Source organism: Peromyscus californicus, unplaced genomic scaffold (assembly GCF_007827085.1).
Source record: "Peromyscus californicus insignis strain IS unplaced genomic scaffold, ASM782708v3 Scaffold_15__1_contigs__length_86483966, whole genome shotgun sequence".
In the NCBI taxonomy this organism is placed as follows: Eukaryota; Metazoa; Chordata; class Mammalia; order Rodentia; family Cricetidae; genus Peromyscus; species Peromyscus californicus.
In genome coordinates, this window is record NW_026294447.1 from 69,692,511 (window position 1) to 69,764,097 (window position 71,587).

General features: G+C 51.1%; 1 protein-coding gene across 1 annotated transcript; it reads right to left on the minus strand.

The window, feature by feature from the left end:
- Positions 1-5,517: 5,517 nt before the first annotated feature.
- Positions 5,518-47,856, minus strand: Jdp2 (Jun dimerization protein 2). Its single transcript, XM_052739267.1, is given in 5 exon segments — positions 5,518-5,718; positions 5,720-5,818; positions 12,635-12,739; positions 35,491-35,714; positions 45,312-47,856. Coding segments are annotated over 5 exon segments (945 nt in total). The 5' UTR covers positions 45,742-47,856; the 3' UTR covers positions 5,518-5,631.
- Positions 47,857-71,587: the final 23,731 nt, after the last annotated feature.

The following is a 71,587-nucleotide window of genomic DNA, read 5'->3' on the forward strand; positions in this document are numbered from 1 at the left end:
GACAGAACACTGTATACATAATAAATAAACAAATCTTTAAAAAAAAAAAAAAAAAAGCCAGTCACAGACTCTCCTCTCTCCTCCCCTGACTCTCTCCCTCCTGCACGTGTGTCCCACCCAGACCTGGCCACGCTTTCTTCTGACCCCCCGCCCCAATAAAGCTCTGATACTGGGTTTTGTCGTGTCTCATGACCTTTTCGCCCGATAAGAGCGCCGCTTATATTTTTAAAACAGCAAGCACCACCTCCCTGCTGAAGGTAAGGTTGTTAATCAGCCTTAAAATTGAAGAGATTGTCCTAGATTATGTGGGTGGGAACAGTGTTATCACAAGGGCCCTTAAAAGACAGTAGAAGGGGCCCGGGGAGATGGCTCAGTCTGAACCGATGGCTGTGCACGCCTGAGGACCTGAGTTCAATCCTTAGCACCCCCACAAAAAAGACAGGCGCATCCACACATGCCTGTAATACCAGCACTGGGAGGCGGAGACAGGAGGCTCCTTGGGGTTTGCAGGCCAGCCGCTCTAGCGGAATTGGTGAGATTCAGGGTCCATGAGAGAGATCCAGTCTCAGAGAGTAAGATGGAGAGTGGGTGAGGAAGACATCCCATGTAGACCTCTGGCCTCCATATGTACACACACATGAACATGTACATACACATGAACGTGTACACACAAGAGTCAATGTTAGGGGAACGGGGCATGAAAGGGCTTGGGTAGCTACTATTGCTGGCTTTGGAGATGGAAGAGGGTGGGAATTGAGGACTGTGATTCTGGAAAAACCAAGAACACAGAGTCTCCCTTAGTCTTCAGAAGGGCCGGTCCTGTCAACGCCTTGGCATCAGCCCAGCAAGAAGCGTTTTACACTTTTTGAAACCCAGAGCTGAGCGATAATAAAATACGTGTTGCCTGAGGCCATTTGACCCGCTGTAACGTCACAGCAGCCACGGGAAGCTGTGCACCAGGGCCCACCGGGTCCTTGTCTTTCAAAGGCTGCCCCCACCCTCCGCTTTCTCCACTGAAGGGGTCCGGTGGAGTCTTTGCACAGGGGGCGTGGGGGAGGGGCGGGGCTGCAAAGTCGGCAGGGAAGGAGGAGTCTAGGGAGCAGGAATTAACTTTGAATGCACCATAGCTGCCTGCCCCAGTGCTCAGGCACCAGGAGCTGCTGAGCCGGGGCAGAGTGGCAGCGCTCTCCAGGGTAACACCCGCAGAGCGTCCTTCCCAGGGCAAGGCCAACTGGATTCACACTCTGAAGTGCTTCTCTTTTCCTCTAGGCCTGCAACTGAACTTGCACAAAGTCAGAGCCAAGTGTTGCAATCCGTTGTAATTTCAGGGTGGCTTTTATTTCCTGAGTTTGCTACGGATATAATAGGGGGAGGAAAAAAATAAAAAACCTGAAAAACCCAAGCCTTCTATTTGAATTGGGATTTGCTCTTTTTTTATCAGGAAACTTGAACCAGACAAAGGAGGAAAGGAATATAAACTGTGCCTTTGAGCTCACACGCCACCTCCGACCAGTCTGGAGTTACTCTACATTTGATGACCAGGCTTAAAAGTAACGAAACAGTCACACGTACAGTTGAAACCCAGTGTCCTACTTACCCTTATGGAAGCCACTGCTGGTCCCTGCCCACCCCCAGTGTCAATCCCAGCCACTGGTTTTGCTATTTGTATGATGCTTGCACTCGCTGTTCTGTCTCTTCCCCGGATCTCTGTGGGTCCTTAGTAAACGCATCGATTTACGTGTTGAGAAACATTCCATACGTAGCATCCTCCTGTACCCTGCTCTCCTGTCCTCCAGCTCCCCACTGTTTCCGAGATTCATCCTAACGAAGAGATGGCTAATGACAGACATAGCCGAGGCTCATTTCTAAGGGCGAAAACTCGATTTTGTGAAACACCATCATTTGTTTGTCCAGCCTTACATCCACGGGCGGTCAGGTTACCTCCAGTTTTTCTTTAGCGCGAACGGCGGCGTCAGCGGTGATCCTTGGGCATCTGGGGAGCCCGCGACAGAGCTCCTCCTCCTCCTCTCACGGGCGGCCCCAGGTAGGAAGCTGCTGTCAGAGGGTGGCCTGGCCACCGCCGGTCACTACACCACTATAGACACTACTCTTCCCAGAGTCCCACTAGTGGGGGATGGAAGCGTCCCTTAGCCACCCTGACCATCCCGTTCTGGCTCCTGCCTATCTGGTGATGGCGAATGTGTCTCGCCTGTCTCTCTCAGGCTGTGACTGCACACAACTCAAGTGCTGCATCCTGGACATCCAGGGAGGGAAATGATGGACCCTACACAGCTGTGGGAGCCCAGGAGTCTTGGGTCCTAGGCATCTGTCACGTCACATGTCAAGACATGGTCAGACGCAAACTCTGCAGCCTGCCTTTAGAGACTAAAAGATAACTCAAATCACGCTGTGTTTTGATAAATACCAGCTAGCCTAACAGAGGGCAGGATAATGCTCGTTTGCCTGTATTCCTTCTTTGAGCCTGATAACATCCCCTAAGAAAGACTAGGATCCTACTGTCCCACTTTACAGATTAAAAAAAAAGAATACAAAGCTCTGGTTTGTGGGTGAGCATTAGAGCTGGGGACTCCATGTGTGCTGTGAACACATGAGGTTCTGTGCCATCGCTTCCGTCCCCTGTCGTGATCCTCTGGCAGCTGAGGTCTCATCAGATCGTTTTCTTTCCCAGAGAGGCACAGAGCCAGCTGTTAGCCACCAGAGTTGCCTAGAATAGCATCTCAGCACTGCTACCTAACAGGTCTGTAACCTTGGGCAAGGTCCCTCCTCTCTCGGCCTTGTCCTTCTAGCTGAGACTGTAGCACGGACCTCTCAGACAGGCTATGTGAACCAGCTGTATCACAACGCAGTGTGTGTGTGTGTGTGACACACAGGAAACCCCTGAGAGCTGGTTCTGGTGGTGAAGCCAGTGCCTCTAACCACGGAGGAGAAAGCTACCATGGCAGGAACAGCAGTTTAGGCGACTGGTCTGGGGAGGCAGCCATCCGCATAGCCTAAAAAGGGCTGCATCTATGCAAGCCCAGGTCTTGGTATCCCAGCAGGAAATGAAAGAAGCCACAGCCTGGGGTGGACAGAGGACCTGCAGAGGCATCTACAGGCCTCTTGAAGGCTCTTACAAATTCTCACTCTCCTCTTTCTCCTGGTTGGAAAGTTGTAAAGGAACACAGGGGGCAGGTTACCACTGCGCGCTGCCATGGCAGACAGTGAGCTGGCCAGGCTCTGTCTCCAGGCTGGGGCTCTGGGTAGACAGACCACACCAGGCAAGTCGGATAGAGGGAACACAGGGGAAGGAGAGAGGGACCAGCTGTTTATTAGTGACCTATTTGCCATTTCCGTCCGTCCCAGTGGCCTTATCTATGATTGAGAGATCACTCAAGGCCACTGGCACAAAGATTTAACGTCAAGAAGTCACCTGGCCCCAGAAGAAACCCGTTCCCAGGAAGAAGCATTATGGAGTCTACTCCCATCCCACTTCTCTGTAGCCAGGTGAACTCAAAGCTTGGTAAGCCTCCAGGTAGAAGGGAGCTAATGACAACCACCTTGCCTGCCTCACAGAACCCTAACAGAAACAGATAACACATCTAACTGTGCTTTGCAAACTACTAAGTAAATGGTCGTTGCTGTATGAACAGCACTGAGCTGCTCCAGCTTTTCAGGACAGGAAATTTGACTGTGGAGATGAGAGAGATATGTGTCCCTTAGGTCAGGTACACCTTTGCTGGGAGAGCTTGTTCACTACACCATCGTGGGCCAACCTAGAACTCTCTGGAGTCCACAGCTTTCTCCCAAATTATGTCTGTAATGGTGGCCTCTAAACTTCCTGTTCCCTGGGGTGCAGCATTCATCCATAAGGACAGTCAGAGGCAGCTGGTGATGGGAAAAGCCAGGTGTCTCTGTTTCTCACTAGCTGAGTGACCTTGGGGTAAGTCACGTGTTCTCTCCGAACCTTAGTTAAGCTATCTGTAGAAGAGGCTCTGCTCTGCGCTGTTGTAGGAAGTACATGGGACTTCACATTAATCAGGCCGTTATGACTTCAACAAATGGTGGCTTCATTTCTGTCACCCTGGGTCCCCCAAATCCCCATCCATGAACGGGGCCAATGACTGTCCCTTGACAAGAGCTGCCAGACAGATGAAGGGAAGATGGGTCTGAAGCAAGCAAACAAGTACAAGATGAACCCATTGTGGTCTCCACAGGGTAAGACCAAGGTTTGTTTACTCCCCAGCAAAGGTCCAGTTCGTTGCAGTGTCTGGCACACTCAAGGGTGCACTCAAAAAACATCTGTGGAAGCCGGAAAGAGATGGTTCGGCAGTGAAGAGCACATACTGCTCTTTCAGAGGACCCAAGTTTGATCCCCAGCAACCACATCAGGAGACTCACAAGAGCCTGTAACTCCACTCTGCACATATCTACACAAAGACACACACACACACACACACACACACACACACACACACACACACACACACACTTAAAAATAATAAAAATAAATATTAAAAAAACTTTGGCCTAAATAAATGAAGCAAGCACTCTCAAAATGGTATGTACAGAGTTCTTTAACATCTCTAGACCTTGGCCTCCTCATCCGTGAAATGGGCATATTCAGGCTTACCTGGGAGGGCAGCTATGGAAACTACTCCAAACACTTCCTGCCCTGGGCATGCCCTCTCCCTGGGCAGACACCACTTGAGGCAGCTGGGTAATTAAGAGCAATGTTTACTGAGCGATACAGGACTGAGTACTAGGAAGGGTTTACAAGGATGGAAATGCACCCCACCCGCCAGGCCACCACCCCCCAACACCCAGAGCCTACAGTACTTAGGAATTAGAATGGCTGTAACTGGTGGGTGGATGTCCGTAACAACAGACCATAGCATATATGTACTGTGTCACATTGAGTGATTATAGAAATCCATATATATATTGCTCGTATAAAATCTTCTTTTTCGTAAAAAATATTAAAAAAAAAAAAAGAAAGTATAAAAAAACATGTGCAGTTGGAAGCCCCGCCAGGACAGCCAGTCTGTAAACATTCAACGATTGAGTGTGTGCTTTGGAAGGGCGCCCGCGCCTCAATGCCACAGCAAACTCCAGCAGGGCCACCAGGCTGCGCCACCTGGGCAGGGCCATCACAGCCCACACAGTGCACCCCTTTCCATCGGTCTTGGGCGGGACTGGGGAAGATGGATTGGAGTCCACGCTGAGTTCCCTCCTCGGCCACGCCGTGTTTGTGGTGCATGGCTTTTCTTGGCTGCTCGGGAGTCCCTTGGGTGGGAGTCTTGGCAGAGAGGCCAGAGGAGTGCCTGAGGAGGCTACCCGGTGGGGCATCTCTCTGGCTGAGGTGGCCATCAAGCTGAGCCTTGGAGTGGGACAGCCCTTACCTGCGGGTCAACTTTGGTCTCATCGCTTGGTCCCTCTGGTTTCTTCAGTCCACTCTTGCTCTTGCGTGTCTGGGCTGAGTTTCAGAAAAGGGCCAGCTGGAGGCCAGCTATACTAAGCCTCATCGTAAGAGTTTGTCATGCGCCCGGGAGGGGGCCTCCATCACCACGCTCCTCTTCTCCTTTTGCTCTGCCCCCCTCCCCTCTTCCTCTGACGCCTCCTCCAGGCCTTCAGTCACTTCTTGTCCAGCTGCTCCAGCAGCGGGTTGCCTTCGGACTCGGGCGTCCTGACACTGTCTGTGCGCACGATGCAGGTGGGGCGGGTGGCGGTTGAGCATCAGGATAAGCTGCTGCCGCTCCAGCTTCAGCTCCTCTATCTGGGTCTTCAGCTCTGCGTTCATGAGCTCCAGCCGCTCTGACTCCTGTGCAGACAAGAGACACACTGTCAGCTGTCACTGCCAGCCTGCTCCTTAGAAGTAGCCAGGCATCCAAAAAAAAAAGGAAGGAAGGAAGGAAGGGAGAGAGGGAGGGGGGAGGGAGGGAGGGAGGGGGGAGGGAGGGAGGGAGGGGGGGAGGGAGGGAGGGAGGGGGGAGGGAGGGAGGGAGGGAAGGAAGAAAGAGAAAGAGAAAGAAAGAGAGAGAGAGAGAGAGAAAGAAAGAGAGAGAAAGAAAGAAAGAAAGAAAGAAAGAAAGAAAGAAAGAAAGAAAGAAAGAAAGAAAGAAAGAAAGAAAGAAAGAAAGGCAGGCACTCTGGCCAGCACCTGTACTGCTGGCATGGTTTTTCTGCCTTCCAGGTCCCACTGAAGGCTGAGCATCTGGGGTGACTTTCTGCAGGCAGTGCCCTGCCTGTCACACAGTAATGACCTCTGCCACAGTGGGATGGGTCCAAATGATACACGGGGAATAGCCCGATTCATATCCCTCCTCTCTCCCTTTCTTCTACCGACTCCAGCCTCATGGCTTCCTTGCTGTTCACTAAACACCACACCCAAAGGCTCCCCTGCAACAAGATTTTGGGGCCAAAAAAAGGCGGGGAGGCAGGCCAAGAATGGAGGCCAGGTGAATCTGGAGCAGGCCCATGAAGCGTAGTCCGTGGTGGCCCACAGGACCAAGTGCTTTGTTACGAGTCAAATGTTTGATAGAATAGTCTTGATGCTGGGATTGATAAACCCAGCGAGGCCGTTCCTCCTAAAACGCGTGCCTCCGGGCCATTAGCTTGTAATTACTTAGACCTTTCCTCACTTCTTCCCTCGGTATCCCCCATAATCTAGGAGTTTCGTACACAATCAACCAGCAATCTGCTGGATCCAAACTGATCTCAGATGAGACTTCCTACACACTCCCAGCCCTGAGGAGAGGAAGGGATGCTGAGGGTGTGATGGGGTGTGGGGCTGTGTGTTCACAGTGGGGACAGGTGACAAGCATGCCTGGTCAAGGCCTGGGGCTCACACAACAGGACCAAGGGACCCAGCAATGGGTCTTCCTGCTTTTCAGTTAGAGCCGGTACCTGAAAGCTCTCCTCACGTGTGAACTGAGGCACCTCGGGCCGGCGAGTTCTTCACTGGGCATGCATGACCTTGTCCCCGGGTGTGGAGAAGTGTTTGGCTCTCACAGCTAAGTCAGCGTGACTGGCAGATGGAGTGTGAAGAATAAAGATGCTGTGACCATGCCACACAAGGCAACCCTCGCAAGGACCCTCCGGTCCAAAACGCCAATGGTGCAGATGCTGAGTGACCTGTGTTAGTCACAGAGGCTGTGTGACAGGTCCTTCTGCCCAGGGCGGGTGCAGTTGGGGCAGCCTCTCTCTGAGACTCTGGGGCCTTCCGTGGAGTCCCCACACCTCCCGTGAGGGGCCATCTTCCTCACACTGCCGGATTGTGCCTTGTGCATATCTCTGAGGTGGCCACATGGGCTCCCGAAATGCTCAGAATGGCCAGGGAAGGCAGGCTTTGGAACCAGACCCCCAAAGCAACAGCTTCAAAAAGTAGAAAAGAAATGCTAAGGGGAAGCTACAGGAAAAAAAAAAAAAAAAATTCTATGGTGGCTTTTAATGGGACAGGCTGAGACAAGACCGGAATGCTGGCCTGGTCCACACTTCTCAGAAATCGGGGAGATGGCTAGTGTTTCCTCCATCCTCCCCACCTCCCCCAGCCCAAGCTGCTAACACAATCTTCAGATTGTCCTCAGCCTTTGTATTGAGAAGCCTCGGGGCCATCTACCCACCTCTGAGGATGTGCCTCAGCCTGCCGTGAATACTTTGGGGAATCCCAAGCCCTGTGAACTGCTTGTCCCTCCCATGCTCCTGAGGAGGGTCCACTCAGCACACAGCAAGCCATTCTGTGTGCAGCAGACCAGCAAGCCAGCAAGGAGCGCTAACAGCTCAGTGAGGAGCTGACCTCTGAGGGAAGGATGCTGTGGGATGTTCTGTACGGCAAATGTGTTGCTAATTAGTCAATAAATAAATCACTGATTGGCCAGTGGCCAGGCAGGAAGTGTAGGCAGGACAAGGAGGAGAATAGAGCTGGGAAGTGGAAGGCTGAGTCAGAGAGACACTGCCAGCCGCCATGATGAGAAACAGCATGTGAAGATGCCGGTAAGCCACGAGCCATGTGGCAAGGTATAGATTAATGGAAATGGATTAATTTAAGCTGTAAGAACGGTTAGCAAGAAGCCTGCCATGGCCATACAGTTTGTAACCAATATAAGTCTCTGTGTTTACTTGGTCGGGTCTGAGCGGCTGTGGGACTGGCGGGTGAGAGAGATTTGTCCTGACTGTGGGCCAGGCAGGAGAACTCTAGCTACAGAAGGAAGTCTGGGTAAGAGCCCTCAGTGAAGAGGAGAGGCAGGGGCAAGGTGCCATTCGTGAAGAGATAAGCCGGGACCACTGTGCTCTGCTCTCTTGGACCAGTAGGATACAGAGTGGAGAGAGCTATACAAATACTGTAGGTTTAGAATCGGAGTCTAGGGCAAGTTATCTTATCTCTCTAGAGGTGATGATCCCTGGGATTAGAAGAGTTCCCACGGGGAAAGCATTGTGCACACTGAAGGGCTAGAGGGGCTTAAGGGAGCCTTCCTTTACCCTCTGAGCAGGAAGCGAGTAGGAGAAAGAAAGATGCTTCATGGACAACTCAGCAAGTCTTGAGGACCGCCTGAGTTTGAAAATGGAGGCGGCAGGGCAGAGGGCGACAGCGGCATGGGCACCAGAATGGAACCTGAGAGGGGAGCTGGGCTGGCTGGGGAGTGCTGCCTGGGGTCTGGAAGGAGTTTGGCCTCGGTTCCAGTGTGCTGCGCCTGAAGTTCAAGCTGGGCATGGCTAGCTGATCGTAGTGGTGTTAGCTTGCAACTCAAGCACTCAGAAGTTGGAGGCAGGAAGTTAGGGGTTTCAAGGCCAGCCTTGGCTGCACAGCAAGCTTGAAGCCAGCTTGGTGTGTATGAGGCTGTCTCCCACACCCAAAACAGGAATAAAAAAAAAATGAAATAAAATAAAGCCTAAGGGAAGAATAAAACACAGCATTCAGCACCACACAGACCTTCCTCCTCCAAACCAGCGGTGGAGCGTCAACCCCTTCTGTAGACATCTGTGTCACAGCCAGAGAGGGTTTGGGCAACTTGGCCTCACTGTCACAGCGTCACTAAACCCTCCTTTTTCGATTTTGTTTTTGGAGACAGGGTTTCTCGGTGTAGTCCTGGCGGTCCCGGAACTCACTCTGTAGACCAGGCTGGCCTTGAACTCACAGAGATCCACCTGCCTCGGCCTCCCGAGTGCTGGAACTAAAGGCGTGCGCCACCATGTCCAGCCCTGACTTTATATTTTAAAACGCCCTAGGGGACATAAAACTGAGTTCCATCAACTTTTCCTAAGGGCTGGGAAGCAGCTTGTGTCTGGGCCAAGTGCTGGCTGTCTCCTAACTACACTACTGTGAACAGCTTTCCCCATTTCTTGGAGTGTGGGCAATCTGAGTAGAGAGAGCTGGGCAGTGGAGGAGGCCTACCCACTCACCCCTCGGAAACCTGCCAACAGAGGGGACCCTTCTCACCCTTCCAGGGCCAATGCGACCACCAGGAGGAGAGCGCCTGGAGAGAGCACAGAGTATCTTGGGAATGTAATATGGTCTCATTGCCTCCAGGGCCCAGAGACTCTTGCGTTGGGTGCAATGGCCCAGCAGAAACCAGTGTTATAGCAGAGAGATACCTCGGGCTGCAGACAGAGGCTTTGGGGTAGGCCCAAGATCTGTGGGGTGTGAACTGACCCTTCCAAAGGTGTGTGACCACCCAAATTCAGGCCTTGGCTGATCTAGAGAGGCGAACTCTCTGAGGGGTTGTCTCTCTTTGGGTTGCATGTGAGTGTCCTGAGATCAGGGTGGGGGTGAGGCTTACAGTCCATAGGCACTACCCACACAGTGGCCTGCCTTCACATCCAGTCTGCTGCTTCCAAGGCCACAGATGGTGGGGGGGTATCTAGGGAAGAGGGGACTGGGCTGGAGCCCACATGGTATTGCTTCCTAGACCCAAGGTCGCATAGTGTTCTCCATCTAGGCTGCCACGTCTCTTACTGGGACAACATAGTACTACTTCAGCTGCCCCAACCCAGTGGACAGCCCCGCAGCCAGTGGACTTCTCCGACTAGCTGGCGCCTTTCTCCTCCTGAATCCTGTCATGGCTCCCCACGACCACAGACATTATCGTGTAATGGGGACACTCCATGAGTGGAAGAAGGTATCTTAATAACTGGGCCAGGACAAGAGGGATACACCGGTCTATTTCAGACAAGCCAGCATGTAGGATCCCTTTCCAAACGAGGCTCTGGGCCTGCGTGCCCCTCTGTTCTTCCATGTGGGCATCTAACCCCCAGCAACACTAATAATGTTCTTTTGCATGCCCTGGACACATCCTTAAACAGCATCATCTGCTTTCATATGTGCTGCTGCTGACGGCCCCCTCAGCCCCACATTTTTCTTCTTCATGCCGCGCCTTCCCATTTTATCTCACAACTGAAATAGTTTCCTCCGTTCATCCTCAGGAGGGGCCCCCTGCAGCAGCGCAGTATGTCCCCACAGCACTCCGGGCTCCTGAACCAACATTCCTCACCAGCTACTGTCCCCCATTTGCCCCCTGCTGTCCACGGAGAACGGGGTCCACTGACCCACAGTGCAGCAGGCCCCTGGTTATCACCTGCTAGACAGAAAGATGGATGAGTCCCCGCCCTCCATCTGCTAGCAGTGTGGCCTTGGGCAAGCAACTTGATCTCTCCGAACTACAGACCAGTTTCTAAAATGGGAATAAACTGATGTTACCTTATTGAAACACTGTCACCATGTGAAATGCCCGGCACACGGTAAGGGTTTGACAAGTTCACCTGGCACCAACTATCGAGGCACACAGCAGGTGCTTAGCAAGTATTAGTAGAATGAAGAGCCTTTCATCTGGTACTGGCTCTCTAGTGTACTGGTGTGTCATCGAGAGCCTCTGGGGTGGGCCCATCTTGCCTGCTAACTGCTGACAAGCTCCAGGAAGCTGGAGTTGCATGGGCAGCTTCTCCTAAGAAGCCTGCCTGCACCTCCCGGCTCTGTCCATCAGGCACTCAGCGATGGACAGAAAACATGGAACACGCCCCTCGGCTTTAAGGCCTGTGTCTTAGAACCTGCTGAACAATCTCAAGCCTTGCGTTGCACACCCTCGCTTCAAGACCGCCCAGCAGTAGGAGACTGAGTCCTGTTGATAAGCACTGGCCTGCCCAGGGTGCCCACAGCTAGAGAGGTCTACACACGGCTCACACGGCTCACACCTGTGACCCCAGTACAGCTCTCCACTTCTGGCAGGAGCGAGAAGGAAACCCAAGAAGGACAATGTCTACTCTTGCTCTGTCCCCTAACTGTGTGCCTAGTGCACCACTGGACACTTTCTGCACTGGCTGAATTAATCAGTGAGTTAATGAATGAACCAGCCAAGGAACTGAGAATCATGACGGCAATGGGGACATGAAGACCAGAGGCTTTGACCTGAGGCCTGGACCTCAGTCCCACCCTTTGGTGGCCGAGAGACCTGGGCGGGTCGCCATCTGCACCATGTCTACCCCACCTGCAGAAAGCGAACCACGCAGCTCCCTATCTTCGTGGCTGCTCTGCCAGCACAGTGAAATCACACAGGCAGCCCTTAGCACCGTGCCTGGCTCTACAGAGGTTCATGGCTGCTCATCACTGTGGTGTCCCATAGAGCAACAATGCCTGCCGGTTAGGTTAGTGTATGGCATTGCTGCTACTGTTCAGGAAAACCAGTGCTGGGGTGGGACGCGGCTGACTAGGGGACGGACTATTCGGCTTTCCGCTCACTTCCCTTCTGTGCCACCATTTTTTGAGACAAAGGCAGGGACTGAGAGGCAGGACCCAGGGGAAGAAAAAGCACGCACCCTGCTAGGCATATCACAAGTAAAAAGGCAGATGGTAGCAGGAGGCAAAGGGGAGCACACGGAGGCGGACCTCCACATACAGACCAGTCCTCTGGTCCCTGGAGGAAGCAGCAAAGAGTTCAGAGGTCATCTTCAGTGGGGCTAAGCCTGTGGGAGCCCATTCTCGGGTTCCTCGTGGCTTTACCCAGCAGGTCCGCATAGAGGATGATTAGGACCACGGGCCTGAGTGCAGGTGTCTGAGATGGTCTGCACTTGGCTGTGCTGGGGGAGGAGGTCTTTTGCTCCACCCCTTGGCGTCTCTATAAATACCCTGGGGCAGAGACAGTCGGGGCCCGTTGGAAAAGGTTCCAGGCCCTCTCGAGGCTCTCCTTTATTTTCTATCTGTTTATCTCCGCAATATTCTCCGCTATAAATCCTTCTATCTAATATTTCCTGCTGCTCGCACTCAAGAAAACTCTGGGGAGCTGTGGGGGTGGTGGGTAAACGCCCCACATAAGCCCTAGCCAGTGGGGATGCAGGGTGGATGCAATTGCAATAAATGGAGGTTTTCCTGGTAGCCAGCCCAGGAGCTACATGCACTGCCCACAGACACGACATTGCCACTCAACATCCTACTTTGTTAACATGAACCCTAGAATACTGTGGTAGCCACAAGGGGCCAAAATGGATAGTGCCAGGTCAATCGTACCCAGGATCTAAGCTCAGCGGAGAAAACCATGGATCCTTCTACCTTCTCTGGGTTGGCATGCCCCGGTGACGTCCCCCCCAGCTGCGGAGCACAGCAGCCCCTGCAAAGGACAAGGTGCCTCCCCACCACAGCTGCCCGGCTCACCCTCTGCAGAAACTCCGTCCGTTCCTTCTTCTTGTTCCGGCATCTGGCGGCGGCGACCTTGTTCTTCTCTCTACGCCTTTTCCTCCTCTCCTCGTCCTCGTCTAGCTGTGAGGGCACAGAGCCACGGATGAGACACCACGGGCGGCCCTGGGCACAGCTCCCCACCTGACGCGCGGCCAGACAGGGGGACAGATCCCCCTTAGGCACCCACATCTCAGCCAACACCTCCGGCTGCTGGGATGGATCGGTCTCCTGGTCATAGGAGGCTCCTCCTCGGAGCAGGTGGGTATCCTGGGGAGGAGCCGGTGTCCTCTAAGGGCAGGGCTACCTGGCTCCGCCAGAGTTTCTGGGGCTGGGAGCCTGGCCAGTCCACTCATCGGAGGCAGGCAGCTCCCCACAAGGGAGCGGGGCAACCTGTTCTGCCTAGCTCAAGCCCTCTGGGTGTGATTTTTTTTTTCCAGGCCAGCAGCTCCCAGGCACTTCCTTTAAAAACACCTTGGGCAGAGACCAGGTTCCCATTCTGCACCCACACCCCTCCCAGACTATCTTCACCCCACCTCTTCTGTCGGGATTTCAAACCCTCCCCGACCCATGCCCACCTAGGTGGCTCCTTTCCTTAGTCCCCCAAACTTCTGGTCTGTTTCCCCAGGCTGTCGCAATGACTCTGTCCCCTCACCTGGCTTCTCTTCCCCTTCCAGTACTCCCCCAAGACTCCAGCTGTGAGACAGCTAGGAGGTGCCAGGACACATCCCAGAGTCCCCTGAGATCACAAGCTAGCCTGTCTCTCCTAAGGAATCCAGGCTGCATGAAGTAAGGCCCATAACCCAGGAGGGGCAAAAACTCGCCACCTACTCACCCACCCTGCCTGGCAGGTGCTAGAGTTTCACTATCAATAATAACAGGAGTTGCCTCTTGCCTCCTTTGGCAAACGCTTTCAACACAGACCCCTCTATCCTCAAGAACAAGTAACAGCACTGGGAAGGTGTTGTTACTGTCCCATTTTTGCAGACCGTGAGTCTGAGGCTTAAAAGGTCACTTTATGCAAGGCCATTCAACAAAGACATGGCAGAGCCAGATCTTGAACTCGGGTTTCATCAGTTTCAACCTTTCTGCTCTAAAAAAAAAAAAAAAAAAAAGCCGGGCGGTGGTGGCGCACGCCTTTAATCCCAGCACTCGGGAGGCAGAGCCAGGTGGATCTCTGTGAGTTCGAGGCCAGCCTGGGCTACCAAGTGAGTTCCAGGAAAGGCGCAAAGCTACACAGAGAAACCCTGTCTCGAAAAAACCAAAAACAAAAAAACAAAAAACAAAAACCTGAGGCAGAGTCTCATGTAGCCAAGGCTGTTCCCCAGCTCACTATGTAGTCAAAGATGACCTTGAATTTATCATTGTCCTGTCTCCACTTCCTGGGTGCTAAGGTTGTAGCTGGAGGCTGTCACAAATTTATTAGCTACCACCATTTACTGGATACCGGGGACTGAACCTAGGGCCTGTGCATGCTAGGCAAACACTCTTGACACATGAGCCGCATTCCTCCCGGGGTATTCTGTTGGGGTGGCTTGTGCTGTCCTCGTCAACCAGGGAAATCTGGAGGCCTCAGAGGGCCAGCTGGACTGGGGACAGCTCCAAGTCAGAGGCCACAAGCTGCGGTGTTGCTCTGGGCTTGCCAACTCTGTCACAGCTTAAGACTCCTCTTTAAGCCACACTGCACCCCCCTCCGCCCCCCAGGAGGCTGCTGGAGGGGTGCCTCATCAGTGCCACCACACCCGACACCTCCCAGGCCCCTGGCCTCCTTTGAAACGGAACCAGAAGTGACAGCTCCTCTGGCTGACCTGCATCTAGGATCCAGAAACCTGGCTGAAAGTGGTTCCGCCCAACCTCAGCCTCACCCCAGAGCAGGCCGAGGTAACTGTGACATCAGGCAAAGGGAAGGAACTGGAGGAAGTGGCTGGCGGCGCAATCTCCCCTCTGCCAAGAGGCTTTGCCCACAAACTGCCATGGTGACGGGTGCAGCCTGCCCCTGCCGGGCTCCAGGACCTCAAGCCTTTCCCTAAGCAGCCTGAGGAGACACAGTCCCTGTCCCCAGAACCTGGATCCCAACCCCTACCCCTGCACAAGGCCTAGGTCCAGAGCTGGGAGCAATATATTCAGGGCCTGTGGCTGCAGGTTAAACAGGTCGCCTGGGTCAGCTTGACACCAGAGCAGTGGACCGTGCTGTCCACCCTCTGAGCCCATCAAATCCTTCTGTCAATACTCTTTACTCTGGACACCATGCCCTCCTCCGTGCCAGTCAGGCTACCCATCCCAGCTAAGGGGGCTTCCCTTTCCTACTTGGCAAACTCCTTCAAGAGTAAATGTCACCTTCTCTAGGAAGGCCCCTTGGACGTCCCTGATAGGACTCCTGTGCTACTACAGAATTCCACCCCAACCCCGGTTAAAGTGGCCACCTGCTTTCCCTGCTATTCTGGAGGATGGGTACCTAAGCATGGCACTCAGTCAATGATAATGGGCTCAGCTGAATGAGCGGAATACTCGACTGTAAAGAACAGTGCAGCTGGATGTATTCTAACTGTACAGACTTGGGTGGCTGAGTCAATGTCCATGTGACCTTCACTCAGCACTCAGGAGAAAACCTGTTCTGCTGGGGTGTCTCTTGCCTGTCTGGAGGTGCTGGAAGTGTGGTACCTGTCTCCCCCAGAAGCCCAGTGACTGAAAGTAGAATCTAGATTCGGGGTACAGGGACAAATCTGCGCAAGTCCTACACAGTCCTGGCAGGAATTGGGGTGTGAATTCAAAGCTAGAGTCCCCCCATTCTGCAGCCCCCACTGCATACACCCACCCCAGGCCATTCCTCCACCTATGCCCACCCTGAGCAACCTTTCCCACTAAATGACATCTCATGAAATCGAGATGTAGCCCAGGATGCCGCTTGTCCTGTTTTCCCCATTAGAATGGGAATGCATTCCTCCGCCCCGCCCCCCACTGCTGCTTTGGAGATGCCTAGGGGAGATATGAATGACAAGGCCCTTCCAGAAACTGGCCAGGGGCTCATGGGGGCCTCTGCCTTCTCCACCTTCACAGCCACTGGGCTCCTCACACTAAATCAGTGTCTCAACTGTCTGTCTGTGGCCTTCACTAGATAGAGACTACTCTCCCTGCCCTCCCCCAGCCTCCTCTGGCATCCCCAGGAGGGAAGCTGGACCTCCCTCTCCCTGATATCTCCTGAGGAGTTCTCCAAGGCTTCTGACAGAATGTTCTCACCACACACAGCGCAGCACCAGAACTCCCAATGGGGGGATGGCAGAACTCTTTACAGCACAGCTGGAAGAACTGAGGTGTCTGAGGAGGAGGTAGCTTATGGCAGAAGGCATTTCGAGAATGGTGTGATGGAGCTGGGGGCTGCGGAGCCCATCCTTCCCAGCCATCACCTTTTTCTCTGTCTGTGTTCTCCCTAATTCCCAGAAGCCCCCAGAGCAAAGAAGTCTACAACGTCAGTGAGAAGTATTTCTGCACTGTACTGTGCATTGAAGGAAAAGACTCTTCAGGGACCCGTGACCTAAAAGGTCCCTCCTCACCTCATCCCATCTCTGCTCTCAGGTCCCTGCTGAGGGACAGGCAGGACCCTGAGGGACAAGGTGAGGATGGCTGATATGAGCCGAGCTGTATTTCGACGTGAAGATTCCGAACGCTAGACACAAGAGATGTGCAGCGTCACCAACGTCCACCATTGCCGGAGGCGGAAAGGCCAGCCAACTGAAGTGTACAGGAATAAAAGGAGATCTGAGGGAACCACTCAGCTGCGGGTGGGAGTCACAGGGACAGAGAGGAAGGTGTCGGCCGAGGTGGGTGAGCAAGATACCCAAGGCACACTGGAGGAGGCCCTCACCCCGGGGTCCCTGTAAGGACACGGTGGGCCCCAGGGAGGCAGTATATATACCCTCAGTGTCACATCTAGGCCCTTCGTCTGCTCTCCCTGGTGATGGCCCTGAGAGATCTCCCAGGCAGACACAGATGCACACAGAATGAAGAGGCAAAGATGGATGAAGAGAGGTGGGGCTTGTGGAAATAAATGGGAGACACAGACAGACAGACAGACAATGGCAAGCAGAGGCACACAGACAGAAAAAAAAAAACACCTTGGTCCTCTTGGTTCCATCTAGTAGGGCCTGACTATGCAGCTTGTCTTTGGGGTTCACGATGGACCCACGAATCCTGAGACGATATTTCCTTTGGCATGGAGTCAGTCTGAGGTTTCTACCACTTGCTACTGAAAGACACCTGGGACATCAGGTTCCCCCCTCACGTAGTCAGGGGTGCCAGGTGATACGGAAGGAGCAGAAGGTGGTCCCCAGTGATCTTAGGAAGAACTACCCAGCAATCATGTCTCTAGACTCAGCCACAGGAGAGTGGCAGAGCGTGGGTACAGAGGGCCCTCAGACGAGCAGCTACAGAAAGCAAGCCAACGGGGCCAGCCTTGGGAAGATTAACTTCTAAAACTCTCCCTCCCTCCCTACTACTGCTATTCTGCTAAATGGACATGGTATTAAGCTGACTCCAAACACCTTACGGTTTTACGCACGGATTAATGCCTCTCTCAACCCTCATCGGAGAGGCTTCGGTGTGTAGTGGTCAATGGTTGACAGAGAGAATGAGAGCGTGTGGAGCTCTCGGTCCTAAATGGGCGTCTACCTCACCCCTTCCCTCCCGACGCTCAGGGATCATTGTAGAAGAGAGAATGGAACGTGTCAGTGCCGGAGGTGGTGGATGACTACAGCGAAGCCGTTTGCAGGATACATCTGGGCAGCTGTGCACATGAACCCTGAACAGTCGTGACAGCACTCGAAAAACCTCGGCAAGCTCAAGACAGACAGGACCCCAGCACGGAGACGGGAGGCGGACGTGAAGTTCCATCCCAGCCGAGGAGCCATGAGCATCATGGCTGCTCAGAAAAGAGTCAGTGTTCTTCAAGGGTGCAGCCCTTGAGGGGCCACCCTTACTTCAGGAGATAGCCCTATGCCCATACACACTCCGGCGGCCCTCAGTTCAGTAAACAATAAACACACAGAGCTGGGAGGAAATCGATGTGGGGAGATGGGAGAGGAATTGAGTGGAGGGAATGAGGGTTAGCTTGATCAAAACACACCGGATGCATGTATGAAATACTACTCCCCTCCCGCCAAAAAAACATATTTAAAAATACACTAAAAATTAGGTTAAAAATTTTTTTCCCCTTCTCCCTGCTGGTGCCTCCCATTGGCCAAGCTCAAACCAAGAGATGCTGGGTAATGGTACTTGCGAGGATAGGCCACAAGAGGCACACAGCAGGTAAGACCTACATGGATCTGCTGGATGAGTGAAAATATCCCGTAAAGCCCACTTGAGTAGCAGCCCCAGCCAGAGCTATCAAGCAGGACACAATGACAGGGATTGGAGTCACAGTTAGCTCTTTCTGGGCAATTTGCCATCAGGCATTTTGGGGCTGGGGTAAGGGTGGGGGCTCCAGTACCCCGAGACTCCGAGTGAAGGTCTATGGACAGTTGTCTGCCTGTCAGCTTCCTTCCTGAACCTCACCCCAGACCTTCAGGACTAGAACTTGTCTATAATCTGATTCCCAAGGGACTCGTGTGCACAGGAGTTTGCTCAGGGGGGCAGGAAGTGCTCTTTTTGTAAATACCACCGTCTACCTGACAGTCCAGCCAGAAAGAAGCCGGAAATCACCTTAGTGCTCCCCCCCCCCCCCCCCCCCCCCCCCCCCCGCCACCCGCCCTTGACAACAGTCCATTTAACAGCCTGGGAGGATCCCGCTTGCAAGCGCCATCAGATTGTATGACCAGCATCCCTCCAGCCTCCCCTGATCAAACTCTCACTGCTGAGCCCCACACTGCAATGGCTCCCCGGGGGCTCTCCTGGCTAAAATTGTCAGTCATCTTCTCTGCTTTCAACCCTCCACAGCCTCCATCACTCAGGGCACAAACCCTTGTCTGTCGGGCAGGGCCCAGAGGGAGAAGACCTGGCCCTGACTGCTTCTTCTATCGCCTGGCTTTTGTCTACCCTCAACTCCAGCAACAGGGCCTCCCCTGTCATCCTTGGAACGCCACGTTCTTCCCCATCCCTGGGCTCTCCCCATGCTGTCCCCTCTGCTGGGACTTCTTGTTCTAAATTTTACCGCCACCTCAATGGAAGGTGCCTTGCTTTTTATCCACCCCACCCCACCCCTGCCCCTGTCTATTTCTTTCCAGGGGCTTTTCAGGAATTGCCTTTACCTTTTCCGTGTAGACATGTGCCTGCTGCTCGTCAGGTTCCCCTGAGGTTATTAACCTATAGTTAGTCTATCTATGCCTGTCTCTACGGCCATCACCCAGCCACTAGAGCCGAGCACGGCACGGAAGGAAAGGGCCTTCAATGGAGATTTATGAATTAAATCAAGAATATTTACTTTTCCATCTGGCTAGGGATCTAACACAGCTCTCTCTCTTAGCTCCCTTACCCCCTCCCTGCCCCGGTTATAGATAAGGCTATTGGTATGATTGGTGACAACTAATCCAGGTCTTTTGGCCCTCGGGTTCAAACACTCCTGCCTTTTTGAAAAGTCACATGGTCTACATGTATTCCACATGCATATTAACCCCCCCCCGCCGCCCCCCCTCCAGCCTTTTCATCCATGCGCTCACGAAGGGAACACATATCCACAACAGACCTTCTGGTTCTCATAGCAATGTTCATTTTAAAAAAAAATATTGAGCGCACAACGAACAGGAACAAGCGATGTCTACTGAGCGAGCGGAGGGACCTCGCCTGTTCTCTGCAGCTTAGTCTTCCTCTTGGTTCAGGTTCCCCAGGCCACACAACTTCGCCTCGGCGGCTAGAGGAGCTCACGCGAGACTGCTGTGCGGCATCTGACATTTCAGAAGCAGTTTCAAAATGATGTCTTTTGAAGGCTGGGGATATGACTCAGTGTCTGTCTGCTGTGCGGAAGGCCCTGGATTCCATCGTCAGCCCTGCATACACTGGGTGTGGTGGCGCACACCTGGGAAGTGGAGGCAGGAAGATCAGAAGTTCAAAGTCAGCATTGGCGACGTTATCTAGGTCAAGGCCAGCTTGGGCTACACAAACCTCTGTTTCAGGGGAAAAAAAAAAAAAGGTTTCTTTTGCGAGACCACCAAGACAGAACAAGAAAGAAAAAAAGACACGTTTAACCCAAGGTATAGGAAATACAGAAATCCTCTCTCACGAGGTCACAAGGACAAAGCAATAAAGGAACACAGAGCAGGCAGGTGGGTAGACAGTGAAAACAGAAACAAACAGTATTGTTAGAGTGGACATCTGAAGGGCCCCGAACCGGAGCATGCACACAGAGAGCCAGGCTTGGGCGTGTGGGCGATGGCATAAGCTGTCCCGCTCTTTACAGGTTCCTAAGACGCTCTGTGAGGAAGACTGTGGGCTCTTCTGTGAGTCTCCATCCCTCGATGCACATGGATGGAGTGAATCCTGAAGGACACAGCCCCAGCCCAGAGCCTGGAGCCCAGGCATTGCTCTGCAAATATCCCTCTCTGTATGCAGCAAGGCAACTTATACTCCCAGTTGCCCGGAGGCCTCCCTCCTTGGCATGGAGAGGGGAGAGAGACGGAAAGGGTGGAACAGCCTTGCAGCATCCAAACGCAGAGCTGGGCTTAAAACCACTAGCCAGGCCCACAAGAGCCCCCGCCAATGCGAAGAAGCCACATTTCAACACCGGGGACCCATGAGCACCCTGGGAAGTAAACACCCAAATGCCAAACATACCAGACATTCCCCCACATAAACAGGCCGCACTGAGCTGGGGGTTCCCCTGCCCCCCATCAACAAAGTAGGACAGTTCAGAGGTGAATTCTTGGCCAGGCCAGGCCAGCTGGGCTGGGCCCACCGCCTCTCCTGCAGGGATGAGGAAACCCCAATGTCTCTCCGCAGCCTTGGAGGGGGGGCACGCATCTGGCCCTCAAAGGCACTTCCAAAGGCTGAGCCGCTCAAAACCGGCTGCCCTTGGCCTCTCCTCTTCCCTAGCCAAGACTTCTGATGCAAGTGGCCGAGGGCTGAAGATCTGCTCCTCCTGGGCAGGGCTTCATGAGCAGATTCACACAAATGGCCAGGGCGGCCAAGCCAAGTCACCTTCGAGAGCTAGGTCAGTTAACGGTTAATAAAGGAGGAGAGCTGGGGAGGGCTGTGTCTGCAGAGGGGACACCCAGGTTCACAAGGGCAAAGCAGTCTCAATACTGCCCAATCTTCCAAGTTTTCAGGACTAGCCGAAAATACGGATTTTTAAAAGAAAGACCTTTCAATTCTTAACGTGGCCAACTAATTCCACTTTGAAGCGAATGCCGCTTGAGCCTAAATAACAAACAAACAGGCAAACAAAAAAACCCACGTTTGAGGGTTGCACGGCCTCCTGGCTCTCATCATCACCACCACCAATGTCCTATACCGAGACCTTGAGCTGCTCAGCTTACCTCTCGGGACCATCTAAACACTTTAACAACACAACAGATCCCACTTCTCTCTGACCTTCCGGCACCTCTGCAAGGGAAGCTGAGGGGTCTGGTTTTCTTGGTTTACCAGTGAACAAACTGTAGTTTGGAAAGGCAAAGGTCAGCCTGTGGCTCCACAGGCAGGGAAAGAGCTGGATTCTGGGGTGGCAGGCGGCCTCCCACATGGCTGACTGGACCAGAACCTCCTCTCCCCTGACTCTAGCATCTGACTTCCCCCGGTTCATCCATCCTGTCCTCGTGGCAGTAACGGAGTGAGCGTGAGGTACGGGATGGACAACGACATTCCCCAGATCCCTTTTAAGAAGTTTCTGTCTTCACAGACTAAACGGCCAACACCAGGACTCATCCCTAGATGGGAAACCGAGGCTGGCTCCGGTTGACACTTGAGGTCAGGGACCGGATCCCAGAGGACAAGTTCAAAGGACACTTGGGTTCATCCTCCTGGGCCACTAGACTGTCGTCTGTGTTCCTGAATTCTCTCCACCTTGGTCCAAGCCACTTTACCACCAACCTGTCCTCCGACCCTGTCACTTCACACGGGAGCCTCTTCTTGGCCTTTCCACGCCACGCTCTAGCCTACCCTTGGCTTCCCATCTTGTCATCCCCGCCCCCGTCCCATGTCATCCACTCCTCTTGTACACCACTACTAACCAGATCTTTATTTCCACACCCAGTGGATGTCTGGACACTCACTGTAATGTGCTTCAGCCCCCAAAGATCATACTCCCTTCAGGTTCCTTCATCTCTGTTCCCCACCCTGGCTGGAGAACACCGTCCCCCAGAGCTACAAGCTCTGGCCTACCCTCCCCTGTCTTCCTCATTATCTCCAATTTTGATCTTACCAGACACCCAATTCCGTCCTACACCAGGAATGTCCAACCCTCTGCAGTTGTAACATGGCATTATCGTCTACACATGTGTTGAGCGGCATTCATAGCTAAACCTGAGATGCATGTGGCCCATGCAACATAGGTTGGACGTGCCCACCCTGCGTGGCTTTCAGATTGGGTCTCTCTCATCTTACATCTCCACTGCCGGTTTCCTGAGCCCAAGTCACAGCTGGAACACTGCGACAGCCTCCTGGGAGGATTCCTGGTCCTGCTGGGAGCACCCTTCACCATCCTCCCAGCCACCGAATCCTTCAGAAATGCAAACATAGCCAGTGGCGGCCCTTTGATGGTGGTAGTGGCTTTCCTTGCTCTAAATGCCAAGCTGCTGACTCTATCACACCAGGTTCCTGTGACCTGGCCACACCTGCCTGTGGTCTCACCTGCTGCCCATACCAACTCTACCTGAAGCACCTGGTGTCTATCTGCCTCAGGCTTCCCTACCTCTGCACCACTGTGCAGCTAAGAGCTTGCTCGCTTTTCAGGTCTCCTGTATACTTAGTGCGAATACCCCCTCCATCAGGAAGTCTTCCTTGACCGGAAACCTTCAAGCTGAGAACCATCCTTCTGCTCTGAGCTCCTGCTCAACTCTGAGCTTATCCTTGCCCCCACTGCACGGTTCTCTCCCTTTGCTGCTGTCTCCATCATACTGGGAGTTCCGTGAAAACGAAGCCTGTGTCTTGTTGGCTTTTTGTGTACCCAGTAGATGGCTAAACGTTTGCTAAGAGGAAAGAACGTTCCATCTAGACAAGAACCTGGGACTTTCTTTTTCCCTTTACGGTGCTGGGGACCAGCCCTATGGCTCCAGTGCGAGAACCCAAGATTTCTGATCCCAGTCCAGTGCTTTGCCACTGCACTCTGCTGCCCGCAGGGCCAGCGTGTAACCATGACAACCGCAAGTACCAGGCCCTGCTCCCTGGAGGCCACTTGGTAAATCCCAGGAGAAGGCTCCATGGGAGCACTGAGAGAAGTCCCAGAGCCCCAGCTGCAGAGATTCCTCAGCTCCTAGGCTCAGCAGGAGGATGAGGAGAGCTCCAGCACCTGCAGGCAGCGGTAGGCAGGAAATGGGGCTGGAAACTAAACCCAGCCTGAGGTTCCAGAACAGACAAGACCCTAAGATTCTATATCCCTGTGCATCAGTGAGGCCAAAAGCTCGCAGAGGGGAGTGGGCATGCCCAGGTCCCCGGGCCAGATACCGGCAGCCCAGGCAGAAGGGCACTGTCTTCTGGGAAGAGGCACGGATACCATGTTTTACAAACTGGTAGTCCTTTATGAATTGTCACACCAGCTCTGCAGGCTCGCTCATTAAACCAGCTTCTGTCTCCCCACCGCCCCTCACCAAGAAGTGGTGCGTGTGTCTGACTTTGGCCTTCCACCCACCTAGTCCACAGGGGGGGAAAAAAAATCTTCTGGGTCAAGAGAACCTATAAAACAAAAGGCTGCTGCTAGGCGGGGGCTGATTTACAGCACACATAGGGAAGGGCCATTTTCGCAAAAAGCCGCGCAGAACAGCCTGTTTCCAAGGCTAAGAAAAGACAGCATTGTGTTTGGAACAAAGCCTCCCAGCCCAGGCTGAGCAGGGCGACACCCATTCGCTGACAGCCCCACTGGAGAAAGAGCAGACAGCGCTGCCACCGCAAAGCAGAATGGAGGAGACACAGGATCAGGTCGACGACACTGGCCAGGAAAGCCGCCAGCAAGGAAAGAGCTGTTTGCAGAGTGATGACTTTTACTGAAATGTGTCTATTTCAGACTTGGTCCACACTTAACGCTTTAGTGGGGTCTGGTTTCCCACCGCTAGGCAGGCCATCAATCTTTTTCTTGTCCAGTTGACAATTACTTCAAAAGACAAGAAAGGACTCCCCAATATCCCCCAAAGCAGAAAACAAATGGCAGGGGGAAACCCATTGTCTCCCCAAAAAGTTAATAACCCAGTTGAAACTGATTTTTTTTTTGGTGTGTACCCATGCCTAGACCAGAGGCTGGCATACTGGGTATCTTCCCTAATAGCTCCTCACCTTATTTATTTTATTATTTTATTTTATTTTATTATTTTATTTTATTTTTTTGAGACAGAGCCTCTCACCAAACTTGAAGCTTGCCGATTTACCAGACTGACTGACCACTGAGGTGGTCTGGTCTCTATCTCCTCAGCAGTGGGGTCACGGACCTGTGCCACCACATCTGGCTTTTCCGTCGGTGCCGGGGATCGAACTCAGGTCCTCATGCTTATGCGACCATCATTTTATTGACTGAACTACCTCCCCAGTTCCAAAACGGACGTGTGTGTGTGTGTGTGTGTGTGTGTGTGTGTGTGTGTGTGTGTGTGTGTGTGTGGTGTGAAATGCCCGGGAGACATCGGTCCACAAACGAGAGGCATGCTACTGCACATGGACTCTACCAGCAAGGAGAGAGAGGCTCGGCCGCTGCACAGAATATTTATGAACAGGGATGCTCTGAAAGCCCCAGTTGGCCAGAGCTGCCCTTTTCAAGTGCCAACCCATTAAAGCCTTTGGAAGTCATTTGTCTTTCATTGTGAAGGTGAAAAACAAGGTCCTGAGCTTAATTATTCTCCACCAAGGCAGCTCCGTTTCATCTGTATGCAGGCCGTGCAGCCAAACCACAGATTTCAGCCAATTTCTCTCGGGCGCAAGAAATAGATAACTGACAAATCACTCAGCAGAACGGCCACCTCTCCATCGAGGGAACTGAACGCCGGCTAATAAAAATCCTGCACTTGTGACAAGGTCAAATAAGGTCACAGCCGGGGATGCCCTGCCTGGAGGATGGAAGGAGGATTTTACCATGCGGATGAAAGTTCAGATGGGTGAGGAAAAGCTTGGCCATGCTATGGCAGATGAACTACGGCAGACAGCTGACCCTGGTCAGAGGGATGGAGTGACTCCCTACCTAGTCCTTAAAGCCAGAACTATTAAGGCAGCCACAGCAAATGCAGGCCCCTGGGGCATGGGAACAGTTTATCTGATTGTCCCGCCCATAACAACAGAAGAACCAGCTTAATGAATTGGGTAAAGTCCCCCAGGGCGTGGGCACTGCTGATGTCAGGCCAGGGATCTCAGGACATGGAAACAAGGGGTTTGGATGCTGACTCAGACCAAGCTCTGGTTGAGCAGATCCAGGTTTCACACGCTTTAAAAAATACCCAGGGTCAGGCGGATCCACGCAAGAAGCGGGAGTTAAGATTGATGAAAAAGGTGGTTTTAGATTCTTGTCAGTCATTCTCAAGACAGGAGCTTGCCAGGCAGGCCTGGAAGGCCCAGTCACCTCACAGCTCACAGCATCCAAATTCCCAGAGGGCTTTATGGACAAAGGAGTCCTGGACCCCACCCTCCACAGAATCAGCTTGGGCAAAAGCCAGTGTGGCATTTATAGCATACTCCTGGCTGCCAGCATCATCGGCCTTTGGGCCCCACAGTGAAAACCATCAGTATAAACCCATACACTGTAGGCTAGCTTTATCAACCAAAGACTTCTGTCCATTTGATACCACGAAAGTTAAATCTAGAAAATGGCAGGATCCATTCAAAGGCCTATAGCTGTATCAATACTTAACAGTCATTCAATGACCAGGTATGCTTCGGTTGGTGAAAAATTTAAACTCAGAATTAGCTGGGACAGTTGCAAGGCTCACAGAGCCCCGGCATCCAAATTTACTTACAACAGTAGGTCAGGCTAGATAGCTAAGTAGAAGAATAGACAGAAGATGATGCCTTGGCTGCTCATCAGGTAAAGTCAAGTTGCAGGGAAGCCCCTATTCTGAAATCTATGCAAAATAGATCATCTTGGCACCCGGAGTCATTAGATTAGGTAACTAAGATCTGTCTGGGCACATCTCATACCAAAAGACAGCTTTCTTTCAAATAGAAGAAAGGCATGTTTACAAGTGAGGCCTGGCTGGTGGCTTGGTCTTGCTGAGTCTCCATTCTCTGGGAGCTAATGGTCCTTCCACCCACCTCACACGGAGGCTGGAGCGGATGAGAGCTGACATCTGCAAAAGCAGCTTGCTGACCCTCGAGGGCGGTTCTCAGGTAAGCCTCCTGCCCTAAACACAGCCGCCATCACTCCTTAGAAGACCCTAGCTGCTTTCTACTGAGCTGAGAGGGTTTCAACCAATAGACCTGTGTTATTGCTGCCTGCCAGTCACATGCAGACGGAATGAATCAGAACTGGGGATCCAGATGTGTAGGCAGAGTTAGCGGTCATTTCGGTATACCCTGTTTCCTAGAGTTCTGCACAAAATCCTGTCCATGCTGTCTGCTCCCAGATGGCCACTAGCAACAGAAAGGAAGTTGCTATGGGGTGTCTTTCTGTATGCTGTGAATAGATGCTGTTCCCATTGATTAGTAAATAAAGCTGTTTTGGCCTATGGCAAGAAAGCTTACAGCCAGGCGGGAAATCCAAGTGGAGGGACAGAGAGAAGAAGGGCAGAGTCTGGAGAGATGCCAGCCACCGCCAAAGGAGCAGCAAGATGCCAGCAGACTGGTAATGGCATGGTAACGTGGCAACTTACAGATTAATAGAAATGGGTTAAGTTATAAGAAGCCTGCCATAGGTCATACAACTGGTAATTAATATAAGCCTCTGAATGATTATAAGTGGCTGTGGGACCTCGGGGCTGGACAGGACTGGAGAAAATTACAGGAAGTGGAGAAAGCTGATCCTCACCAGCTCTGAGATTTTGTACAGCTGTTGGCACCACAGGGGGATTTATTTGATTGTCTTCTAGATTTATTTATTCTACATTTATGTGTATGAATGTTGTGCCTGCATGCCAATATATACGCACCATCTGTGTGTCTGCTGGAGCGCCTGGAACTGGGACTATGGACGGCCGTGAGCCACCATGTGGGTGCTGGGAATCAAACTTGGGTCCCTGTAAAGCAGCAAGTGCTCTTAACCACTTAGCTCTCCCCAGCACCAAAGAGGGATTGAATAGCATAGACACAAATTCTGGAGCACTGCTGCATGCTGGGAGAACTGTTATATTGAACCTCTTCAGACCCCTGTGAGGCAGATATCATGCTCTCCAACTTGTAAGTACTACTGAGATAAAATTCACATATACAGCTCACCCACTAGACTATGTATATTGAGTCGGGGAACTTGTATAACCATAACCACTTTTAAAACAGTTTATACTCCCTCTCCACAACGCCTAGCCCTAGCCCTGCCATATTCTCTGTTCTTTCAGTCTCCCTAAGACAACCAGGGAAACTGTTCTATGTCTACTTGCCTATTCTGAGCATCTCCTGTATATATGGAGTTATGGAATACCTGATCCTGTGTGACTGACCGCTTCTCCTCAGGATGCTGATTACAGTGTCACGTGTATCAGTACTTCACCCTTTGCGTGGTCAAATCACATTCAGCTGTACAGCATCAGGATCCAACTCAGTTCCCCAAGCTTGCACAACAACTAGGCCATGTCCCCAGCTCCATGGCCATTCTTCATTCACTGGACACCAGTGCATTATCGGATCTATGATTTGCAAAAGCTCTCATCTGTGAATGAGATGTCTAATTTTTCTCTTATTTTACTGCTAGTGGTGTGTGTGTGTGTGTGTGTGTGTGTGTGTGTGTGTGTGTGTGTGTGTGTGTGTGTGTGTGTGTGTCTGGGTAACCACTGCCTAGTCCAAGGACATCAAAATTTTGTTTCTTCTAACGATATAATTATTTTTTTCCTTTTTGAAAAAAATAATAATCTTGTCGGTACTGAAGTACCAAACGAGACCGGGTTGGTGAGTAAGACATCAGACTTACAGAGGCAGACCCCAGCGACCACGACAAATCTGCACTCAGGCTGCCGTCGCCTCCCTGGTCCCAGGTGGCACCAAGCAGAACGGTTGCTTCTTTGGCCCTTGTTGACTCTTTGCTTTTCACCGTATTTTACACTTCACCCCAACTTTTACAAGGGTGTATCAGGACTTAGCTAGAGCTCAGCCCCTTGAGCAACAGCAGCATGGGCTTCGCTGCACCATTGCCACAGAACTGGGGTGCTCACTGAGGCTGGGTGGTGGCGAGCATAGAAGAAGAAGGCTGGAGAGGTCCTGCCACGCACACACACACACACACACACACACACACACACACACACACATACTGGCCTCAATAGAGTGGAAGATGGATGCTGCAGAGCATAGCAACCATCCAGGGTAGCGAAACCCAGAGGAGACTCGGGACTCACTCCCAGCGCCCACACAGCCTGCCTCAATCCATCTACATATCTTCCCAGAGCTTTCTGCTCAACCTCAAGCCAAGTTGTTCCATGCCTTTTGGGACAGTAGAGGGGAGAGAGAGAGAGCTTTAAATGGCCCACATTGCTCAACCAGATACATTTTACCTGGGAAAGATGTCAATCTCCTGACCTACCGTCCATGTTGCCATGGATCTGGGGACAGCAAAGGGGATGGACAGCACTACCTGAAGGGGCCACTTTACAGAGCTGCTGAAAAACAACAACAACAACAAACGGTGGCCAGTGGGCATCCTGAACACCACAGGAGACAAGGTGAGAGGTCGCACACGGCAGCAACGGGCTAGAACACCTCCCCACCCACAGGCTCTGAAGATGGCAGACTCCAACCACTTCTCTACTGCAGGAACAACCAGAAACAGGAAGGCCCACTGCTTCCCTGCAGCCCGAGTCACAAGCTCTGCACATCATGAGACCAGCACCGCCAGGACAGTTGAGTCACGGCAAACACACTCATTCCCAGGAGCGGTGATTCCCCAGCGCGGTGTGCTCTGTTTGGTCAAGGTCGTCTTTGTCTCCCCTCACCTTCCCATTAAAATTTCTGAGTCAGAATTTCCTTGTTCTGTGGCTCAGCCTGGCCAATGACTTGCCCAAAGTCACACTGGGAATGAGTGGCATTCTGTTTTAAACCCAGAAGCATAACCTCAAGCCCCGTGCGCTTCCCAGATCCCAGAAGTGGCTCCCATGGTTAGGAAGCAGGGACAGCGTCCTACTCTTGGGTACCTCTAAACACTGTCCAGCACTTTCAGGGACAGAGGACCTTCTAGGAAATGAGAGCCCGTGGAACAAGCTCCTTAATCACAAATATGAGCATGCACAAGCAACACTCTGGATGTACATGTTCTATTATAAGCCGGGCATCCTGGGAAATCATTACCTACATTAGCTCACAATCATATCGACTCTAAGAAGGAGGTACTGGCACCATGCCCTTTTTTCGGCGGGAGCACGAAGAAGCCACAAGACTCCCGAGAGTGTTCAAAAGTGTTCAGTTTCCACCAAGAAAGTAGAGATGTGCCCATGAAGACACAGATGTCTTCCGTCACCTCTCCCAGGGACCCTGTGTCAGGACAACAGCCATGACCCGTATGTTTGTGCTAAGGATAGAACCTAGGACCCTGAGTATGCTAGGCACGCACTCTACCATTGAGCTACATCTTGATCCCCCAAACACCATTTTCAGTAGAAATTCCTTGAAGCCCTGGACATGCTCAGGGTTTGGTATCAACTTAGACTCAGGACCACAGGGGCCAACATCAAACATACTCATCACTGCCCATCACTATCACTCCCTCCTCCTTCAACTTAATTGCTTAAAAACAAAAACCCAGAGCCCTGGGGATAGCTCTGACAATAAAGCGTTTGCCATGCAAACACGAGGACCCCCAGGGCCTACCTAAAAGTCTGGGCACAGTGGCACATGCTTGTAATTCCAGTGTCATGAGGTAAAGGAGGATCCATGGAGCTCACTGGCCAGCCACAGTTGAGGAGCCTGAGCCCAATAAGAGACTTGGTCTCAAAAGTCAAGGTAGATCATGACTGAGGAAGTATGACATCTGAGGTCATCCTCTGGCTTCCACAAACACGCGTGCACATGTGTACCTGTGTACACATGAGCATACACACTCACATTTTAAACAGTCACCCACTTTCCAAAACATGCTCACAAAGCAACAGAGCCTAAGTAGAAATTCAAGATTTCAAAGATGAGTTGGGAAAGTCTGTTCCAGAAAGGACAGACTGGCTTTCTCTGCCAACCAAGTATGAGACCAAAAAGAAAAAAAAAAAAAAAGCATCTGAGCCAGGGGGAAGAAGGCCGCCAAGCCTATTCCAAAGAGCCACAAATTAAAAACCAATTATGCAAGGCTTGCTAAAAATGTCAGCGGACTGCCTTTACGTTTCAAGTCTCTAAAAACACAAGCAAGCTTGAGCCAATGTTTACCCAGCACAGCGCTAGCTTGACGCAACTTCGTATGCTCAGGCTAAAACAAGGATGTATGTCTTGGTCCCTTTTGCGAACACACCCTGGACACACCACTTGTGCTGAGGAGGTCACCCTGGGCCCACAGATTCCAATTCACCTTCATCCAGTGGGTGAAAGCTTTGAAGGGGCCTGGAGAAGGCAGGAAGTCACCAGGAAGAGATCTGCCAGCAGCAGATTTCCTCTCTTGCTCTGAAAGTGGCGAAGGAATAGACCCTGTACTGAAGTTGGTAAGGACATAAGGATGTCGGAGGTATAGATGCCTGAGAGTCACACTCCCCAAGAGATCTGAGTGCACACAGAGCCTCCTAGAGTGTGCAGAGCCCCTAAATTCTGCTACACCCAGGGCATTCCAGGGGGCGGGGCAGGGGCGGGGCAGGGGCAGGGCAGGGGGAATGGAAAGCTGGACCTTGAAAAAGCTTCCCAAGCTATGTGGATGATCCACCAAGTTTGAGGATGGTTGTTTTGATTCATTTTCGCTCTCTCTCCCCTCTCCCTCTCCCTCCCTCTCCCCCTTCCTCCCTCCCCCCTCCCCCTCATTTAAATTCAGAAATAGGAAAACTAGGGAAGATAAGACTCGGAAGATAGAGCAAATGAGAGCGCAGAGATGTAAGCGCCTTGCCAAGCTGACACAGTCAATAACGACCAGCCCAGTAAGCAGGTGTGGAACACACCACCCACACGAGGAGTTATCGGACCGGACCGAAGAAGTGAAATGGAATGTAAGACTCAACCCCTGCACCTGAACCCAGAGCACAGACTAGAAAATCCACCAGTGGGCATCATTGTGAGAAGTGGGTCAGTGCAAGACAACCAAGAGAGCAGCGTGGACTGTGAGCCAGCGACATGGAAAGTACCTGCACATAGAAGGGTGTAGGCCTGCGGCAGCCAGGGAGAAAATACACACACACACACACACACACACACACACACACACACACACACACACACACACGGCTGAGAAGGGGGGGGCTCAGGAGGCTGAGACAGGAGGTCCATGAGTTCAAACCTGGGTTACTTAGGGGAGACTCTAGCTCAGAAAAAAAAAATAATAACAGAAAAAGAAGGAGGCAGAGGAGAGAGGAAGAACACTGACCGCTTTCACAGAACCAACAAGACTCAGTCTGCGGGTGACACCCAGCCCAGCTGGTGTCATAGTTTACAGCCTCTGTCCTGGAGGGTCACCCAGACCAGTCAGTCCCCTTCGGAACCCTTAAGCTTCCTCCAAACATTGCACTGCAGTGGTGGGGTGTGGGGGTGCTGTCCACCAGGGTGAGTGAAGGCCTGGTGTGTCGCTGAGTGTGCAAGGGTGAAGCTTCTGGCCTCCTTCCCTCCTCCCAACTAAAAATGAATTCCAGGCCAGCAGGCCACAGCTGCCCACTGTAGCAGGGTTGAGATCTCCAGGTCAGAAGGGACTAGCTGGCCAAGGGTTACCATCATCAGGGGATGCAGGGCATAAAAGAATGGGAGGAAAAGTCTGGGGTCTTCTAGAAAGCAATGCCTCCTTGAAAAGAAGGGAGAGACAAGAGAGAAGCTTTGGCTTTTAAAACACACACACACACACACACACACACACACACACACACACACACACACACCCCTAAATCCTCCTCAGGACAGAATGTCCACAGAGGCCCTGGCCAGTCACTAGAATGAACGCCATGCCATCTCATCAAATGGGACTGACTTGACCACTACCTGGCCTTTAATACTACAAATTAATTGCCTTCTTTTTTGGCTCCCAGTGAGGGGAGGAGCCTATCTTCTTTGTTGATAGTTCCAGCCTCAAGGCACAGCACAATGCTTGGTGAGTAGTAGGTACTTAGTGGATGGACCGCAGACAAGTAATTGGCCCTAAACCATTTTAATATCATGTCAGCCATTAATAGGAGCAACATCAGCACAAAGCACTTAACTCACAAACTGTTGCCTAAATCCTCTGACTTTCTCCAACTGAACTGCTGTGTGTGTGTGTGTGTGTGTTTGGATGTGGCCCAGGAGACCACTGGTCTTTACAAGTCGGATGGCCCAAGAGCCAACTCCAACAGAGCTGTCTGCACAGCGGCTTGGCCCTTGCTCCCTTGGGATCCTGAAACACTGCCCACTGCTGAACTGTCATATCTTGGAACGGATGAGTGTATTAGGGCTCAGTGTACCTGGCATCCTCGGGCCAAAGGAGCTCAAACAGAAACATGGGGCATGGCAACAGCGCTGCCTAAGGTTAAACTCACTGGCTCCAAAGTCACGCTGTTTTGTTGTTCTCCCAGGGGGTGACCTTGGACCTCACTTGGCCTTGAAGACCTCACCTCTAACAACTATATAATAGCAATCATGACTTCAGGGATGGCGAGACGGCTCAGCTGGTAAAAGCACTTTGTACAGGTGTGAGGACCTGAGCTGGGATCCCCGGAACTCTTGTAAAATCTGGACACGTAGCCTGAGTGCCTGTCATCCTGTGGGGAGACAAGAAATGGAGCCCGGAGAACCTTCCAAAGCTTCGGAGCCAGCTAGCTTGGCATACACAGTGAAAGAACACCAGAGACCCTGCTTCAAGACGCAATGTGAGGGCCTGACACCCAAGGTTGTCCTCTAACCTCTGCACACAAGCCGTGACATGGAATCAGCCATATTCACACACACACAGGAACGCACAGAGAGAGAGAGGCGAGGGGAGAGGGAGACAGAGTGACTTCACAGAGGCCTGTGAGACAAGCCAGGAGCCTCACGGAGTGACTAGCACTACACCTGCTGCCTGACTTGGGGGAAGGGAGACAGAGTTGTGAGGACAGCCACTGCTTTCCAGGACCCCGCAAGCCACTGCTCAGCAGCATGAACTCAGTCACTTCCCCGGCTTCCTAGACCTCAAATCCCTGTTCTCTGCTACAGGGAGGGCGTGGTCACCAGGAACAGTGGAGGAGTGAAGGATCAAGTGTGTTAAGGACTCTGCACAGAGCCTGGTGCGGTTCCTCAGCGTGAACTGGCACTTGAGCATCGTTGCACAAAGTTGTACGAGCCTAAAGTACCGCCGGGAAAAATCCACAAAGGCTGTTTGCCCCACACAAATAGGCCTTCCCCCTAGCCCCATCAGCTGCAAGGTTCTCCACCAGCTCCCAGAAAGAGCTTCTGACCCCTCTGTCTGACCTAGGGAACATTGGGAAGTCAGTTCGAGGGGCAGGGCTGGCCTCCCCCCTGGGAGGTGCAAGTCAGCTGTTCCAACTGCCTCTGCCCCCACAGTGCTGCAGCCTGACAGTGAGCGAGAGGACATGCAAATACACCCTAAAAACAGCCTGTCATCTTCACGGCCTGGATGGTACATGTCTGTGGGTGCCTGTGAGGACAGAGCGTCACTACCAAGTACAGGGCATATGCCACCAGTCTGGGGGTGGCTGTGAAATGTAAAAATACCCAACCCCAAAATGGTTTTTTTTTTTCCTCCAAAAAAAGGAAGCGCCTCCAAGGTCTTTGGGGGGAGGTGAGAAGTGGAAAACGCTGCACCCCCAGGAAGGTCACAGCTGGGCCAACGCTTACCCGAAGTTGCTGGTTTCATCAAGCCACTCTCGGCCTCAAAGTTCAATGACACTGTTCAGTTAGCGGCTCTCATAACAGGAAAACCCAGAAAGGACCACTTTCAGGTCACGGGCCCAGGAAGAGGAGAAGCAGAGGGCCAAAGACAAGGGTCTTCCATGACAGCATTGCTACCCATAGCCCATTGTCCCTCGACAGTAAGCTCAGTCAGTTCCCATCTTGGAATCAGTGGTCTTTAGTAGACGCCAGTGATGCCCTTCATCCAGGTGTCTCAAGCCCAGAGGCTCCAGGAGGGACCGTGCGGTGGAGGGCGAAAGCAGTGAGTGTTAAGATAGGTCAAACCAACAGAAAAGGTCGAGCCAAGGTTCAAGGGAGGCATCAGGGTCTATGGTAATCAAGAGTGAGACAACTCCCTCCATCCATTTAGCCTTTGTGAGGCCTGGCCGGAGGAGCAGTGTGCAACTGGATTTTCCAATTTTTTTGCTGAAAATTTTAAGTGAAATAACAGGCTGGGTTGCTCTTAAAACACTGAACAGGCCAAACCAAACACATCTGAAAGCCAACTCCAGCCTGCAAAGAGCGAGCTTGACACTCAGGGCAAGCCCCCAGAAGCCCTTCTCTGCCGCTTTCACAGTACTCACGTGGAGAGAGGGGACAAGAAGAACAAAAACCCAGTAAATGCACACAGTGTGCATCCTGACATCTTTCTCTATCCCAAAGACCTTCTCTCCACAGCTTCCAGCTTCCAAGCTCTGAGTCTCCACTGAGGCTTACCTTTGCAAGTGAGCGCTTCCTCCAGGCAGGACCACACACACACACACACACACACACACACTGCTTGGCCACTGCCTGCTCCCAGCCCACCCTAGCCCTGGCTCCTTCCAGGTGGTGGATTTTTGGAAGAAACAGTCCTGCAGGAACCCTCACCAGGTATTCCTTTGGACAAACCACATCACCAGCTCTGGGTAAATGCACGAGGCCTGCACTCCACTGGTACACTGGGACCCACGCTGGGGACTGTTGCCTCTCACTAGTCACTGGGGAACAGCTGTCCTGACACTGTGAGGTCCTGAGAGCAGCAGGTGCAAGAGACCTCAGAAGGGGGGTGCTTCCATGAGTCAGCCCTCTGCAAACCCCATCTCAGGCAGGTGGTGCTGGAGACTGAAGCCACACCCATCTTTGCAGGAGCATAAAGAGGAAGGCTACACTCTCCTTTTTCCTAATTTCCATTGTTCAGCTCCAGATGGGAGCCAAAAAGGCTAGAGACCATCAACACTGACTTTTAAAAAGAATTCAATGCCCTCTATGCTTTTCAAAACATTCGCACACCTCCATGACCTCTATTGATCCTCCCAGCACCCCAGAGAAACTAAGGTAGTATTCTATTCGTGCTCAGTATTATCATCAGTCTCCTCTCACCTCCTAGACCCACAGTCAGGGTAAGCCTCCTGCCCTTGCCCAGTGCAGCTCAAACTTGAATGCATGCACGAATCCCCCAGAGCTTGGTAAAAACACAGGTTCTGACTCAGCAGGTCTGGGATGAAGCCTAAGAGTCCCCATTCCTCCTACCGGTTCTCAGACCACGCGTTGAAGAACGCGGCTGAGGTTCCAAGGTGTGTTTAGAGCCACACCTGGAAGCCTGGGCTTTGTCTGGAGAACAAGGGTCTCACCTCACTCTTCACAGGTTGGGGCCTCTTGCCCAGTTTCACCTCCAGGAAGTGCAAGGGCGCAATCATGGCCCCAATGTTGCGGATGTCAGCGTATTTCAGCTCCTCTGTGGTCAGAGCAGAGCTGGGAAGTCCGGTGAGGGGGCCGAGCCCTGGCAGAGAGCCTGCGGTCACCGAAGGGTCCGGGATCTGCCCAGGCATCATAGCAGGAGGAGTGGTAGGCCGGCCTGGAGGGGTTGGAGAAAGCAGGATGGGTAGGTTAGGTTGAGAAGAGACTCTGTCAGCTGCAGGAACCCATCCTTTCCTCACCAGGGTTCCCTGAATCCTTTCTCCTCCCGGGTGTTCTTCCCGCCTGTAAGCCCCAAGTCCTGGTGATACAGGGAAACTCAGCCAACTGACTCACGCTAAGGCCATCCATCTCTGGCACGCAGGGAAGAGTTGGCCCTTTTTAAAAGACGATGCTTAGCCCAACTGTGGGCAACGTTTATCTGGCACTGGATGGCACCAGGCTGCCCGTAGTCTTCCCACTCACCACACCAGACCCGGCCAGAATCCCTTGCAAAGGCAGAAAGGTAACTCCTCGGGGCTCTGCACTGACGCTGTGGACTGGGGGTGAATAGCCGCGGCAGCCTCTGAAGAGACTGAGCGGAGACAGCCCTGGAATCACAGGCACCTTCACACCTGTTCAAGAGGCAGCTATTTTGGGCCTGGCATGGTGCCTCCCCTCAAATCACACATCCTACTCGGCACACTTGTTAAGACACCACGAATACAAGCTGAACCTAAGCAAAGTTAAAGGTGACTGTGTCCGTGTCCAGTGCCCAAGGAAGAGCCGGGGGTGGGGAGGGTGGGGAAGATGGAATTAATCTGCATGTACTTTCTCTGTGCACCCCAAGAAAATTCCTTCAAGAGCTCTCTGTTCTCAGAGCCCCATACAAGGAAAGACAGAAGCCAACTTCAAAGGACATAAAAGGGAGATGAACAGCCAGGGAATTCTTATTTCTTCCTTCCCTCTACTGAGGAAATCTCACAGGTCCAGGCACAGATACAAGGGAAGAAAGTCTGTCTGCCAATAAACGTATCTAAACGTCTAGACATACCTAGTCCTCCAGCCCACCCATCCATCTATCCGTCCCCTCATCCTCCGTCCATCCATCCAATTGCTATACAACACCAGCTATTATGAACCAGCAGGCACCACAACACAGAGGTCAGAGGTTCATAGCCTCGACGCAGCCTCGTACAGAACAATCTAAAACAAAAACCATTCACACATTCCAGTGCTATAAGGGAAGTAAGTTCACTCTTTCCCCACCTCTCTGCCCAGGTCCATAAAATCCAATTTTTACAGTCTTGGAAATCACGGGTAGTAGGCAGGCAATGAACATGTGTTCCATCCTTGCACTTCATCCGTCTCTTTGTGGAGAAGGACACACAGGTCAGGACAGCGGAGATGGACATCAGCTGGGCCAGGCTTCTCAGCTGTCGGAGTTCAAGTACTCCTAAGGCCGTGATGTTTGGGGCTATCTGTCCTCATATATAAGTGACCCTGGAGAGTGACCCTCACCACTTGTCCTCATTCAATTTCAGGGATCTAGGATCAAGAGAAGGATGCACCTGGAGCCCATTTTTATCCATGAAAACAAGACACATTCTCCATTTCACCTCTAAGGGTAAACTCTGCTTCCCTATCTAAGTCTTGAGCCTACTTATTTATTTTTTGTTTTATTTGGTGTGTAAAGGTGTTTTGCCTGCATGTATGTCTGTGCACTGTGTGGGTGCAGTGCCCTTGAAGGCCAGAAGAAAGTGTCAGATCCCCTGGGACTGGAGTTACAGAAAATTTTGTGTAGTTGTGTTTTTTGTTTTGTTTTGTTTTACTTTTGGGGGCCCAACACCCAGTTCCCAAATAAATACATGGAGGCTTATTCTTACTTATGAATGCCCAGCCTTAGCTTGGCTTGTTTCTAGCCAGTTTTTCTGAACTTAAATTATCCCGTCTACCTTTTGCCTCTGGGCTTTTGCCTTTCTCTATTCTATATACCTTTCTTTACTTCTTACTCTGTGGCTGGTTCTGTGGCTGGGTGGCCGGCCCCTGGCTTCCTCCTCTCCTCCTTTTCTCATTCTTCCCTCTTCTTTTCTCTCCTATCTATCCTCTCTGCCTGCCAGCCCCGCCTATCCTTCCTCCTGCCTCTCTATTGGCCGTTCAGCTCTTTATTAGACCAATCAGGTGTTTTAGACAGGCATAGTAACACAGCTTCACAGAGTTAAACAAATGCAACATGAAAGAATGCAACACATCTTTACATCATTAAACAAATATTCCACAGCATAAACGAATGTAACACATCTTAAGCTAATATTCCACAACAGTTGTGAGCTACCATGTGAATGTTAGGACTCAACCCCAGGGCCTTTGGAAGAGAAGTCAGTGCTTTTAACTGCCGAGTCACCTCTCAAGTCCCTGAACCTGTCTCTTAAAAACACATGGGTGATTTGCATGCACCCTCAAACGAAAGACTTCATTGGATGTCATTTTGTCTAAAGAAAGACACATCTGGATGGTGAGCTGGCTTCTTCTGCAGTACCACATGGCCTCTGTCCATCGCATGGCCGACAGAGTCCTTGTCTTGTAGGGATCTTTCATCTGAGCTCCACCTACTATACCCTCAACATCTGGTTCTCCCTGCTCTTAACACCCTCTTCCAACATCCTAAGCACCAATGAGCCCCCACCCACCCCCAACCCCGTCACCTCAGAAAAGGACCTGAGACTCATTCACACTGAGTGGCAGTCTCACAGCTGGAGAAGGCCCTGAACTCATCTGAACCACATCCTCATTTTGCACAAGAGACTGAAGCTCAGAGAAGTAAAATGACTTGCCCAAGGTCACCCAGCTGAACAAGGACAGAGCCAAGACTAGACTCTGGTCGCTAGTTTGGGACCCTGCCCTTTTTTTTTTTTTTTTTTTTTCATTTCCCTTCAGGAGGTTTAAGAGGTGTTAATGCCTTCAGTAGAAGACCGTGTCCCCCACTGACAAACTTTGACCTAAGAGCCATAGTATAGGACCCTCTGTTTCCTATGGAGACCCGGTTCTAGGAAGGTCCCCCTAATAGCTCCAGAACAGCTTGAGTAGGAGGATCCCATGTAAAACAGGCACGAGGCCCTTCCCACATGGACATACCTTAACCCCAAGGTGGTACCCAGGGTCAGGGACTGAGTGGGGTCTGTGGTACAGAGGGTCTGAAGCTAGCACAGGAAGAGGCCTCCCCGGAGCGCCCTTGGGCAAGCTGCCATCTCCCTAGAAGAGGGAAGGGGGCAGCCGCCAATTCCTTCCCCTGTGTGGCAAAGCTTTGCCAGGGCCCAGCTGTTCTACCACCCGAGAGCAGGCCACGCTGGTTGTTACTCAGGTGATCCCACTGCCTACTATCATTTCCGGCACAACAGCATAATGAAGAAAGACTGGTTGGATGAGTGAGCGTGTGAAGAAAGGAACAGCAGCAATCCATGGCCGAAAACTTTAGTATGCAGGGTATGGATCACTCTGGAGTCTTACAGGCTCCCTGCTAAGCCACACTTTTTCCTCCAGGCCATTTGTTCCCATAGAAGAGCCCAAGAGAAAGCCCCCAAGGGCTTTGGCTCATTTCTCATCTCAGCCATCCCTTCACGATGGAAGCCAGACCTCACTCTGTTCCCGGAATGGCAGGCCCTGTTTGCAGCTTGTTTACGTTCATACAGATGGTATACACGGGACACTAACAAACGCTCCCGACAAATAATGAATTTTCTGCTACCGAGGAACTCCCCCTCCCTGGGAATAGTTGCTCCCCAAATTCTTGCCATTCCTGTCCCCCTGTGAATCCATCCCAAAGACAAATCTTGGACAGGGGACCAAGCAATAGGCTTTCTTTTGTAGAAGCAAAAAAATCACCCTCTCCTTCCCCGGCTTGGGAGCCCTAACTGCTCAGATGGAAACCACAGAGTCCTTAACACATGCCATTCCTAGGAGACAGCCACAGCACTGACACTCACCAGGGAGGAGTCATCCCTCTCGGCTGTCTCGGGGGAGGGGGAGGGGAGGGCAGAGGAGCCGCAGCAAAATGGAAGCCCATTGATTGCAAAGCCACCGGTAGACTTATCCAAGGCCAAAAGGCAGCGTTGGTGTTTTGGAAAACAAAACAGTTCCATGTAATTTAGAGAATCTGTAAAAAGCAGAAGGGTTGGAGATGGAAGGAACTCTCAACAACGAAGAGGAGCCCACGGCTTCAAGGAAGACGACGCGGGAAAGATGAGAAGAGGTAAAGTCATCCGCCACAGTCCTCGTTCCAGACAGAAACAATTCAGTGGGAAATGAGAAGTGCACACTGGATGCCCTAGAAGAAAGACCTGATTTTTCTTCCCTTCCGGGCCTCGGAGGTCTGCAGTAAAGATAGACACCCTCCATGTCTCCATGAGTAACTAGGATGATGATCAGTACAGACCAAGTTCCCAATAGTCCCCATTTGGGTGTTTTGCCTAAAAATGCGGAAGAGAATCCAAAGTGACTATGGCGATTTGGGACACTGACCAGGGATAAGTTGGAAGTTAGCCCATGAAGGAAACCCAAGCTAGGTATGTATCCAAGTATCACCTGCTACTTCCCATGCAAAAACAAAATAATTTAATAAAAAAAAAAAAAAGCAAAAAGAAAATGCCCAAAGCCAAGACGACAAGCCCAGTACAAATAAGACTTCTAGACAAGGGTCAAGGGTCACAAGGACCCTAAGCCGCTGTGGAGCTAAGATAATGGGAGAACCGACGAGGCCCTCTGAAAGCCAGCTTAGAGAAAATGGGACAGATGGGCTCAACGGGAAAGAACTGGAGGAAATATCTAGTATTTTATACGTCTGTGCTGACTTCCTTGGGGACTTGCAAGAACACAGTAGGGTGCTGCGTTGGATGCACAGAATAAAAAGCCACCAAGTTTTTCCAGGCCAAAAATAGCCAGCGGCAGATATGAACACCAAGAGTCCTTCCCCTCGAGAGAATAAAGGTGGCAGGAATTTGCTCAGCTTCTCCACTTGCTCTTCTTGTTCACCGTGTGGAAAGCAACACAATACCCCACGTCTTTTTGTACGCCTGTAAGTCACGGTCTGACTTTGGCAAGCCACACACATAAAGGGCTCTCCTTAAATAATCATCATCTTCCTCTAGAATACCAAAAATAGGTTTATAAAATTAAAAAAGACTAGTTGAAAAGAACATAGAACCTAACTTCTAGAACTTCAGAAAAAGTGTGAACTCCCTGGGCACCTATAAAGACAGCTGCTTGCCACGTGAGCAGCCAGCCTCGGCTGGCATAGGGACTGGTGTACAAACAGATGCAAGATGGCTTCAGGTTTGAGGCTCCGGACTGAGAGAGAGCAGAACAGGAAGAATAGAGGAGGGAAGGGGCGAGACTGCCCACATAACCCCAAGAGTGGAGCCCAAGTCAGAGTCGGGGAGCCATGATCAAAAAGCAGGAAGACTTGGGAGCTGGACTCTGGGAGGTTCCCAGGAGGGTAGGAGATGTCCACGGGAGGGGACAGAAAGGTGGTAGGCCAGTGACCACAGAGTGCGGGACCGATGGTTAGGAATCCCAGGGAAAGCGAGACATGGTGGGGTTAGGGGATTTGGTCGAAGTTTCACAGTGAGGAAGCAAGCCCAAGTCTTCTCAGAGCTATACAATCAGGCAATGATTTATTTCCAATAATCTGAATGGTACTGCCAAACAGCCTCCAAAACCCAAAGAGACCCAGAGGGCAAAGAGCTAAGGAATGGGCAAAGCACCTGGGTGACAGCAAGGTGCTCCTCTTGCAAAAGCTGGCCCGAAGTCTACAGATAGGTGAAAGGGAATCCGTGGGGCCGGATGGTTGAATGTAAAACCTTGCTATGTGACCTAAGGTGATTCTGTGACCTCTCTGGACACCAATTTCCTCACTATACAGTGGTAATGACATCATTTGCCTCGTAAGGCAGTAGAGAAAATTAGATTACTTAGCATTTGTGAAGCACCTGGAACAGCCCTTCACTTGATGAGCTGGGGGGTCAGGGTGGCACGGTATTCCTTTCTGGGGAGGCACCAGCACCAGGTGACCCCTCCAAACCACCTCTAGATCGTCCCGTCTATCAATGTTCTCTCTTCCCATAGTCATGAAGAGGGTTCTCCCCACTCCTCTCCCTGCTCTGCTCTCCCTCTTCCCAACTCTAAGCCCCAAGAATGCAGGGCCATAGTGCATCCTGACAGTGAATGATAGCATAGAGTGGGAAGGTGCTGAGTCAGGGCTGGGTACCAAAGGACAGAAATGAGGCCTGGCACCTTCAGCTTGCCTTGGTTTCTCCTAAAGTGTCCTGAAACTTGCAGGCCCAAAGTCCAGTGGCATGTGTTCTTCACCACGGGTACCACTGATGGGCTAGGGCTCTGGCCCTGCTCCAGAAAAACAGAGTGCCAGTATCTTTTACCTCTTTGGCTGGTCACTAGGGATTACTCATGGGCTGTCATGGGAAGATGAAGTGGGGCAGCTGGGGTCAGGAGAAGCCACAGCATGCTGGCAGGAATGACTTCTGCAGAGCTGTCCCAGCCATGGAAGAAGCCGGAACTGTCCCCCAACAGACTCCTGCCCTTCCCTGGAGGCCAGAAAAATGTCTTTCACAAAGCTCTGCCTGAAAACATGGCTCTGTCCTCTGCCCAATGTAGAGGATCAATAAATGGCACCAAATTATTTCTGCCAGAACCCATACTGGGGAAAACTATAGGGAACCAAGAAGGTCCTACCGCTAGACAATCGCTCTCCTCAGCCTTCCCTCAACTCTGTCCCTTAGTGGCAAGGCTAAATAGCGCAATGCAGGGGACAGACCATGGTGTATGATGGCTTTGGTCCTAAAAAAGAAAAGGGGGAAAAAAAAGACATTGGCCAGCTGAAGTTTTAGAAACACCAAAACCCCATGGGCTGCATCCAGAAATCAGACTTCACGGTGGGCTCTGGCCAGTCCTCCCACCTCCAGTGAGTGCAGAGAAAGACTGGAAATTCCAAGCCTGGGTCATTAAGGCATTTGTCTCTGCTGAGTCTCAACAAACCACACACACACACACACACACACACACACACACACACACACACAAGAACACACACACACACAGGCACACTGAGCTTGGCAGCCCTGGAGCTCCGAGAGCTGGTAACACAAGCCATGGAACTGACTGCCAAAACAAGCAGTTGAATGAGCCAGACCAAGTTTCATTGGCCACCATACATTGCATATGGGCCCGGGACGAAGCCAAAACAGTGTTCTCACCCTCCTCAAAGGCATAGGAGACCCTCTGTTTCCAAACACACCTCCACAGAGCCTTAATTAAAGGAAAATGGAAAAAGAGCGTGCCTGTGGCTCTCCCCCTACCTACAGAGGTATTCGCACACAGAGCCCTGCACACACACTCTTTATTGCTTCCTCCGGTTGCCGGCTTCAAACCCAAGTCATTCCCACGGAAAGAAAAGTCCACTGCATTCTGCCGCAGAAAAGAATACAAGTTGTCCTCCGCCCTGGAGGGTTGGAGGGGCCGAGGAGAGTTAGAGCTGAATGAACACAGGCCAGGCCAGCCTAGAGAGTCTGTGCTGACTCCTTCCTTCCCAGAGTGGAGAGAGAGGGCGGGAGAGAGGGAAGAGGGAGATGGGGAGAGAGAGAGCGGGGATATGGACTGCATGCCACACCAGGAGTTATCCTTAACAGACAGACGAGGCCCAGAGGGCCTCGCTCTGCAGGTTGAAAAGGTGGGAGAGAGGACATCCCTGCAGACAGGTGGGAGAAAAAAAAACAGAGCTTGGGCCGGGGGAGGAGGAGGAGTTCCCTGGCCGCTGCTAAAGTAGGCAGTGTGGATGAGTAAGGGAGACACGTACCAAAGCTTTTCCTAAGTAACATCGTCACATGATAGACAAATCTCCTTGGAGATGACTGCAACCAATTTATTGACCAAAAAAAAAAAAAAAAAAAAATCAGAGGCCTTCTCCCCCAGCACTCCTTCAAACCCCACAGCCCCCCCAGCTCTTCAGGAAGATTCTGGAGCTGCCTGCTCCTCTGAACTGAAGCCAACGTGGAGGGGAAACAGAAGATTCTTTGAGAAATCCGTCCTCCCTACTTGAAGCAAAGCGAAACCCTGAGCACCCAGAGGTATCAGAATAGTTCTTGTTTCTATTCCCCTGAACCTCAGGTTTCTGCAAAACCCAGAGTCCGGCTCACACCTGATCCCTGGTTCACCTCTCCCCTAGAAACCGGCACAGGAAGATAAGCCTGCCATCCAAGCTGCAGCCAGATTTGTGGAAAAGCAGTGAGCGCAGGGGGAGGTGATTTTTAAACCCCTAGGGGAAGAGATCCTCGGGGATGAGGGCGGGCAGTGAAGACAGTTGCTAACAGTCCTTAGGACAAGCAGGTACCCACCCTATTGTGGCGCAGATCCTGCCCTCTCGCGCTCACTGAACTAAGATCCTGGGTAGCGTGGACCAAGATCTAACAGTACACACAGTGCAAGCCCTTCTCAGACACAGACCTAGGCCACAGCCCCCCTACCCTAAGTGATACCGAGGAGTGGCCACTCCATCACACAAGGTCTGGGAGCTGTGTCGAACAGTCGATTGATTCTCTCCATCCACTTCTATCCCCAAATGGCCCATCCAATTTCTGCAAATGAGCCAAGGTTTCAAAGGCTTGCCAGCTCCCCCAGAGACCCAGGCAAAGCCTGTCCCTGCCACTCTAGGGTCCAGGAGTCCAGATGGAAGGCCTAGACTTCTTGGAGAAGAGGGACAGAAGTGTGCCTTCTAAACTGGGCAGGTGACCTAAAGACGCCTGCTTACCATTCTTATGTAACCTGATGTGCGAGATAGGATCCCAAGGGGACCCGGGACTACCCCGTGGTTCCCTCCTAACCCAGCCAGAGCTTGCAGCAAAGGTCCTGAGCAAAGGAAGCCCTGTTGGTCAGACACCTTTCCCAATACCCTCCCTCCCGGTCCTGCGGAGCTGAGGAAGAGACTGGGGCGCGACCTGTCAGCAGGTCTAGGGCATGCATACCCCTTTCGAGTTCCCCGCAGTCCCCGCGACAGTTTTCTCCCGCCCACCCCGCCCTCTCCTCCGTCCGTGCACAGCACCTCCCAGCACGCGCACTGGGGGAGGAGAGCGAGGAGAGAGCGCCCCGCTGTCCCGGCCGCAGACAGGACTGGCCGGCCCAGTCTGGGAAGCCACGGGTGGGCAGCGGCTGCAGCTCTCCCGTCCAGAGCTCGGGGCCCCGGGTCGGGTGGGAGCCCCCAGCGGTAGCTACTACGACGGTGGCCGCCCCAGGTGCCCGCGGCCGCGCGCCCCGCCTACACCCTTCCCAACACCCCCCCCCCATCCGCGGGCACCCACCGTGCAGAAGCCGCTGGCGGAGGCGGCGCCCCCGGACCCAGACCCCGGCTGCAGGCGCCGTGCCCACTCCGCGCCGCTGCCGCCCGCTGCCCAGGCCCGTCCCGGCCCGGGAGCCGCCGCGGCGCCAGCCCCGCCGCCGCCGCCGCCGCCGCCGCCGCCGCTGCAGCCTCTGCCGCCGCCAGCGCCCCCCGTCGCGGCCGCCGAGCGTCCCTCCCGCAGGCTGTGGCGGGCGGCGGGACGGGTTGCATCAGCCCCGGCTATATAGCGGGCCCTGAGTCGCGGCGGGGAGGGGTCGGGAATGCGGAACCGACCCAGCTGCCAGCTCCACACGTCAGAGGGGGACGGAGAGGAAGAGAAGGAGGGGACGGGGAGAAGGGGGGGGGGAGGTGTGGATCGCTCGCTTCACACCCACTGACCTTCACCTCCCCCGCCGCCGGCGCCCTCCTCCCGCCGCGGCTCCCGCTCCTCCGCCTGCCCGGCCGGCCGGGGCCCTGTCGCGCTGGTCCCGGCAGCATCGCGGTCCCGCGGCGCGCCCCGCCCGCGGCTCCCGAGCGCGCGAGGCAGCAGGACCCGGCGAGCGGTTATGTAAGCGCATCCCCTGCTCGGTCGCGCGGCCGCCACCCCCGAGGCGCTGAGCAGCCAGGGAGGCAGGGACGCGAAGGCGGCGGCCGGACGAGCGGAGAACCCCTTCCAGCTCAGCCCGCGCTGAACCATCCTCCTCCGTCCGGCGCGCTCTCCCCCCCAAACCCAGAGCGAGGGTGACGTTCGGCGCAGTGATGTCTTCGGACGCTGCGGGATCTCGCAAGCCTGTTTTGGTTTTTGTTTTTTTTTTCCGTGGCGGAGCATGGGCGGGGAGATTAAGGCGTTTGGAAGCCTCTGTCCCCACCCGCTGTCCGCCAAAGCGCCATGAGGTCCTGAAGCCACGCTGTGAGTGGACCGAGACCCAGACTGGAGCTGCAGCTAGAGGCCACCGTTGTCAGTGGCTGGCCCAGTTTGACCCAGGGCTCTTTGCCCAACTCCCGCAGGCTTTTGCCTGCCTTTGACAGGACGCAGCCGTGAGCGGACTTGACTTCTGCAAGACCTCCAACAGCCTTCTTCCTCAAGGACTCCCAGGGCTGGCTTCCACGCCTTCCTCCCAACCTCCTACAGAGGTAGATAGTAAAAGGACACTCCAGAGAAAATATGACAGTCTTTCGAAGGGTGGTACACAGAGCCCTCAGGCAGAAACACACGTGACATCTGAGAGCCATTGTTGTCATCCCAGATCTCCAAACCCTTGGGTGACCAGCCAGCGCACCCCCCCACCACCACCACCTTTCTGCTTAAGCCAGAGAGGGGTGGCAATGTTGACACTCAGTGACCTTCAGACTCCTTCTCAGAGGAGATGGCAGGTCATCACCCATAGAAGAAAGGAAGTGAAAGAAAAAGTTCATGCCTTCGTGGAGTACCAGCGCTCAGAGTGAAAGACTTCAACTCGGAGGGAAGGAAGTCCAGAGGCAAGCCAGACATCCCATTCCCATGTGCCTGCCTGCGGGGAGGCATCCTTCTCCACGTTTCTCTTAAATCTCTCTGCAGGGGAGAACAGGTGGACTAGAAAGAGACAGACCAGGTCCCAGTGACATCACCTGTCTGTCTTCACGGTCACCATCAGCAGCTTGCCTCACAACACTGATGCAAGAAAAAAAAAGAACTCCAAAAGAACACCCTCTGCCAGCTCAGTAGTCATGTGATAGTCCTGTACAAGAACATGACTCTCCATCCCAGAAAAGCCAGCAACACCTTTACCACGGCCCAAAGATCAAAACTGGAGACTGTGAAACTGCCTTACATGATGTTTCTCCCCCAGGATGAGGGGTCTGGGCATTTATGTGAAAGAAAACACTGAACACGGGAAAGCACTACTTTATGCATCCTCTGTTGGGACTTTGAAAAAGCTAAACTGATCTCTGTGCAGGGACTAATAATTAACATGTGTGGTTAAAGCTGGTCCTCTCCAGGGCGCACTTTGGATCGTGGCTGGGGTGACTGGTAGTCCTACTGGGCCTTTACTTCCTGCGTTAAATATGCTATAGGGAAGGCACTAGGGGGGTCACTAAGGAGTCTTTATTCCCTCTCATCTCCCATAATATCCATTAGGCTTCCCCTTTTTGATATAGATGTTCTCCATTTTTATATACAAATGCAGCTCAAGACCTGTCTCCTAGGCATACTGTTTCTGACCAGACCCCTGTGTATAGACTTTGCCTCTGGGAGAGGCTAGGGAAAGGCCATAGCCAGCTCCTCTGTGCAGACTTACCGTCTCCTGATGTAACTGATCTACCTCAGGCGCTTAGGGAAACAATGGTCTAGCCTAAAGCAATCTGAATGTAGGTGGCCTGTCTCTTGCAAGTCCTGATTAAGATATACAGCCATGGCCGGTGGGCTGATTCAAAGATAATCACATACCCCAGTTCCAATTGATGAGACTAGGTGTTTTCCCAAGTTGCTGGGAAGAGAGGCTTCGAGAAGCTGACCTGAAATTAGTAGATGCCGCCTCAGCAAAGGAGTTTCCTGGGAATAATATTAATGCAAAGAACAGTAGAGGGACGCCAAGCCACCCAGGAGAGAGTGACAGTGGATGCTGATGACACCCAGGCCCTACATCCAGCCAGGCCTGCTTTCCTCCCTGCCACTGGGGATTCCATTTAGGAATCTGTAAACCGTGGCTTGTCCGAGGCAGCTTGGGTTCAGATTTCTTAGTATTTGCTACTAACGTCCTCCTCAATGGAGCATGTGTTGGGGTGGGGATAAAACCCAGTTGGTAGAGTGTCCTCCTAGCATGCATAGTCCCTGGCACCAGCATACATTTGGCATAGTGAAACATACCCATAAACTCAGTGTTTGGGTGGTAGGGGCAGGAAGATCTGGAGTTCAAGTTCATCCTCAGCCACATAGTGAGTGTCAGGCCGGCCTGGTATATGTGAAACCCATGCTAAATAAATAAATATACATTGGCTGTTGTATCTCTTATTTGGACTATCCTGTTTTAAAGGTTAATGGACACTGATAAATCCCAAGCTTTTTGCCGAGGAAAAAAAGTGAATTGATGCGATAAAACAGTTCCCCAGAACTGTCCCTCAACATCAAAAGGGGAAGCGATAGCTCTGACTAACCAACCGATCGGCTCACCGTTACACTCAGTATTTACTGAAAATCTGTTAGATGCCTGTGACCTGTGATGTGCACGAAGATGTGGTTCCTCACCTGTCCCCACCTCCCATCTAGTTAGGAAAAATGAGTTCAAACAAACAACAAAGAGCCAAGCAGCAACAGTCAAGTGTGGCTGAGAGGTAACTACTTAGGCACTGCAGGAGTCCAGGCAGGATTCCCGCTTCCGTCTCCATTCCAACCGTGTCCACCAAGATTATAAACTGCTGATGCTTCTTCACACGATGGGGTTATGCTGTGGCAAACCCACCGCGAGCTGAAGAGTCCATAAGCCAAAAGATGCATTTAATTCATCCAACTTACAAAGTACCAGGGCTTAGCCCAACCTACCTTCAGCTTGCTCAAAACACGTGTGTTAGCCTAGCCTTGGGCCAAGTCTTCTAACACACAGCTTATGCCCTGTGTTCATGTTTCATGCGATTTACCCACTGCCGGACTGGAAGGGAAAAAACAGAACGGCTGTGTGAAGGCGTGCTAACACCGCCGTAAAGTTGAAAGATGGTATTTCCAATCACCGGAAGTCAGGGATCATGTGGCAAGCTGTTAGGCTTCTGGATCAGCCTTTGTATTACCTTTTTTTTTTATTGCTGTGATCAAATGCCTGGCTCAGGGGGTAGCGTTCACCTTGGTGCGGAAGGCATGGTGGCAGCAGCATCTTGGTCAGACCTGTGCACGTCAGGAGCAGAGAAGGGAGCCATGTTGCACCTGCTGGCTTGCCTTCTCCTGTTCTCAGTTTTAGTTTGTCCAGAACCCTAGGCATGGGATGGTGCCACCCACATCCGGGTAGGTATTGTTCCCTCGGTTAAGCCTCCCTTTGAGTTAAACCTCTCCTTCTGCGCCTCCTTTTATTCCTCTGCCTCCTCTTCTCTATGTCCCAAATATTTCACTCAAAATCTATATTGCTACCTTCTCTCAAAAAAAGCAAAGCCCAGGGCTGGAGAGATGGCTCAGCCATTAAAGACTGAAGCTCACAACCAAAAAACTCAAAGCCAGACAACTTTGGGTCTACATCCAGGAGTGAAAGCTGGGTAGGCTTTACAGAAGTATCCCAGTCCGTTGACTTAACACAAGAAAGGTTATTCCTTACTGTTGTGTAACAGAACTTTCCCTGGGGAAATGCAATCTACACATCTACTCACCCCAGACAGGGAGCCCACAACACGGATACCAAAATACGGATACCTCCAAAGTCCAATTTGGTGAACCATGAGTTTTATTGAGGTTACCTACAGAATCAGAAATGACTCAAAGACAGCTTTTCACCAAAGCCCACCCCAACGTGGATGACAACTCACACATGGGAACCTGAGCACACGTCACAGCCTGCAGGTTGGAGAGCATCTTTCCACCTGCCTCAGTTGGTCCACACCTCTTCCAGGCAGCTCAGCTGGTTTCTGCTCCTTCCAGGCACCTAGTCTGCTCTTGGTCTTCTTTGCAGCTCTGTTCCGCTCATTTTAGAGGGACTCTCAGCTTTTATCGTTTACTCTGGCAGGGAGGGGCCTAGTGAATCTGGTCAGTTTCAGGGACTTCCGCAGTTTCTTTGAGTTGTTTACCTTTGTGCTCAAGGAGCTTCCCTACAAAGTGTAATGTTTCTGTCTTGGAGGGACCTGTTACACAACCCTCACAAAAGACAACTATGGATCTAGGTGATTGGCCAGGGCAGCCATCCTATCGGTGAGGGCTTGGTATTGTACCTTCCTGTCAGCAAGGCCACCATGGCAAAGAGAGACGAGAGGACCAAGCACCAGCAGTCCAGTCATCCCTCTTGGAGTCCATCACTTTAGCTAGCTTCATTTCATTGGCCAAAATAAGGTGGTTCTTGATCCAAAATCCACAGAGAAGAGAAGCAGGAATTAGCGAGCAATTAATGTCTACCACCGCATGCACTTCCTTTTGACAGTGATAGCCTGAAACCCACTATGTAGCTCCAATTCTATTTAGTCTTAAGGATAAAAACCCAGAGTCAGATATTGGGGTAAATGCTGAAAGATCAGAGAAGTGAAACAGCCACAGTCACCTCTGACCTCCACAGCCTGAAAGGGGGCTGAGCCTCTGTCTCCTCCTGCCTTATATTCCTCTCTCTGTCCAGCCATATCACTTCCTGTCTCCACCTCCCTAGGGCTGGGATTAAAGGCGTGTGCCTCCCAAGTACTGGGATCAAAGGCGTGTGCCTCCCAAGTACTGGGATCAAAGGCATGAGATCCCAAGTCTGAGATTAAAGCTGGGAGCCACCACTGCCTGGCCTCTGTGGTTAACTAGTGGCTGGCTCTGCACTCTGATCTCCAGGCGAGCTTTATTTGTTCGAGCACAAACAAAATTCCACCACACCACTAGAAACTGTTCCTTCGATGTGGCATGTAAACTCCCTAGTTTGACACAGTTCCATCCTCCTTCCGTCATTTACGCCGCCTGTCTGGACTCACAGGATGCTTGTTTTGACAAGTCCTGGTATAGGCAAAGCCAATCTCAGTATCAGACTATCATCTATCCCTAATGAGCTATGGAGTTACCATTTCCTCCCACAGGCTCATGGTTTGAAGTCTTGGTCTGCCGCTCGCTGGCAGTGTTAATGTGGGAGGTGGGGCCAGGTTCAATTCCCAGCACCCACATGGCAGCTCACAGCTGTCTATAACTCCAGTTCCAGGGGATGCAGCACCTTCACACAGACATACATGTAGGTAAAACACCAACACACATAAAAGAAATAAATTATTAAAAAGCCATTGGAGGCATATAGAGTGCAGCTGTTGGTGGTCATTTTCCTATCTTGTGACTGGAGTCTGACCTAGATAGGAACCGATGCATAGAGGAAAAGAAAGTTCTGACATGTAAGAAGAGAACTAGCCGTGAGTTCACCATTTGAATCCCTGAGTCTAACATGGAACATGAACATGCTGGATCAGTCTTTGGACACTGTAGTGATGGAGTCATCCCCCTCTTCCTTTCTTGTTGATAAGATGGCTTGAGTCAGGTTTTCTGACACTTGCCACTGAAAGAATGCTGAAGAATACATACAGAAGATACCCAAAGTCAAACTTTCAGAGGAATGCTGAATTGGCTCCATAGAATTTTATCTGTTTCTATTATTGCTCATCCATCAAATGCCACTCATCCTCTAAGATACTAAATCCGGAACTGTAGAAACTGCTTTCTCATGGTTCACAGTTGAGTTAGTCATTTAAATAATTTAGTCAGACAACCTCATTTGAATATCTGCTCGGAGCTGGTGCCTTCCTTATAAAGGAAGCAAAGTAAAAAGAAATTATCATTACTTCTTGCCCATAAAGAATGGCAGCCTATAGACTAGGAGTATAGGACAAGTGGTATAGTTCTTGCCTACCATGCACAAAACCCTGGATTTGATCCCCAGCATCCCAGAAACCAGACAACCTGTAATTCCAACACTCAAGAGTTGGAGGCAGGAGGATAAGGAATTCAGTCATTCTCAGCTACGTATCGAGTCGGAGGTCAACTTGGCCTATAGGGGACACTATCTCAAGTTAACAAAACAAAACAAAAACAAACAAAAAACACACAAAACAAACAAAAACCAGCCTCAAGGTCCAGGAAGACGAGTGATACTCATGGAATTGAGGCAATGAATGACTGGGAGCCAGAGAAAACCTGATACATTATGCTCCCAGAATGGAGTGATCCCTGAAGGCAATACTAGGGTTATATGTAGACTCGCTGAGCTCTGTTAGATCAAAACGATGTTTCAATCACATTAAATTTCAAATCATGAGTTAACAAGTAAATACTGACTAAAGAAGTGAATGAATTAACAGATTTTGGATGGGACCCAGTCTTAGGACACAATGATCTTTCAGCATGAGGCAAATACAAAAAGGTTGAGAACGGTGGCACATACCTACAATCCCAGCACTCAGGAGGCTGAGGCAGGAGGAGTTTGAAATCAGCCTGGAATACGTGTTGAGTTCAAAGCCAGCATAGGCTACATACTAAGACCTTGTCTCAAAAATAAACAAGCAAAACAAAGGAAGGAAGGGAGGGAGGGAGGGAGGGAGGGAGGGAGGGAGGGAGGAAGGGAGGAAGGGAGGAAGGAAGGAAGGAAGGAAGGAAGGAAGGAAGGAAGGAAGGAAACACCACAACTGAGTTCAACACAGAAATAAGATCTGAAATGGTCTTGGTGCCTTTGCTTAGATCTGGGGGGCACATTATAATCTTAGAGATGTAGAGTGAAGAAACACCAGTTACTTTTACAAGAGGGGGTTTAATGATATTTCGTCTTAGCCCCACACAATGCTGCTTCTAGAGGCACTAAAGACTCCCCCACATCTTCCTTATTTTTCCCTGCTTCCCACTCCAAGGAAGTGCTGCTGCAGATTGATCCGACTTAACATAAGTAGTCTGGACCTAGTATGGGACATGGTGGTTCATACCTGTAATCCCAGCTCTTGGGCAACAGAGTCAAGAGAATAAGGAGTTCGAGGTCAGCTTCAGCTACATACTTACTGAGTTAGAGGCCAACCTGGGCCACCTGAGACCCTTAAAAAAAAAAGTTAGCCGGGTGGTGGTGGCGCACGCCTTTAATCCCAGCACTCGGGAGGCAGAGCCAGGCGGATCTCTGTGAATTAGAGGCCAGCCTGGTCTCCAAAGCGAGTTCCAGGAAAGGCGCAAAGCTACACAGAGAAACCCTGTCTCGAAAAACAAAAAAACAAAACAAAAAAAAAAAAGTTGAGCCGGGCGGTGGTGGCACACCCCTTTAATCCCAGCACTCGGGAGGCAGAGGCAGGTGGATCTTTGTGAGTTCGAGGCCAGCCTGGTCTACAGAGCGAGATCCAGGAAAAGGCGCGAAGCTACACAGAGAAACCCTGTCTCAAAAAACCAAAAAAAAAAACCAAAAAAAAAAAAAGTTGGACTTCACTTTCTTCATTTTACAAATGAGGATATAGAACCACATCATGTGCTAAGAGCTCAATAAATTCTGCTGTTTTCCTGAACACTACTGTTGTCTTTTCTTGTTACATGATGATATACCCTGACAAGAGCAAGTTTAGAGAGACAGATTTATTCTGGTCACAGATCAAGGGTACAGTCCATCATGGCAGGCAAGTCAAGGCAGCAAGAACTCGCAACATCTGGTCACGTGACATCCACAGTCAGGAAGAAGAGAGAAAATGAATGCTGATTCTCGGCTCACCTTTTCCTCTTTACACAGCCCAGGGAATGGTGCTGCCCACTGTGGATGAGTCTTCTGACCTCAACCTAATCGGATACTTGGCTACAGGTGCATCTAAAAGGTCCATCTCCCAGTCTATTGTAAATCTCATCAAGTTGACAATTGAGATGAAGCATCGCAGTCATCATCCTGATCGTAACCATCAACATGATGTTTCATCCAACGCAGACTCTGTTGCGAGGTGGCCTTCTCAGATCAGTCAGACGCAGGGTAATTCCTCCCTCTCCTGAGCCGAGCAGCTCCTTCCCCTCCAACATCGGATCATCTTCGATTTTAAACTCTGCTCCTTATTTCATATGTGAATGAAAAATAGCTAAGTAAAAAGGAAAGGAGAACAGGACTGCGCCTGGGTATGGTAGAGGAGGTTTGTTGTAGACATGTGGGAGAGCATAGCCCGAGGGCGAGACACTGGGAGAGTCCAGAGTGGACATGACCCTCAGCCAGGCTGTGTGGGGAGGGGGTGGAGAAAAGGAGAGGGAGAGAGCCAGGTGCAGCAGCCAGGAGGCACAAAGGCACAACAAAAGTGGGTAACCAAAATGGCTGGATTATATAGAGAAGAGCAGCCCTGCCCCCTGGGCTGGAGGGTTCAGGGTAGCGGGCGGGGCATGCCAGCCAGGAGGTCCCTATAACAAGTAGGGACTGAGGGATGCAGGGAAAGCCTGGAGCCAGCAGCCACTTTGATATGTTAAATAGGCACCTCAGCCCTTTGCCCCGGGGTTGGAAACCTAACAATATGTTCTACCACTCCCATCTGCTTAGACCTGCTGTAGAGGTGGGGACAATATCTTAAAATTTTTTGTTAGTTTGTTTGTTTTTGGTTTTGGTTTTGTTTTTGAGACAGGGTTTCTCTGTGTAGCTCTGGCTGTCCTGGAACTCACTCTTTAGATCAGGCTAGCCTTGAACTCAGAGATCCACCTGCCTCTGCCTCTGGAGTGCTGGGACTAAAGGTGTATGCCACCACCCAGCTAAATTTTTTCAACTCCTATAACACCAACCATATACTGAGCTTCTGATTGGCACTTAATGGACATTTAAATAAACAATGGGCAGGGCCTAGAAAGTAATTTATTTGGAATCCTTGCTATGGCAGAAAGCAGTCTGGGTTCTGGCATTTAAGAATCTTCACCAGGCAGGTGTGGAGCAGAAACAGAATTATCTATCAGTCATACCTCACAGAGCACAACACCGAGCCTGTGAGGAAAATGTTGTATTTCATCGAGGAGGAAATTAAGACCCATACCGATGACACAGATCTAGCTGAACAAACGTTAAGGTGGGAATAATTCTCAGGCCTCTTTTTCTGCTGCATGTCTTAAAACAACCATCCATAAGAAGTTATTTCAGTAAATGTTTATGGAAGAGGGGCAACATTCCCCAGGTTTTCTGTGTGAGGCGGCGTTTCCTCCGACACCCATCCGTCTTGGTGTGGTGGAGAGAAGTGTGGGAAGGCGCTCCAGGGGCAGAGACTGGGCTAGTGTGTGTGGGCTCCGGTGGGGGAAGGCTCTTCCGCTCCAGGCACGGGAGCCAGGTCTGACGCCTGACTTTTCTAAGCACCCCGGCCCCAAGTCAGCCAATGTGTGTGCTTTCCAGAGCAACACTCCTCCAGCTCAACTGAGGGAGTCCTCACAATGAGGGCAGGGATGGAAATGCACCCTCAGAGACAGGAGAAACTTCTTGCACGGGTGATCTGGGGTATCCGCTGTCATCATCCACCCGTGGGGATGGAATGAACGCACGCCTGTAAGACTCCTCCTGCAAGACGGCACCTCTCTGGCAGGCCTCCAGGATCTCACACAAGAGAGGCCCCGACCCCCTTAGGAAGGCCTGGGGGCAAGGGCCTCTTTGGTACCCCAGGCTGGTTCACAGGCTCCTTTTCAGGTTTCATGCCCACATTTCCTCTGTCCGTCCAACTGGCCTCTTGCCAGTCTTCTCTATCTCCTTCATCCTCCCTTCCTCCTTTTAAAAGCCCGCCTTTCCTTTCAAATGCTTCCTCAAATGCAGGCTTCTTATTTTTGTGCTTATCCCTTCTAGGTTTTCCCCAGAGGGCTCTGGCTGAAGGCGGGCTTCAGACGCCGGGCTCCGGTTTCACTCATCCCTTCGCTGAGTGGCCATTCATTCTGCAAATATTTGATTAGGTGCACGGGCAAGGTCATTATTGTCAGAAATCGATGAACAAGGCTAGCCCAGATGTTAGGTGAATGAATAATTAGCCAGTTAACCAAATAATTACCAGAGTGAATGGGAGAATTAAGAAGTGTCACAAGACAGAAAAGCCACTGTGACCAACTTCTCCCATTTATCAGACGTTGTTAGCCAGCCATGCTTGGTAGCACACACCTAAAACCCTAGAACTCAAGGAGCCAAACCGGGATCATGAATTTGAAGCCAGCCTGGACTCTAAAGTAGATTCCATCACACCCTGGACTACGTAAGGAGATCTTAGCTAAAAGTAAAACCAAAGCCGAAATTCTTACTGAGAGCAGCATGGTGCCCCAGGACTATCCCTCATTGGGCATGGCTAAGAACCTTTGAAAAAGCCTCCTCCCGGAGCTTCCTCCTTTTCCTTCCTCCCACAGTTCAAAGTGTCCATGCCACAGAACATCTCTACAGACGCGATGGCCCAGTCATGATTCTTCCAGACATGCTGGCCACCTTAGTGTCTCAGACCGTATTTGCACTTTCTAACGAATAAGCTCATCTTTTAAGATTAGTCCATAATGCAGAACAGTAGGGCATGGTGGAAAGGGGGTGGATTCTGGAGCCAGGGTGCCCATTTGCATGACTCCTGGATGCACACAAGGTGTGTGGCCTTTGACAAGTTATAAGAACCCTGTGTTCGGCTCCCACCACCATTGATAGGGCCTATTCAATAATGCCCAACCCATAGATGTATTATAAAGCTGTGAGGCGTTTCTACCCATTCAGAACAATGCTCATTGTGTAGGAAGGGCTGGAGGCAGCTGTTGGATGTTCTGTTTGGACCTCCACAACAACGTAGTATGTAACCGCTCAGAATCATCCAAGTCTCAGGATGCTGCTAGTCTTGGAGGAGGGGCTGGAACATTTATCAAAGGGACCAGTCACTGACAGCAATGAAGGATGCTCCAGAGGTAAAGAGACACAGAAGGAAGGTAGTTCTCTAACACCAGCAGTCACTTTAACTGTCCATTGCTCAGACAGTGAGAAAGAGGCCCGGGGGCTCGTGAGCAGGGCTCAGCTGTCCGTCACTTCCTGTGTGGCTCTTAGTGATAATCATTTTCTATGCTTCCCTCTATTCTTCAGTGATGGAGGGGAGTATTCTTAGGATAGTGGCACTGGACTACATTGGCCTCAGGGATGCCATGTTGCACTCTTCCTAATTTTCCCTCTAAGGGAACTAAGACTCAGGAAAGCCATGTGTCACAGGCAGCATGGGGTGGTGGAAACATGGGAAAGGGTCAGAGTCAGACCCTAGGCTCACAACCCAACCTGGCCCCAAGACTCAGTTACTTCCCCAGTTTAAAAGAAAGAAAGAAAGAAAGAAAGAAAGAAAGAAAGAAAGAAAGAAAGAAAGAAAGAAAGAAAGAAAGAAAGAAAGAAAGAAAGAACAAAGGAGTAATCATACTCACTGGGTCACCTTGAGGACCAGGCTGACCACGTGTGTTATGCACCTGACCCAAGGCCTGCAGTAGTTGTATGAGTGCCCAGTGAGGACATTTCCTGATGCCCTTCTTCACTGGGTAATGGAAGAAAAAACACAGAGAAGGGGCCCGAGAGATGGCTCAGGAGTTCAGAGCAATTTCTATTCTTCAGAGGACCGGGGCTCGGTTCCTAGCACCCAGTTGGTGGCTCACAACCCTCTGCAACTCCAGTTCCAGGAGATACAACACCCTCTTTCGGCCTGTATGGGCACTGCACACAGAGCACAGACATACGTGCAGGCAAAATACCTGCACACATAAAATAAAAAAGAAAATAAATGTGAGCAGCAACAGGGCTACAGCTAAGACAGAACCACCAAATGATCCTTCACTGTCATTAATACTAATGGCCCAGTTGAGATCCACTAAACCCATTTGGGAAGCTAGTCAGGGTACCGGGAGCTAAAGGGTTAACGTTCAGGTATGAATTTTTTAGTTTCTGATTCTTGATGGCACTTGGGACAGGGCTTCTCAGAGAAGAAAAGCCTTTCCCAAGCCCCTGCCTAGCAGCACGGCCTAGCAGCATGGTCTCCAGGGCACAGTACCCCCTGGGAAGTCTCTCTGCCAACATACTTCTACTGTGAGGTTGCATTGTTAAGGGTGAGGCACATGCCTGGGCCTACGGCTTGGCTCTCCGTCTTCTCTGAAAGTAAACGTGGTTGCGTCCACAAGTGCCACTGCTGGTCTGGACCTCAGGCCATGTAACAGGGACCGTGGCCCCCTCTCCCTGCCTCAGGCCAAGGTGGAGATGCATCCGAGTGCATCTAAGCCCAGATTCAATTGTGCCATCATCCTGAGATGCCAGACCCAGAGTCAAGGAAATGAGCAGGGTGACGTTTAAGAGATAGGGGAGCATTAAGTAGAAGGAGACGGTTTCTTCTTTATCTCTGTTTAAAGTCTGGAAAAGCATCTTCCTTGGGCCTCCCATCACCTCTCATTTGCAGGATTGAGTTGTATGCACACTTCTGGACTAATTGGTTTAGACCCCAGTCACCTAATGGAGGACAAACCCCTGAACCCCTAGGCACTTGAGGACTGTGCAATGGGGTAGGAGAAAGCGGGCTCTTAACAATGCAACAGGCTACCCTTGACCCCAGGGATTCATTTTTGTTTGCAATGGGAGAACATCAAAGTCATAGACTAGCCGGGTGGTGGTGGCACACGCCTTTAATCCCAGCCCTCGGAAGGCAAAGCCAGGTGGATCTCTGTGAGTTCAAGGCCAGCCTGGTCTACAGAGCGAGATCCAGGACAGGCTCCAAAACTGCACAGAGAACCTTGTCTTGAAAAACAAACAAAAAGTCACAGACTAGCCAGGAAGTGGTGGTGCGCACCTTTAATCCCAGCACACGGGAGCCAGAGGCAGGCATATCTAGCTGAGTTCAAAGCCAGCCTGGTCTACAAAGTGAGTTCCAGGACAGCCAGGGCTGTTACATAGAGAAACCCTGTCCCAAAAAACCAGCAACTACAGCAAAAAAGGTTATAAATTGAAGGTGGCTTTGAAGTCTGCCAGTTGGGTCTAAAGTCATAAGGACTAAAAATCCTTGAGGACTCTACACCCCCAGAGCTCTGGACTGACTACAGGATTGTTATGAGATTCCAACAAGGTGGTTTCGTGTGTGTGTGTGTGTGTGTGTGTGTGTGTGTGTGTGTGCGCGCGCGCGCGCACACACAGATTTCAGCATTCCACATTGGAGGGCATCCTCTGTCTCAGGGTTCAAGGTGGCTGTTCTGGTCAGAAGACTAAATGGCCTTGTGGTAGACCGTGAATCTAACTCAATCCAGCGCCCAACTTTTCTCCCCAGAGCCACAGCGGACACAGAACAATGCTTGGCCGACGAAGGGCAGGATGCAGGCTGGGTATCTGCCTGGTCACTCCGGCAAAAGATCCTCAAGTGGAGAGTCTGTCTCGTTTTTGTGGCTGGGGATGTTGGAACGGTCCTGTCAAGGGCATTTTCTCTGGGCCCCAGAGCATGTGTGGACTTGAGGACTCTGCCTTGAGATCTTCCACTCTGTCACGGCGGAGAGAAGTCACTCTTTTCATGCAGGCTATTGTGTGTCCTGGCAGCAAGGGATGGCAGTGCTAAAAGGTAGTGCCAGCCAATCGGTGGGAATCAGCTCTTTAAAGCATTTGTTTTTAGATAGTAGCTAATATTGATTGAGCTCCTCCAGTTGCCAAGCACTTCACTAGACGTTTTAGATCCGTTCATTCTCCCAATCCACACAGAAACCCACAACACAGGCACTCTTGCCATGCCCATTGTACAGATGAGGACTTGGGAGGGCAGAACGAGTAGCTAGCTTGTGACAGTCACAGCTGCCTAGGGGACAGAGCCACAATTCCAACTCAGATTCTACAGCCCAAACCCATGCTTCTTGACCACGCTTGGCACAGGAAGTTTTGTTGCCGTTATTATTTGGTTTTGTTTTCAACAGACTTAACTTGTAAAGTCTGCTGAAACTCCACCCCTAATCAATACCTCCAAGCACAATGGCATGAATGACCCACGATGGAGGCGCCTACATTGACACACGAAGTTGCTCCAAGCTTTGAGCTGTATATAATGGCACATAGCCACTCTGAGAGCATCATCCCAAATAACTGTCTGCCCTGAACACCTGCCAGCTGTGTCTTCCCCCCTCCAACATCTGGCAGACACTGATCCTTTTACTATCTTGCGACTTTGCCTGCCACGGGGCATCAGACAGCCGTTGGAATAATTCAGAATGACTTCGGGCACTGACTCGTGACTTCAAAGCTCCCCATGTCTTTTGGCTTGGTGGCTTCTTCCTTTGCATCACGGAATTAAAGTCCAGCATCTGAACACACAACAATTTATTTTTTTACTCTCTTTGTTAAGCTTGTGAGATTGGGCAAGTATGAATGATAGCTGTACACATCTGTCTTAGTTAGGGCTTCTCTCGCTGTGAAGAGACACCGTGGGCCTTCACAGCATCAGGAATGGGAAGGCTTCACCCATTTTGTACATGTGAAAGAGCACACAGCTAAATGGAGCAGAGTCCTGTGCTCTCCATCAGAGGGTATCCCATTAGCCCGTTTCCTTTGGGGGCAATTGCCTCCCATGGATAGAAGTCACACCTGATCCCCTGTCATCTACCACACAGTGCTCAGCATGTGATCCATGGATGTCTGTGGTTAGGAGAAGGAATGACCTTCCTCTGACATTTCTGCACCTTTCCAGAGAGCTGCCCTCTGACCTCTTCTCCTATCTGTAGCAGAGGAAAAGAAGGGAATTAACATTCCAGATCTCCTCCATGGAGCAGTCGTCAGGGCAGAGGCCAAGTCAGACCATAATTCTTAGCCTTGGCTCTACACTACATCACCTACCAGATGCCAGAGCCTATCCCCGGGCATTTAGTTTTTGTGTTTGCTGTGTACCTGGCCCTAGGCTAAGCCCTTTGTACACGTGACCCTAGGTACCACCCTCACTCTGCAAGTGACAAAGCCGAGCTCAGAAAGGTTAAGGAAGGCCCTCAGGGTCACATAGCTAGTGTGTGGTAGAGGCAAGATGCCATTGAAGACACTTTGATGGCTTTCTGATCTGTTGGCCGGCCTGAGCCCTGCACATGGGTGAGCACACCCCTCTATACACCAAGAGCATCTCTTGCTCCTTCCCCTCTTTTCTGTGCGCACAATGTATTTGATTCTGCTTTACATTTCATAGTGCCGAGGATTACACCCAGGACCTCATGCATGCTAGGCAGGCTTTCCACCACTGAGCACACCCCCACCCCACAGTGAAGTCTTTCCGCCAGCCTATCTATGCAAACCATATTTGGTAAGCCCCTAGAAGCTGCCAGCAGGAAGCACCAGATCTCCAGGAGCCAACCATAAGAAAGCAAAGCTTACCAGAGAGGTTTGCCCACGGCTGGGTGTGCAGGGAGGTGGGGGGGTGAGCAGCCCCTGAGGGGTGCTGACAGCCCAGCTGGAAGGTCAGCGTCAGAGCTGTTTGGTTCCACCCAAAAGCAGACAGAAGCAATCAGGGCCCCCTTGCACCTTCTTCTACTGCAAACACCATGCAGAGATAGCTCAGCTGGCCTCCAGTACCCAGGCTGGAGCAATGCCCCAGCCTCATCTTCTGAGTGGCTGGAACTACAGGAAATGTGCCATGGATTTTGATCTCTTTTGTTTTGTTCTCCCTCTCTCTCTCCCTCTCTCTGTCTCTTTCCCTGTCCCTCTCTCTCTCTCTCTCTCTCTCTCTCTCTCTCTCTCTCTCTCTCTCTCTCTCTCTCCCTCTTCCTCTCTCTCCCTCTCTCCCTCACCATTTCCCTCTCCCTCCCCCTTTGTCTTTCTGAGACAAGACTTTACTATTGATTCCTGGCTTGCTATATAGACCAGGCTGGTCTCGAACTTATGCTGATCTTTCTCAACCTCCCAAGTACTGGGATTACAGGAGTGCACCACCAGGCCTGACTGGCCTGGCTTTCAGGTGACATTTTTATCGATATAACATAGTAACAAAAAAGTGCACAAGTATTCATTGTAGTGCCCAACAGATTCTCACAAAGCGAACACCCTGGTGTGTAAGTCCCTTCCAGGTGTAATAAAAGATCGCCATAGATTGCAGGCTGATAAACAACAGGGTTATTTCTCATGGAGTGCCGGCAGCTAGGAAATCCATGACCAAGGAGTCAGCAGACTGGGTGTCTGGTGAGGGCTCTACAATCCATACACTTGCCTTCTCCAAAGCAGAGAGCCCAAGTTGTTCTCAGGTCTCTTTGATAAAGGAAGTGGCTTTCTCGTTCATGAGAACACCACCCTCATCACAGTTTCTATCTCCTAACTCTACCACAGTGTGGGTGAGGATTTGGATGCATGGATGGTGAGGAGAGAGGACACAAACATCACCAACAACTTCCAGGGGTGTGCTACATTTCTTCTGGGTACCAATGTTATTGAAATGATTGGGGGGGGGACATATTTAAATGTCCCCAGAGTCCCACCAGAGACTTCGAAGCTAACATTTCTTGCACTGAATTTTACATCACAGACAGATGTCCTTTCACAAAGGAGATATTGTAAAAACAAACAAGAAAGACAGTCCATCGCATTCTGGAAATCACCCAGTTACTATTTTAAATACAATGCGAACCTTCGAGGAGGCAGGCTGCTATTTATTCCAGTTCATTAAACCCCGGAAGGGGCTCCTCTTCACATTTAGACGGGGTTGGTTTTCTCCCTGGGGCATTTAGTGCAAAAGTGACAGCGAAGGGGTGGGCCCTCTGTCCTTGGCCACCTTTCTGTTCCCTGCAGCTCAGGGCGTGCACCTCTTCATATCTAGGCAGCTCCACCGTGGGGACCAGCTGGAGAGACAGCGTCTAATTCCAGCGCAGCCTCAACCCTCAGACAACCTGGGCTCCCATCCAAGTTCCATCACAGCCTCGCTCAGTGACCCTGGGCAAGGCACTTATTTCCTCAAACATCAGAGGCCTCAGGTGTAAAATGAGTCCTACTCTCTATGGGATGTGATCATATCAGAGGGAAATGGGGCGTGTCGAGCGCTTATTACCATGCCTGCCGCGTTGAAGGTCTGTGCCTTGGTTATCATAACTAGCTAGCATCCTCCCTCCTGGAACATAGGCAGAAAGATAGAGCAGTCGATTCAGAGCCATTTCTAAGACAGGGAGGGAGGGAGGCGAGGTGGGGGGAGTCTGGAACGGTCGGTCCTGCAGGCAGGGAACCATCGCCACTTCCCTTCCGGCTGTGGATTGTGGACAAATTGGCAGTACAGAAGCCCCGGAATGTGGAGAGGCAGGTTTGTTCCCGTGAGTCTGAGAGACTTCTGCACCATACCAGGAACACCACTAGTGAATCCTGAAGCCTGTGGTGTCCAAGCTGGTGGTAGTGCGGTCCCTTCACGGGGCTGCTCTTTCCACCCAGCTGAAATCAACAGTCAGCCAGGAAGTTACCTGTCTTTGGAGACACTCAAATCAATGTGAGCGTGGCTGCAGGAGAGGTCACCATGACAACCAGGAGCCAGCGGCCGATAGGATGTGAAGCCCCCCTCTAACCCCCACCCACGCACCACACACTCAGACTTCTCGGGTAAAGAGCCTGACTCTGGCAATGGCAGCATTTGGGGTCCCCTGGGTAGGAGAGAGAGCACATGACTTGCCCATTCCCTCTCAGGGCTCCCCAGAAGGCTTCTGTGCCGAGCTCGAAGGGGTGAAAGTACTCAGGGTAATTGCCCTCCCAAAATAGCTAGCTGGAAATGATCCCCTTAGGGCCTCAGCGAGCCAGGCAGGAAGCTGACACGGGCTCTGCAAAGTACCAGGGGAAAGGCCGCCACCGTGGGGATGAAGGACCTTCACACTGTCTCTTTCTCACCCACCTTGGAGTGTCCTCTCTCAGGATTCCTCTGTTTACTCCATTTAGGTGTTTCCAGGTAAAGGCATGGGCTTTAATCTTCCAGAAATTTTAAATCCTAGTCTATTCTTTCCCTAACTTGAAATGCTAAAATCAGAATTGGTGGTTCACTAGGAAGGCTGAAGCCTAGAAAAAAAAGGGCAAGAAAAAAATCTCTCTCAATCTCTCTCTCTCTCTGAAACAGGGTTTTTCTGTGTAGCCTTGGCTTTCCTGGAACTCCCTCTGTAGACCAGGCTGGCCTTGAACTCACAGAGATCCACCTGCCTCTGCCTCCCAAGTGCTAGGATTAAAGGTGTGTGCCATCACGCCCAGCCAGGAATAAATCCCCTAATAGTGGAACTTCTGAAATCCTAGGAAACAGGGGTGCAATCACAAGCTCCAGAGAACTGGTTTCAGGGCATGAGATGAGTAATCCTCTTTACCAAGAAGACTGTATATAGTTCAGGTTTAAAGTTGAACAGAACCGAGGCTGGCCTTTCCTTTGCACCCTTGGGTGGGAGACTTAGTCCCCATGTCTACAAAACAGAATCCTAAGGCTTAGTGCTCATGGCTGTAGACACAAAGTCTGGGGCAATGTCTCAAAGGGCAACCCAGCCAAGAAGGCTGTAGTGGTGTCTAGCCAGGAGCCAGGGCTGGTTCTGACCATCTGGGTAAGGCCAGGGTGTTTATCAGCCAAACAATGTCCGGCAATCAGACAACCGTAGAAAGGCTAGAGAGAAGGACCCAATTAGAGAGCCAATACTTGGGTATGGTTGTGCTTAAAATTGTTTGTGTGTGTGTGTGTGTGTGTGTGTGTGTGTGTGTGTGTGTGTGTGTGTGTTGGAAGAGTCATCCCCACGGGAAAGCAAGCATTGAAGGCACACTGGGCTGGGAGTCAAGAAGAGAGAGATGCAATTAGGATCCTCTGCAGGGCCACAGCCTGGCCTGGAGACTCACAACACACAGCCTGCAGAGTCCTGCCTGCTCCAGGAGAGGAAGACAGAAGACTTGCTTTCTCAGCAGGGCAGCTCTTGGGTAGCAACGGGTCTTTTAATACTGATGCCTTATGAGCCTCGGTTTGCAAAGCTTTCCTCTGCTGCTCCACCAAACAGGCCTAGCTCCTTGGGACACACCTGCCTTTCCAGACAGCACTCAGGAGCCTGAGGCAGGAAGATCTAGAGTTGAGATCACGCTAGGCTACACAAAGATCTCCTCTACAAAGTCTGCCATAGTGGTTTACACTTGCAATCCCAACAGCACTACTCAAAGTTAGCCTGGGCTACATGGTAAGATCTAGGCCAGCCTGGGCTAGAGAGTGAAATCCTTTCTTTTGGAACCAACAAGCCTGTCAATCAATCTACTAAATAAATAAAGCTAACTCACAACACTAGTGTAGTAGACAGTCACCAAGGGTGCTGAGCTAGATGAGTCTGCCCATCTCAGGGAGAGCACTGCTCATCCAACCTGTCTCTGTTAGCTGCCTGACTACAACCAACCGGTCAGGCCTCAAGTATCTGTCTGTCACCACAGGTTCAGTCCACTTGGGCAGACCCGGAAGTTAAATAGGTCCTGCTTATGAAGTAACCAGGGACTACTCACAGGCGCTCAAAAAATATTGTCCTTCTTTGGCAATTCAAAAAATAGATTCTTCCCTGTTCTCACACCCAACACCCCTGATGGCGATCCAGGGAGAGATTTTTATCAGGCAAGCTGTCGGCTGCAAACAATAGAAAATCCGTCCAATGGTGGCCTAATTAGGTGTTCATTTTCGTCACATAAGGACAAGTCTAAGGACAGAGAGTGCTGGTTCCTGCACTGTGGCTCTGCATTGTGCAGGCCGCCGTTAGCTCTGTTAGCATGGCTCTCCTGGCTAACCGACCACTAGGCAGAAAGAAGATGAGGTAAAGCGCAGTTCATAAATGTAAAAAAACAGCTTAATACAAACTCAACAATCGGAGGAAGCTAGGGAGAGGGTGGTCTGCAGTAAAATACCTGCCACACAAGCATGAAGGCCTGAGTTCTGATCCCCCAGTTCCCCTAAAATCCAAGCATACCAGTGCACACCTGTAGCCCCAGTACCAGAGGCTTGGAGGTTCTGCAGCTCATTGTCCAACTGAGACCCAGGTTCAGTGAACGACCCTCTCTCAAAAATAGCACAAAAGGCCAGGCGGTGATGGGGGCTCTTGGTGTATATGTAGGCGGATCTCTGAGTTCAAGGCCAGCCTTGTCTATATAGTGAGTTCCAGGACAGGCAGGGCTACACAGAGTAACCCTGTCTTGAAAAGCCAAACAAACAAACAAACAAAAAACTAACAACAACAATAACAAAAATTGCACAGAGAGTGATCATATACATACAGGAACTCATACATACCTCACAAATGATAACACACGCACACACACACACACACACACACACACACACATGACTTTTCTCCAAGAACTCCCATCAGATTGGCACAACTATTTTATAGTCTCTCCTGGCTTCAAGAGAAGCTGGAGCCGAATGGTGGTGGCGCACGCCTTTAATTCCAGCACTTGGGAGGCAGAAGCAGGCAAATCTCTGTGAGTTCAAGGCCAGCCTGATTAATGAGTTCTGGGACAGCCAGTACTACACAAAGAAATCCAGTCTTGAAAAACCAATGAATAAAAATTCTCCTGAAAACATAAAAGAGTTGGGACTCTGGGTCATCACCGTGACATCCCTAGGTCCCCCTGAATCTGAGGCGCTGTGTTAATGTACTAATGGCCTCTCCCAACACTGGGACAGAGCTCCCCTGATGCCCAAACTGCTTTTCTGCTTTGTCTTCTCTGCTGCTATTAAATACTATTTTTGCTTTCTTTTTTGTTTGTTTTGTTTTGTTTTGGCTTGGTTTTGGTTTTGGTGTTTTGAGACAGGGTTTCTTTGTGTAGCTTTGCGCCTTTCCTGGATCTCACTCTGTAGCCCAGGCTGGCCTCGAACTCACAGAGATTCGCCTGGCTCTCCCTCCCGAGTGCCAGGATTAAAGGCGTGCGCCACCACCACCTGGCTATTTTTGCTTTCTTAAGTAGAGTCCATGGGACAGAAACGATCCCTTTGGTCTTTTGGGTTTAGCTTTCTCTGGTTCGCTTCAGTTTTGGATTGTGCGTGTGTGCATTTGTGTGTGAGTGTGTCATGCAGTACTGAGGACTGTGAGCTATCTCATCAGCCTTTTTGACTGTTTTTGGTGCTACTGAGCTTTCTAAGAAAGCCTTCAGCTTGCAGTCCCCTGTCTCAGCATCCTGAAAGTAGCTGAGATTTCAGGCTGGCCTACCTGACCCAGATGGTTTTGTTTTTGTTTGTGAGATAGGGTCGTTCTATCTAGTGCAAGCTGGTCTTAAACTCAGGCTTCTCCTGCCTTGGCCTCCCAAACACAGCCTCATTTGACCATTCCCTTTTCTAAACGATTGTCACTGAAGTCTAGACATTAATAAAACAACTGTACAGTTAAACAAATGTTAATATAAGGTACCAACCAGCAGGATCGGTTAAGAAAAACAGACATCAGTGCCACAGTGGTAGCACATGCCTTTAATCCCAGCACTCAGGAGGCAGAGGCAGGCGGATCTCTGTGAGTTTGAGGCCAGCCTGGGCTACAGAGTGAGTTCCAGGACAGCCAGGGCTACACAGAGAAACCCTGCCCCCAAACAAACAAACAAACAATCAAAACAAACAAAGAAAGAAAAACAAATATCCTAGTGGTACCTTATAAACCTGCTTCTCCAAATTATATACTGATTGTGTGTGTCTTTGCCATTCTTTTCTGATTTACCCCATATGAATATAGCCCCAACTTGACCTGCTCTTGGATTTTATACAAATGGAGTGGTATATATGTACCCTGCCCCCCAGGGTCTCATATATCTCAAGCTGGCCCCAAATGCATTACAGAGACAAGAATGACACCAAACTCCTGTCCCCCCTGCTTCCACCTCCTGAGTGCTGGGTTTATAGACATGCCCCATCAGGCCTGGTTTATGTGATTCTGGGGACCACACCTAGGACTTCATGCATGCTAGGGAGTGCTCAGTCAATGTGCTTTCCTGGAACTCATTTCTTTCACGCTTAGATTTATCCATGTTGACTGGCTTTAGTATCTTCATTTTCTCTACTGTATAACACTCCGTTATGGATAATACCACCATGTATGTATGCTCAGGGGATTTTCTAACACAGTTCCTACAGCTACTGTAAAAGCTCTCTTTGCACTGAGCTGCTGGGCGTTCAGCCCCACAAAAAGCCGCTGAACCCAAGTGGTTGCTCTCCCGCCAGGGACACCAGCTCCCCATTGCCCTTACATGCTCACCAGCAGTGGAGACTGTCCTGCTGGCTAATTTCCCACAACTTTTCAAGTTCCCCAGGGGGATCTGAAACCACACATTCCTCTCTCCACACTATTGGAGCACAGTGCTCTTCCCATTGGACTCAATGGGCTCAGATGCCACCTCTCCTGTCTGCTGGCCATTCGAATCCCATCCCTGCCTTTGGCACAAACCAAGAGCCATCCTCTGGCTCCTAGTGGAGGGGACTGCCACAGCCTTTCCTCTCTCTCCTTCTTAGGGGACTGTTCCTTTGTACTGCAGACTGTGAAGTCCCTCCAAGGATGGAAATGAGCTGGGAACCGCCTGCCTGTGAGTAAGTCCATAAACTAGGGTGTGGGTTCTGGAGCGTTTGTATTGGCTGTGAACAATCTTTCTGTGCTTTGGTTTTCTTTGAGGGTTGTTGTGTGTTCATTTGGTTTGGGGGTTTTTTGCTGATTTTTTTTCTTTTCCACCCCACCCTGGTTTTTGTTTATCTTTGTCCTTTTCCTCGTTCCTGACAGTGTTCCAAATAGCTGAGGTTTTTGTGTAAATCACTTTGGGACAAACGAAGCGCCACTGGCCCTCGAGTGTGCTTCTGACCGACTCCTATGCTGCACTTAATTTTGTCCTGGTGAGTCCCCAAATATCAGGGCTTCTGCTAGCAGATGCCACACTCCCCTACAACAGGAGACACCAGCTATTCCAAAGAACCCCATTCTGTCCCAGAAGTATCTATAGAAACAAAGGTGTGAGAAAATTCTGACTTTTAAATGGGACTCATGCCTCACATAGACTTTTAACAGATTATTCGGTGACTAATTTGATGGCAGAGCCAACAATCTGCCTTGGGAACTTTTATTAAAAAGCATTTTGATGGGGGCTAAGGCTGCACTGATGACTGATTCTGGCAGAATTTATTAGCAGGACATCGGATCACCCAAGAATCACTGGGTGAGCTGGAGGACAGGGTGGGAGCCATACAGCCAAAAATAGTAGTACCCAGTGAGGCCCTCTGCTGGCTGCCAGCCAGCAAGCTTCGAATACTTCATCCTGCCTCACCCACACTCCATGCTGGATGTCACCACTGCTGTCTCAGGAACTCGGGCTTCCTGCTAAGACTGTCCTTGACAAGAAGGCTTCCTTTAGATGAGCATGGTAGCACGCCCTTTCCTAGCAGTAAGGGAGGCTGGGAAAACAAATACGTCACTCAAGATTGAGTTTTACTCTGTGACAGAAAAGTGTAAAGTGACTGTGGTGTAAACAAAATACACATTTATTTTGCGCCCCCCGGGGGGCGGGGGTAGTAAAAAGTGATGACAAACAGTACAAGGGGGCTCATTATCGGTTCCTTCAGTGAGCTCTGCTCTTGCATGCTGCCTGGTGCCTGTCTGAGACCTGCCGTCACACCCGTGTGCCCGCCGTCAGGAAGGAGAACAGGATTGAATGGGGAAATGTGCCCCACAGACTCATGTGTTTGAACACCTAATGGTACTGTTTGGGGAGGTTGTAGAACTTTGAAGAGGTGGGGTCTCGATGACAGAAGTGAGTTGCTAAGGGGCAGGCCTTGAGGGTGAGACTCAGCCCTGCTTCTGGTTCGCCAGCATGTGAGGGGTCCCAGTTGCCTGCTCTTACCCCAGTGAACCCACACCTTTTCTTTTCCGTCATGAAGGACGCCACCACCTGAAACCAAAAGCCACACAAATCCTTCCTCCCTTAAGATGAACTCTCAGGTATTTGGTCACTGGGAAGACCTGAGCAATGAACTCATCTGCTATCCACTTCCTGGAACGTGCACATGATGCCACTTACAGCTCAGTGGCTGAATTCGTCACTTGGCCACATCTAACAGAGAAGGAGTCTGAGCAATGTGAGCTTTGATCCAGAGAGCCAAGCACCCAACTACAAATTGGAAGCTGGTTTTTTTGTTGTTGTTTGTTTGTTTGTTTTTGTTTTTGTTTTTCAAGACAAGGTTTCTCTGTGTAGCCCTGGCTGTCCTGGAACTCACTTTGTAGACAAGGCTGGCCTTGAACTCTCAGAGATATGCCTGCCTCTGTCTCCCCAGTGCTGGGGTTAAAGGCCTGCGCTACCACTGTCTAGCTAAATTGGAAATTCTTTTATGAAAGAGAAACGGGAAAGCTGAATGTCCCCTCTCTGCGGACCAGCTTTCACAGTACCAGAAAGCACCATGCAAACTTCCAAAGGGGGGTGGTAACCAACCATCCTAGGCAGCTATGACACCTATGAACCATGCCCTACAAGTGCAGTAGTTACACACATACGTTGGTGGTAACCAACAGCTCTCTAATTGGACTTAAGACCTGCTTAGCAAGAGGGAGAGAGCATGCCTGGTACTGGAAATCTTGCTAACTGCTCAGTCCTAGTGAAGTCATGGTTATCAGGAGAGAATCCACAATCACTAATTTACTAAATAAGCGTAATCCCTAACAACAATCTATAAACACTTGTCCTTATACCCACAGATAAGTGCAGTCTTCACCCCTCATCAAGGAAACTTCTCTTTGCAACAGATGGAGACCACGACAGAAAACCACAGCCAATCAAAATGCAGAGTTGCGGAGCCCAGTCCCAATGGATGCATCTATAAAACACTCCGGTACCTAAGGCTCAGGGAGCATTGCAGAAGAGGAGTCGAAAAGATTGTAGGAGCCAGGTGATCATGGAGTTTGCTGTGAGATTGCGTCTCCTAGTAACATCAGAAGCTACACCCATAAAGTCTCACCAACATGACTGCCCAAATGTGAGCTGAACAAGGATGCCACCAATGGACATGCCGAAGTGGATGCGGGAAAGCCCACGAGGCCTCCACCCTACACCAAGAGCTCTAGGCAACTGAGGAAAGCTGGGGGCAGGAGAGGTGTCCTTCCCCAGGGAAAAGTACAGCAATTGGTTGTCCAGGGCCAAATGATCAGCTCTGAAAACATGCACATGATATGTAACATGATATGGACTGAGCGGGTTATATTTAAGAATATATATGCATGCAATAACAAAAAAAGAAGCCATGAATTTGGAGGCCATTGGGGATGGGTATATGGGAGGGTTAGAGAGAGGAAAAGGGATGGAGAAATGTTACAATTATATCATAATCTCAAAACTAAAATGAAAAGAAAAACGGGAGAATGGCCATCAGAGGAGGCACTGACAGCATCTGTCATGGGAATGTAGCATTTTTGTCTTTGGTTCTGGGGTACGTACGAGCTCTATTGCCTGTCAGGGATCAGGAAAGCATAGGTGTGGGGGTAGGACACTCTGCAAACAGGAAATGGTTTGGTAACATGTAGTCACTAAACATTACAGTTTGGCTCTTAAATGTCCTCCAGAGGCTCATATGCATATGGGCCCCAGGTGACCCATAGTCTCCAACCTGTGACAATCTCTAGAACCTTTAGGAGGTGGGGCCCAGTGGAAAGACGCTAGGTCATTGGGGGTTGTGCCCTTGAGGGTAGTTGGACTCTCAGCTTTTCCCTCTCCTCTTCGCAGCAGCCACGGGGTGAGCAGCTTTGCCCCACTGCACCTTCTGCGCATCAAAAACTGGAACTCCGTGACCTTCTGGACGGTCAAAGGTGAAGCCAGGATTTTCTGACTGCTCAGGTGGCATCACAGGGAGACAGCCCCAGCTCAGGACCTGTCCCTATCACCCTCCATCCTGGCCATGTCTGAGGCCAGCCTGTATCTCCCTGTTCTGTGTGATTCCTAGCAAGCAGCCACCATGCCTGGAACCATTCAGAGAGGTCAGACCGTTGGGACATGCCCAAATGAGACCTGGACACGAGCTTGGGCCATCCAGGCAGATGCTGGGGGTCCCGGGTGTTTTGAGAACATCTGGAAGCAGCGGCTGTGGCCATGTGTACTGTTCAGGTGTCTCCCTTGATACAAGGTCCTCTCATGCCAGAGACA